This window comes from Tursiops truncatus, unplaced genomic scaffold (genome assembly GCF_011762595.2).
Source record: "Tursiops truncatus isolate mTurTru1 unplaced genomic scaffold, mTurTru1.mat.Y mat_scaffold_229_arrow_ctg1, whole genome shotgun sequence".
Classification (NCBI taxonomy): Eukaryota; Metazoa; Chordata; class Mammalia; order Artiodactyla; family Delphinidae; genus Tursiops; species Tursiops truncatus.
The window spans coordinates 2,071-74,159 of record NW_022983243.1 but is presented as its reverse complement, the minus strand read 5'-3'; the positions used below and the strand labels follow the sequence as shown (position 1 = coordinate 74,159).

General features: G+C 41.8%; 1 protein-coding gene across 1 annotated transcript; it reads left to right on the top strand.

The window, feature by feature from the left end:
- Window positions 1-49,352: 49,352 nt before the first annotated feature.
- LOC141277732 (serine protease 48-like) lies at window positions 49,353-52,659 on the top strand (the record flags this gene model as incomplete). Its single annotated transcript, XM_073799818.1, has 4 exons — window positions 49,353-49,417; window positions 49,831-49,847; window positions 50,025-50,172; window positions 52,397-52,659. Coding segments are annotated over exons 1-4 (493 nt in total), but the record flags the coding sequence as incomplete, so codon positions are not given.
- Between the last annotated feature and the right edge of the window lie 19,430 nt (window positions 52,660-72,089).

Below are 72,089 nucleotides of genomic sequence, written 5' to 3'. Positions count from 1 at the left end.
CTCTTTCATAGTCCCTGTCCCAACTCAGCTGCTGTCTTCTATCCCAGTGGTTGGTTCCCAACCTGGCTCTGCATCAGAATCACTGGAGGACTTCTTTAATACACAGATTCCCAGGATCCACTCACTCCACACTTACTGGATGAGAATCTCTGGAGTAGATCATGGGACTCTGTTTCTGTTTTCTTAAGTTCTCCAAGTGATACCAACATAGCCAGCCCACTGCGTATGCCAATTTTTTAAGGCCTTGTGGACCCAGTATTGGATACAATATCAAAAGTGTGGCCTAGAGCTACCCACTTTTCTTGTACCGGACCTTAGAGTTTCTTTCAGCATAACTAAATCAATGCTGACATTTCTGGGAGGTGGAGGCAATGACATGAAATTTTGACTCACGATGACTGAATTTATTTATTTAGTTGATGTTGTTGGCCCCGCCACGGGGCTTTTGGGGGATCTCGGTTCCCCAACCAGGGACTGACCCTGGGCCACAGCAGTGAAAGCCCAGGATCCTAACCACTAGGCCACCAGGGAACTCCCCTCATGATGAATTTATGAATCCTCCAGATCTTTTCCAACATATTGTTAAGGTCTATCTCCCCTATCTCCTCATGCTCCACTGATCCTTCAGCCTTAGGTGTAAGGATTTACATTTGTTCCAATGAAAACACATATTGCTTAATTCAGTTAAACTTTGGTATGTCAAGGGTCTTACGCATCCTGATTTTATCATCCTAATTATTTTTTACCCTTCCAACTTTATGTCAGTCAAGCACGCTGTCAAAGTCCTCTTAACCTTGTCTCTTTTTCTTTTTTTTAAAGATTTATTTTTGATGTGACCATTTTTAAAGTCTTTATTGAATTTGTTACGATATTGCTTCTGTTTTACATCTTGGTTTTTTTGGCCGCGAAGCATGTGGGATCTTACTTCCCCGACCTGGGATCAAACCCGCACCCCCTTCCTTGGAAGCATAGAGTCTTAACCACTGGACCGCCAGGGAAGTAAGTCCCTGTCTTTTTTTCTATATTTATTTTTTTAAAATAAGTTTTGAATTGGACATTTTAAAGTCTTTATTGAACCTGTTACAATATTGCTTCTGTCTTATGTTTTGGTTTTTGGTTGCGAGGCATGTGGGAATCTTAGCTCCCCGACCAGGGATTGAACCCACACCCCTGCAATGGAAGGCAAAGTCTTAACCACTGGACCGCCAGGGAAGTCCCTTCTATTATTTTTTAAGTATTAAAAATCACTCTTACACATATTTCTATGAATGTGGTTGTGGTTATATAACTGTATGTGTTTGTCAAAACGCACAGAATCAAACAGCAAAAAGAGTAAATTTAAATGTATGTGAATTACAACTGAAAAAAAAAATCAGCCTTATATCCCAAATACTCATTTACATTTTCCTCCCAGATTAGGTCTCACTAACTTATTCTGATTGACAGTCTCTGCAAAATGTATTGCTGTTCTAAACTAACAGAGTTTTCATAGATTTGTATTTTTATTCATCTGAGGTCAATGCATTCTAGAGTTTGATACCTTGAAAAAGCATCAGGATTTGTTACCAGGCCACTCAACCAGTGAATGTATTATTACCATTTTACCAATTCCCACAAATATAAAATGCAAAGAAAAAGTGATGGAATGTGGAATAAGGTGAAAATAGTATTTAAAAAATTACAATCCTTCACAGAACTGGGTTAAAAATCGAAATACAGGTCTGTCATTCTTGCCTAGGAGTGGAAGTTAGACAATTTTCCACATATAAGTTTGACAAGGATTTAAAAAAAATACTCTTCAGTGCTGGTGAAGGTCTTGTGAGACATACTCTCAGACAGCACGAGAAAGAGGCTGAAGTAACAGAACCTTCCCAGCCATTTGAAACTATCTAACAAGAACTTAAAGAATTCAGCTGGAATACATATATACTGATAAAATCTAGAAAGAATTACATCAAATTTTTAGCAGTAGCCAGCCATTTCTAGCTGATGAAAGACATGCTGTTTTTTTTTAATGCTTTATATTTTAAAAATAATTTAAAAATTTCTACAATGAGCCCATGTTAGTTTTATAATTAGGAAAAAAGCAGTACATATTTATAAAAATACCAATTAAAGAACAAGGAGGAAGTAAACCACAAAGGAAAGAAGCAGGGATAAAATAATTTTTTGCAAAGATATAACTGTCACCGATAGGAATTCTCGAAATAAAATATGTCTTCCAGGTAGTCAATAATTTTATAAAGAATTTTTGTTCAGAGAATGAACAGTATTTCCTTGTGAAGCTTGAGTGCTACGGAGGATTCAGGTATACAGTATTTCTAAAAGGGACACTTGCACTCCCTCCAAACAATATTTTCCAAATGAGAAGCTTTATACAGAGCTAGTAAATACTATAAATTCATACCTTGAAGAACGATGCTCTGGTTTATTTCGTTCGTTTCGATCTGTAAAGAAAGAAGACAGTTACATTTTAAAATGCTCTTTAGACGTCCTGGAAAAGAAGTTCTTACATCCCAGCTGCCGTACCCTTAGATTTCACAAAGGACTGTTCAAAGGTTGCTGTGTCTTCCCTTGTAAGGCTCTTCTTCAGAGTTGAAAGGATTTGTCTGACAGAGGAGGTACGAAGGATACAAAGAAGGACAGGCGTGTAAGGGTTTACAGTTTGTTAAAATCATCTACTTAGAAAATATATCATTACATGTATTGTTTCATTTTCAAAGATCTTTGCTGTTTAAACACTTTGCTAAAACCAAAACAAATTTAGCTAAGGAAAGAAAGTAAGGAAACTGAAAGCCACAATTACTCAGCTCAAAAAATCATTCCATGAATCATGGTTGGCAAAAGCTTCTAACAGGATGGGAGGGGGAAAAAATGAGCAGTCAGCTACATCTGCAAATACCCAGAGACCAGTAGAGCCTCTTCCTTAACTCTCTACCACCCAGAACTTTTCAGAAGTTGGATTTCCATGTTTCACAGATAATTAGGTCTAATGTGCCACAAGGCAGTGGTTCTCAACCAGTGTCCACTTTGCTCCTCCTCCCCAAGGGGACATCTGGCAATGCCTGGAGACTTTGTTTGGTTGTCACAATCAGCCTGAAGACTATTATATACAAGAGAAAGAGCCACGAAACCCACAGGATGTCTTTTTTTTGACTCTGAGTAATTATTTTTTCTTCAGTGCATGCTTAAAAATAAATAAATGAAGTAAAAAGATCTCAGTGTTATGAAAAACTAACAACAGAAAGCAGTGGGTAAGGGGCTTCCCTGGTGGCGCAGTGGTTGGGAGTTCGCCTGCCGATGTAGGGGACACGGGTTCGTGCCCCGGTCCGGGAGGATCCCACATGCCGCAGAGCGGCTGGGTCCGTGAGCCATGGCCGCTGAGCCTCCACGTCCGGAGCCTGTGCTCCGCAACGGGAGAGGCCACGACAGTGAGGGGCCCGCGTACCGTGTAAAAAAAAAAAAAAAAGAAAGAAAGCAGTGGGTAAGCCACAATTAAATCCTACACGATGACTTTTAAAAATCCTATGCAATGTTATCAAAATACAGTTCTCTAAAGTATCTTCTGAATTAACACTAACATGATATAATTTAATGGCGAAACAAAGATTAGACAAGAATTCTCTTTTTTTTTCTTCCTTAATTTTACTGCTGATGGAGCAGCATAAAGGCAACGAAGACATTCTCTAAAACTTCTAGAGAGATTTATGGAAGAAAAGGAATCAGATTTACATATAGAAAGAATATAAATTCTTTCTGAATGGGTTCATAATAAACAAGAAATGTCTTTTTAAACCAAGGAGTTAGCACACAGGAAGACACTGTACTCTGAAACACTAACAAGTAGGAAGAGGCACAATAAAAACATGTTTGTTAAGATATAATGCTCTTCAAAAGGCACAAGGTTAATATGCTTCTGGTTCCAATTTCTCTACACACTGAGTGCTACTGCTGCTTTTAAAACTTTTGTTTTAATTTAACTTGGTTTACCCCTCCCTTAAATAGAAATAGAGTTTTTCACTTGTTGAGTACTAAAAATTTAAAGTCAGGAATACAGTGCACATCACCTAGATGTAGATCAGCTATCCTCATAACAAAGCAACAAGTCTTACCTGCGGCTAAGGATGAGCTAAAAGTCTGCCCGTAACACCATTTGCTGTGGCTGCGGTCCCAGTTTCGTTCAGTTTTTTTAGGCATGTAATAGCGAATTCCCCTACAAATCTTCCTAGTCGTACAACACCCAGGAGGAGGGGAGAAACAGAGTCACATGCATGTAAACAAGACCCAGCATCTGAGGGCTCCCCTCCAGGGCCTGTTCTGATTGGCAGATGTGTTATGATCAGTCTGCACAGCTGGAATGTGGCCATTCAGGAAGTGAATGGCTCATGGTTCTCCTTTCCTGGTTAAAACAGGAAATTCTACAGTCACTTTAATACTTTCTGCTCTAAGAAAATACAAATATCTCCCCACTGTACTTCCCTATTGAGAAGTAATTAAAATCTGAGACAATAACTTGATAATCTGTTGGAGGACATTTTAAACATTTCCTTGCAAATTCACTCTTGGTGTTACATGTGTTACATTTCTATGTAAATATGCATACACAATTACTCCTAAGACCCACATATTTGATAATTTCAGGGTAAGGGTAATTTATCCATTATTCACAATATTCCCCAGCCCCTAGCTCTTGGCAATGGAAAACAAATTAAAATACATGTTCTTGGCTTGATCTTTTTTCTTAAAGTGTACAAATAATTGTACTTCACATTTTGCCATAAGCCATCTTTTAGCTTGAAAACATATAAATATGTAATGTCTGTATGTTGTGCACCTCTGTGTCTACACATATTTTTATATACTTATTTTAAGCAAAGTAATTTTCATGACAGCCGAGGCTATTGTGCAATTGTCAAGAGATACATTAGCGGTAACATTGAATTTCTGGCAAAATAGTAAGTGGTTATTTTGATCCAAAAGCTAAGACTGAACAAAACAAAGCACTGAGGGCAGATTTGGGATCTGGATCTTGCCAACAATAATAAAACATTTGGATTAAAATCCCCTTACGAAAAATGAGAACAGATCTGTAGCAAACATAGAAATTTCATCTTGACTACATACAGTGCTTTAAGCATATGGTTTCTATTTATTTCTAATTAAATACTCTTTGGCACACTCCCCCCAATTTTTTTCAGAGTTTCTAATTTTTAAATAATTAGAATATACTTGCAAAGGCTTCCCAAACTTTTATATACTTAGAACTCACACAAATAACTTACTAGCCCAAAGTCTCACCATTTCCACAAAGAAAAGAGTTATTAAAGATAAGAATGCCCTAACTCTAAAATTTAGTTGCCAAATGGTGCACATTTGCTGTGGATAATGCACTAACTCTGGGGGCCCACCGAGTAGAGTGTGATGATCTTTAGGTCACTCAAAGATGAGCAGTACACTCTCAATGTGAAGGTCAGCATGGCTGGGTGGCTGTGTGAAAGTGTGATGGTTTCATAGGTGTCTGTCACACCCCCCACACACACGCTAATGGAGAGACAGAGAGAGGGAGAGCGAGAAACCTTGCATTCCCTGTCCCCATTCATCCACGTCTCCTAGTTGATAAAGCTAACTGAGAAAATGGAAGAATACCCTGCAAGAAGAACAAAGGCAGAAAGTAGGCAGAACTGGTGCAAAGGGTGCTGAAGCCTGGATGTGTGTAAATGTTGTGAGGACACGGAAAGGAGGCAACGTGCACATCAAGGGGACCAAGAATCAGGAGAGTGCTGGGAAGTTTCCATGGGTCTGTGTGAGAACTCCAGATTACCCAAATTTTCCTGCCATGATGACTCCTGGTTCTAAGTAATCTGACATACATGATGATTCCAATGTTCATATATTTAGGTGGTATACCACCATTGTAGAGATAGGCCCTTACTCTGGCAGGGACAGCTTTTTGGGAATGGCTAGACAGATTCTACTGATGCTAATTATTCAGGGTGATCTTGAATCTAATAATATGACAAACACTTTGAAATGAAGATGACAAAAATGCAAACGTCATCTTTTGCTTTGATTAAGAATGGCCAACTCAGAGCTTATTAGAATCTACCGTTAGACATTCAGGCTTTGAGGATTTGGCTCTGATCACTTAACTGGAGAGAAAAATCAAACCCCATTGGGTAGGGACTTACACTACTTGCTCAAGTCGGCAACAAAAGGTCCGAAATCATTCTTTGAAATTAGTGGGAAGACAGTCCATGGGAATGAAAATACACAGAGTGGGAATCTGTCTTGTACCTCATATTGGAATACTAACATGTCTCTTTAGAATGACCGTTATCTGTGAAGGGATTCTGGATCAGACTCCAAAGCATTACTTACATACTCCGGCTTGGGAGTACGTATGAATAGTTTATGTTTTTTAAAAAAATGGTCAATGCCAGTCAGTATTCACTGAAAGATACACACATTCTGAAGAATTCCTTGCACCTACGGTATTATCGCCTCTTACTTATGATAAGCAGAATAAATAAAACAATGAATCCCTCCATTAGAAGACAGGGTATCTACGCAGGGTTCACAAATCCTACTTTAATGACTCTTTAAAAGATAGCAAAACTGGTTCTACTCAAATAGAACGTGAATGGAATTTTATATATCTCAGATGAGAGTTTCAGAGGTTTTCCTAAAATCTTTAAATGGTTCTTATATGTAGGCTGAGAAAATGGCAAATACGCCTACTTGAAAAAAATCCAGCATTCGTTCTAGAAATTACTGACACCAGCTAATACCTATTCACCTCCTCTTTTTTCTTCTTTTTTTTTTTTTTTGGCTGTGTTGGGTCCTTGTTGCTGCGCTTGTGCTTTCTCTAGTTGTGGCGAGCAGGGGCTACTCTTCGTTCCAGTGTGCAGGTCTCTCATTGCGGTGGCCTCTCTTGTTGTGGAGCACAGGCCTAGGCACAGGGTCTTCAGTAGTTGTGGCACACAGGCCCTAAGTGTGTGGGCTTCGGTAGCCGCGGCACGTGGGCTCAGTAGTTGTGGCACATGGGCTCTAGGGTGCACAGGCTTCAGTAGTTGTGGTACACGGGCTCAGTAGTTGCAGCACATGGGCCCTAGAGTGTGCGAGCTTCAGTAGTTGCGGCTCATGGGCTCAGTAGTTGTGGCACATGGGCTCTAGGGCATGTGGGCTTCAGTAGTTGTGGCACACAGGCTCAGTAGTTGCGGCACACAGGCCCTAGAGTGTGCGGGCTTCAGCAGTTGTGGCGCATGGGCTCAGTAGTTGTGGCATGCAGGCTCAGTAGTTGTGGCTCGTGGGCTTAGTTGCTCAGCGGCATGTGGAATCTTCCTGGACCAGGGCTCGAACCTGTGTCCCCTGCACTGGCAGGCTTCTCAACCACTGCGCCACCAGGGAAGTCCCTCACCTCCTCTTTCTAATTCCATTTCACCACCCTCATTCAGGTGTGTTTCCAGACTGATTTTTAGCCACTTTTGAGACTCCCACAGTGACTAGTATATTGCTCTTTTAAATGGTAGGTTTTCAATACATATGTATCTGTTGTTGTTGAACTTAAGCAAGAAAGTTACTACTCTCTTGGTCCCAAGGAATGAAAGACAACATCTGTGAGTGACGGTTGCATGAGAGAAGTGAGGTGTATTTACATGAGCGCTGCCCACGCTTCTGTGGATAAGTGGAAACATCTGGTCTACAGCACTGCCAATACTGACGCCTTTCATTAATTCTAATTATAAAGCGCCTCAACTCGTTCAAATGCAGCAGGCTAAAATCACAGGGGGAGAGGAATTAGAGAGGGAAGGGAAGTTTTTTCCATGTGGAAGTTATGTTTCAACAAAGAAGCAGACTGTCTCTGGAATCTTGTTTTCTCCTTCCCATGCCTGCTGCCTTTACCTGCATTTTAGGTTCTGATCAGCACTTGTATGAATGGTTGTGTCTTGATCGAATTTTCTGGTTCCTGTCTCTTCCCCTCCAATACAGCCGTATTGCTGGCCAGATAAGTCCATGCCTCAGAAAAATTACAAATTACTATGTGCCCCAGACCCTGAGAGGACTCCATGAGGTAATGACAGTGACATCCTTAGAACTCTGCCTGTGCATAGTAATAAATGTCAGCTGTCATCTGGCATTCAAAGGCCAGCTATTAACTAGGTGGAGTGCCTAGTACTGCAGAGTAGTGATTGCACAAGTTACTTAACCTCTCTACACCTCAGTTTTCTCATCTACAAAATGGGGAAGAATACTATCTTTGTAGAGTTTTTGTGAGGATAAATGAATTAAACTGTATAAAGAGCTTAGCGCGGTACCTGGAAACATAAGTTTTACAACTCGAATTCTGCCACGACTATTCTTTTTTCTTTTCTGGCATGCCGCACAGATTGCAGGGTCTGGTTACCTGACCAGGGATTGAACCCAGGCCACAGCCCAGAATCCTAACCACTAGGCCACTAGGGAACTCCCGTTATGACTCTTCTTATTATCCTTCATGCCTGGCTCAAGAACCACCTTCTTCATGAATTGCCCCTGACTCTTCTTCCTCTTCAGCACCCTTGTATTAGTTTCCTGTTGCTGCTATAACAAATCACCTTAACCTCTGTGGCTTAAAACAACGAAGATGTATTTATTATCTTACAGTTCTAGAGGTGAGCAGTCAAAATAGGTCTTACAAGGCTAAAATCAAGGTGTGTGCATGGCTATAGTCCTTTTGGAGGTCCTAGGGAAGAATCAGTTTCCTTGTCTTTTCCAACTTCTCGAGGTCACCCGCATTCCTGGGCTCATGGCCCCTTCCTCCAACAATGTAGCATCTTTAAATCTCTGACCCTGATCTCTTCTTCCGACTCCCTCTTCCACTGTGGAGAAGCCTTATTATTGATTACACTGGGGCTGCCGGGATAATCCAAAATAATGTTACATCAAGATCAGTTGATGAGGAACCTTAATTCCTCTTTGCCATGCAATACAACATGATCACAAGTGCCAGGGATTAGGACATGACATCTCTGAGGGGAGAGCATTATTCTGCCTACCATATCCTACCTGAACTCTCGTACTATCTATACAATTCACTTGACATTTAGCAATACTAAATAATACTGTAGTATTATTTAGTTTTAGGCATCTGTCTACCCCCTTATCCTATCAGTGTGTCTGATGAGGCAGAACTCTATCTTAGACTCTGCTTCACAGACTGCCCCCTGTAAATGTTTGTTGATAATGGTAATACCCAATGCCCTCCCAAGCCCTTTCCTTTCCTGCGCTGCGTTCTTTAGGCTGTGGTTGGTTCACTGATATATCTGATACTGCTGAAAAATGTGTCTTCCTAAGAATTCCCAAACATTTTTACTTTTTATAAACACCCTAGTGATTTAAGGATCACCTCTGCCCTAAAACAATCCACATTTGGTCTATTCATCTGTCTCAAAGTAGCTCTCACCAAACCAAACTACATACAGGAGAAAAAAAAACTACATAGCACATTTGAACTGGAAGAAGAATCAGCTATTTGATAACAGGCTGCTACTTCTTTTTAATAATTCTTCCTTAAATAGTTCAACTAAATCTTTTTTTTTTTTTTTTTGGTGGTGGTATGCGGGCCTCTCACTGTTGTGGCCTCTCCCGTTGCGGAGCACAGGCTCCGGACGCGCAGGCTCAGCGGCCATAGCTCACGGGCCCAGCCGCTCCGCGGCATGTGGGATCTTCCTGGACCAGGGCACGAACCCGTGTCCCCTGCATCGGCAGGCGGACTCTCAACCACTGCACCACCAGGGAAGCCCCAAACTGAATCATTTTGATTGTTGAGTGCAACTCACTACTGAAAGAGGCTTTATATGACTTGAGGTTTTTATGTTAGTTTCACAGATGAAACATCAGAGCCACCATCTACAGTGCCCATGTTCACCTCAAAGTGAATTCGGTAGAGACTTCTGGAAGATGGGCATTCCATCAGAGCCACTCAGGTCCTGGGAGGCAAGGTGATGAGGGGAGTAGATGGAAGCAGGCTTCGCAGCAAGGTGTCCTCAACACTCCCTGCTGCTCCCACCTCAGGCCCCCTAGTGAGTCTCTTAATAATTACTTTTGTAACTCTTTTTTTAAATAAGTTTATATATTTTATTTATTTTTGGCTGTGTTGGGTCTTCGTTGCTGTGCACGGGCTTTCTCTAGTTGTGGTGAGCGGGGGCTACTCTTTGCTGCGGAGCATAGGCTCTAGGCTCACGGGCTTCAGTAGTTGTGGCACGTGGGCTCAGTACTTGTGGCTCACAGGCTTTAGAGCGCAGGCTCAGTAGTGGCGCACAGGCTTAGCTGCTCCGTGGCACGTGGGATCTTCCTGGACCAGGGCTTGAACCCATGTCCCCTGCATTGGCAGGCGGATTCTTAACCACTGCGCCACCAGGGAAGCCCCTTTTGGAACTCTTCTTGTTACAAAATCTCACTTTTTTCAGCAAGTGAAACTTGTGATTTAAGACGGGATAAAAAGAACTTTTAGTTAAAAAAAAATCTCTATTCCCCCAACTGCCAAGTTAAAAATATTAGACCCATATTCAAAATATTAGGCCACTCCTAAGGGTTTTTCTAAAGGAGGCATAAATTTTACCTGGAATAAGATATGCTACAAGAAAGGTAACCTAAGAAAGTGACCCAATAACAGGGATTGCTTCCAGTGTTTCCCAAATTCTAAAAAACCTCTGGGGTAGTCACAAAGCATATTAGTATCTTAAAGGCTCTAAGAAATATTACAATTAAAAAAATTTGTTCGACTTTAACTAGCATTTCCCAAACTAATTTGAAGAGGAAACATTTCGTACAAAATCAGACTTGATATCTGGTACCTTAGCATGAACAATGTTCTTTCATTATCACCATCCACTCCCCTGGGAACCCAAGGCCCCTTTACAGAGCTAGTATTTGCATCTCCACGTCCAGCGCCACCCCTGACATGTAGATGGCACTTCTCTAATTAACTCAACTCCAGCCGATGTAGGGCCAGGCACGGTACCCAAACGCAAAAAGGAGAAGGAACTAATGATGAACAAATCCCCCAACCCGATCGGGTTAAACCCTGATCTTTGAAGATTATATTAAATGTGTCCTTCCTTTAATCCCGTCACTTAATTATCTTTGATTTTGCATTGTTTGGGTGAATTTGTGCTTTTTAGAATTACAGGTTCCACAGAGAAGGTTTGTGCATGTAGTGCTTCCAGGTCTCTACTACCGGGTCATACCCATAATGGGAAATCAGTTGCTATTTCAGGATGACAACCTAGATAGAGGTTAAGGGCAGGAACTCTAGGTCAGACAGGCCTTGTTTTGAGTTCTTGCTCCACTGTTTGTATATTACCTGAATGACCTTAGCAAGATAGCTGGCCTTTGTAAGCCTCAGCATCCACATGTAAAAGGGGGACATGTCACAGTAGTACTCATCAAGGTGAACAAGGATTAAATGAAGAGATGCATATAGAGGATAGCATGGTGGCTGACCATGATAAATGCTCAATAAATGTTTGCTATTATGATAACAGGAGGGATACCGAATATTCATAGAGTTCATAATATTGTGAGTAGAATTATCTAAAAGGTTAATCATCCTTTGTCCAATATGGATTTTGAAATTCTGTAGGATTTTTTTCTTGCTTATTAGTGGTGAAGAGGACAGGAATGCACTAATAAATCATTTCCAAAATCTTCCTTTACCCAACGGCTCTAGCCTCTTTCCCTTCCCCTACTTTCGAACCAAGGGCTACTACGAAAAATGAATACATATGATTTTCACTTTTTTTTCAGTTTCCCATTGCAGCCTCTGACAGAAGTGATAAATAAGCCCCGAAAGTAAGCAGTAGAAGGGAGAAAGAGAACTAAAAGGCAGACACAGGTAGTTCCTTCAGGATGAAAAACGGTGCCAACCAAGGATCACCACCCCTCCCACCCCTTGAAGTCTTTTCCCAATCCGAGTTCATCCTGAAGGTGTTAAGCCCTCACAGTCATTTTCTGAGACTCAAGGATGAATGAGTGATATAAGGACAGAAACTAAATAGACTAAATATAGATATTTTATCTGTTTACGAAATTACTGAAATCTGCCTCTATATTTTAGGATTCTATGGATTTCTTCTATAAGAACCCAGAAAACAAAGATTAAAATGTGTTATTTCAGATGTCAAAGGATAGGTAACATCTCTAACCACAGGCTGCCTTTTCAGCTGTTAGGGTAAAAATAAAGATGATTCTTTTCCCCCTTAAAGGTCCATTCTTTTTTTTTTTTTTTTTTGCGGTATGCAGGCCTCTCACTGTTGTGGCCTCTCCCGTTGCAGAGCACAGGCCACGGACGCGCAGGCTCAGCGGCCATGGCTCACGTGCCCAGCCGCTCCGCGGCATGTGGACCCAGACCAGGGCACAAACCCGTGTCCCCTGCATCGGCAGGCGGACTCTCAACCACTGCGCCACCAGGGAAGCCCTAAAGGTCCATTCTTACTGCTCCTTTTCCTTTAACTCAGGATGAATTTACAGATGTCGCAACAAGGTTTTACCTTGGTAGAACTGACTCTGCAAAGTGAGCAAATATCAGAAACCACTGGAATCAAGAGACTCCCTTATCTGGGCAAGCAGGAAACAAAGGGAAGATCACATTATTCCAAACACCACACACTTCACTCTGACGTGCAAACCTTTCCCACATGGTTGAGGAGTTTTCTGATCTGAGTCTTATTTTTATCCACAGTGGGGCAGTCTTGGCCTCTAATCTAGAATGATGAAAAACATTTTTATTCTTTTACTCAAGAAAAGGTAAGGTCACATCCAAGCCTGGCCACGTTACCTTACTGATGGGTAGAGAATGTATTCTCTGTACAACAACACACGGCTTCTTGCAAGTTCGGGCCCGCCGAGCTCCCTCCTCTCCACTCCGTTAACAAACTACCATCCACGCAGGCACCTTCAAAGGCTACTGGAACACAGACAAGGAGCATGCCCAGTGGCCTCCTGCTCTTTAGCTGTGTGGCTCAGTTATGACTCTTCAAAGGAACTCGGGGTGAGAGGAGGCCCGAGAGGCATCTTCCATTTCTGCTTTGAAGCTTGTTTGTTTCCCATGGGCAGAAATAATGCTTTCCCTCCAACCCCCCCCAGGCCTCCCACCCCCGCCAACACACACAGTGCCCCGCAGCTGTTGGCACTTATCACATTTTGACTCACGTTATAATTTTCTTTATGTCTTCACGCTTCCACCACTATCAGCTCCTCTAAGACAGGGCCTTACGTTCCCTGTAATGCCTGGCAGAGCCCCTTACACACAGTAGGGAAACCTAAGTATCTGTCATTGAATATACTGGTATGAAACCTCTCCAACACCTCTGCAAAGTGGACAGCCTTTGTGTTGTTGTTGTTTTTTTGGAAGAGGCGGCTGTTATTAATTCCTAGAGAAGAGATTTTGTGCATTACCATGGGAAGGCTTCAAATAATTTTGATTTGGAATGAAAGCATTTTGAAGTGCTACTTCAGAGTTGCAGAATTAGTAAAAACATATTCATGTCATGAAAAAATGCACTGTTTAAGTGAGGGCAGGGAGGCAATGCAATGATCACAAAGAAGTACAGGAAGCTGCACGAGGGATTCACTTCTGTGGGTGCCTAGTCACAAAAAACAGTTGAGGTCAATTCGAGAACTGGCTACCAGTGGGCCAACTCCACCACCAATGACAGCTGTTATTCACCCAGCGTTTACTATGTTAGAAGCATTCTTAATACATTCGCATTTAATCTTCACAGAAGTCCCATGATGCAAGTCTTTTCCATTTTACTGATGAGAAAACAGAGTCTCAGAGAAGCCAGTTAAATTAAAAGGGAGTATGAATTTTCAATCTGGATCTGAAGAATCCCAAAGTCCCTGCTCTTCCCACTACATCAGAAGGCTGGCAGTCCCACTCGTTTGATGAACTACAGGGTAAATGTGCAGAAATGCTGTTCACCAGAAGCCACACTTATATTTCAGCATCAGATGGTGTATTGTTTGTGTAGAGACTGAATCCAGGGCCTCAAATTCCTTCCAACTGTTTCTGAGGTTTTCTTCAGCTCCACAAAACATACAAACGCCTCTTATAAATTCCTAAGAATACAGAAGATTTTGACTTGGGCGTCTTATAACAAGATGTCTGGGCAAACAGTTTCAATTCACTACCTCGTGCTCTCAATAATCTTATGCTACTAACATGAAATTTATGGGCTCAACAGAGTACAGACACAGGTACATGATGGGCGGGACAATTCATTTAAAAATTAACAGATTGTGAGACAAGCTTGAATTCTGTTGGAATACTGTTTGTTGTTAATTCTTGTACCCTCGGAGTGAAATTTTTAAAAAAGAATAAAGTGACCTCAGAGAATTATTATATTTTTATAGGAAACCAATCTGGATGTTGCTGATTTTCTTTTCAAATACAACTAGCTATCTTTTTTTATTGCAATGCGAAGTCCACTCTTCATGACAGCTAAGACACACAAACATTGGGGGATGAGGAGGAAGAACTATAAGATATATTAGCCACGTGACCAGAAATTGGCTCTGGGGCAGCTGGTGTGTCATTTATGCACACCAGACTTTCAGATATCTTGGGTTTGCCTGTCATCACCACACTACTACACACCCAGACTCATGGGCACGTGGTGAAATATGTTTGTTTACATCATTCATGGATTAACCCATGCACCACAGGCAGTTAAAAATTAGGTCTGAAAAACAGAGTGATCATTTGATCAGGGGACAAATGCAGCAATATAGGGATGAAATACAGGACCTATTCAATGTTGTCAGAAGCCAAAGTAAGGTGTTGTGTGCTTTCTCCTCACAGAGCCGTAAATGAAACACCAGCAGATGCAGGTGAGTGAGATGATCTCAGCCACTGTCTGGCTCAGTTTGCTCAGGTAGAGAGCCCTCTGATCTACTCAGCTCTGGGGCCAGAGAAAAAAGAAACAAAGATCATGCTGACTGTCTTGGAGGATAAGAGATTAGGAGGATAAGAGATTAAGGAATACAGCTGGAACACGACAAAATCTGCTTTCAACAAGCTCACAATCCATGTTGAGGACTGTAAGAACAAACAATTTCTAAAGCATAATGCGAATACAAAAAGTACATAAGAACCTTAACATTCTTTTTTTTTTTTTTTTTTTTTCTGTTTTTGGTACGCGGGCCTCTCACTGCTGTGGCCTCTCCCGTTGCGGAGCACAGGCTCCGGACGCGCAGGCTCAGCGGCCATGGCTCACGGCCCAGCCGCTCCACGGCATGTGGGATCTTCCCGGACCGGGTCACAAACCCGTGTCCCCTGCATTGGCAGGCGGACTCTCAACCACTGCGCCACCAGGGAAGCCCAAGAACCTTAACATTCTTGATTGACATATCAAAAAGAATTGTGAGAATCTGCCAAGTCTTCAACAAAAATATTTGCACAAATTCCCAGACCTCTCTCAAATAACAATTTCATCAAAATCCATGTATTTCCTGTGTATATCTTTGTAGCATGAGTCAACTGCATTTTCATCTTTCACTAGTTTTATCAATCACTTGCACAGCTGTACTTACTTTGCAGCAGGAATAAAAAAATTCCTGCATCAGCTGACATGCAAATTACTTGGACTTACAGAGTTGCTAGTGAATAATCAAATGGTGAATATCAAAATAAATGAATGCCCAAGAGCTACCAAAATACAGAATTATAAGAGGTTTAGTTGTGACTAAGAAATCTCCAAAGGCTTCCCAGAGTAGACAGCATTTGATTTGAGCAACACTTTATTTTTTTAAAACAGTATTTATTTTATTCATTCATTCATTTATGTGGCTGCCCCTCGCGGCTTGTGGAATCTCAGTTCCCTGACTAGGGATTGAATCTGGGCCCATGGCAGTGAAAGCGCTGAGTCCTAACCACTGGACCGCCAGGGAATTCCCTGAGCATCACTTCAGGTTGGCAAAATTTGAGAAGTAAAAAGGGATGAAGTGCATCTAAGTTTAGGAGAATCATACGTACAAAAGTGTGACAGTGCGAAGAACTGAGGGAAAGTGTTGAGTAATCCAGTTGTAGGTAGACCTCAAGGTGTGAGGAAAATATACTGGGAGATAATATTACAAAATTAATCCAGGATCACTTGGAGCAATTCATCAATGTCGTGCCTCAGCATCTGTACTTTTCTGTAGGCAATGGAGGAAAGGTAACCTGGTGGGATGGACTTGGTAGAGGGGTGCGGAATGGAAGCAGAGAGACCACTAACAACAGTATAAACCAGGATTAAAAGCAGACATAAGGAGTGAGTAAGAAGAAATGAAAGTGGGAAGGTTGAGGGGATACGACAGGATTAGGAATGGATGGTACGGTTTTGCAGGAGGAAGCAGCAGTAATGACATGGTACGGGGCATCTGCTACCAGTAACTGAGGTTAGCAGAAAAGCAAGATGAGAGAACAGGCAGGGAGATTTTAGGGTTAGGATATATTAAGTTTGAGGCTTCTAAGTGAAAAATCACATGGACATGTTTACTTGACTCATTCAAGATGGCTGAACAAGTAGTTACATCCACCTCCCCTCCCTCTAAATGTGAAATGACAATAAAATAGAACTTAAAAAACTGAGTGGAACCATAACAAACGAACAAACAAACCAAGAATGAGAGTCATCAGGGGATCAGAGATCCTGAGAAACCAGAGTCCAAGACATCAGAGGTTAAACAGGAATTCTCCCTAGGGAGCTCCTTCTGCATCAAAGAACAAAAAGTAGGCCCTGAAGCAACCAAAAAGACAGTTAATTAAAGAGCTGCATTCAGGTTACCAGATCCAGCTACTCAGCAGCGCCCAGACCACTCCACAACCAATTACACCTTAGTAGGCAGTCAAGGCTTCCCTTTTGAGCTAAAGGCAGAAAACTACTGTCCACACAAAGTTGGTGATCTGCCTGGGAAGATTCCCTGTGGGGGACCTGGGGCTTGCGAGGGAAAAAGACTGGAGTTTAAGGTAATTTATGATTTACGGTAACTTCAGTCCCAGAAATTGAGAGATGGAGAAGAAAGACATGTCCTAGAGGTAAAACACAGTCAACTACTCCATCTCCAGATACATCTAACCTCTTCCTTATTTTGGCAATTTGGGGGGGTCCTGAGCTCGCCTTCCTCCTCCCCTACAGGAAAGCCCACCTATTACTGGTACACCCATTACTATACCTGTTGACACAGGCAGTTATATCATCCAGAAGAAAGCATTTCTGGAGAAACAAACCCACTACCTATACCAGTCAATTTAGTCTTTTATTCATAAACATGTACCTACAACCAATGATAAGCAAACATCTACGGAAAATCAATGATATAAAAATAGAAAGACCAAAATGTACGATCATCTCTGGATCATAAAGAAAGAAAATTTACGGAATAAAAGGGAACATTTAAGATATTCTAATTGGCATCCTCATACATGAACAAGCATGTTACATCTATTAAAGAAGAAGATTCTGCCATGAAAAAGGAGCAACCAGAAAATAAGAATTAAATATGATTGTGAATATAAAAGATTAAACAGGCTAAAAACCAGAATAGACACAGCTGAAAGCTGAATTTGAAATCTGAAAAATAAGTTGACAGAATTTTTAAAAACACAAAGAGATGAAGATAAAAATTAACAGCAATGGAGACTAGATTTAGGAGGTGCACATCATTTCTAAAATTAGCATTTCAGGAGAAGAAAACAGAGAGGCTAGAAGGGACAAAATGCTCAAGAAGTGACAAATGAAAAGTTATGAACAAGAAATAATCTATCCTGAGGACTTAGTACATAAACATCCAGAAGGAGATTTATTTTAGGAACATGCTGTAAAATTCTGTCAGGAGAAAATCTCTCAGGAAGGATGGACAAAGGAAAGGCAAAAAGAAAAGGCTGTTATGGCTCTGTTCGCTCTGCTGTAATATCTATAGAGAGGGGTTGCTGGAGGAGAGCTCATAGGCCCAGGAGAACTGCTGGAAACAGAAAACTGCAAACCAGGAGAAAACAAAATAGAGATTATGGGAAGGGAAAAAGTCTAGGGAAGTTCTGTTCACTAGGTATTCAATAAGGGAAGATTCTGCAATATGAGGCTTAACTTCTCCATCACTCTCAGCATTGATCAGATATTGTACCAAAGCATGAGTCATATGATTTTCATATATTTGACTTTAAGAATTGGCTAAGAATCCACAAGAAAATATCACTTGATACCCACTAGGATGGCTATAATTGAAAAGGCAGACAGTAATAAGTGTGAAAAAGGATGTGGAGAAAATGGAACCCTCACGCACTGCTGGTGTGAATGTAAAATGTGGCAGCCTCTTTGAAAACAGCCCAAAGTTACCATATGACCCAGAAATTCCACTCCTAGATGTATACCCAAGAGAAATGAAAACATACGTCCACACAAAAACTTGTTCACAAATTTTTATAACACCATTATTTATAATAGTCAAAAAGTGGAAACAATCCCCAAATCCATCAACTGGTGAATGGATAAGTAAAATATGATATAGTCATACAATGTAATATTATTCAGCAATAAAAAGGAATGAAGTACTGATATATGCTACACATGGATGAACCTTGATAACATTAGGTTAAGGAAAAGAAGCTAGTCACAAAGAGATCACATATTCAATGATTCCATTTCATGTGGAATGTTCAGAATAGGCAATCTATAGAAAGACAGATAGAAAGTCAATTCGTGGTTTCCTAGGGCTGGGAAGGATGAGGGGTGAGGGTGAAAAGGTTCAGGGTTTTTTCTTGGGGTGATGAAATGCTCCAACACTGATTATGGTGATGGGTGCACAGCTCTGTGAAGATACTAAAAACTACTGCATTGTATACTTTAAATAGGTGAATTATATGATATGTGAATTATATTTAATGAAGCTTTTACCAAAAAAAGTTGCTCAAAATAACAGTCCAGATTAAATGAGTGAATGGCTGAGGTTTTTATTTTAATATTTATGGAAGATTAGGACTACATGAATTGGAACTCTGAATATTCAAATTTTAAAAGTTCAGATTTCCAATTTAAAATACTGTAGAAGTGGACTTCTGGTTCTTTAATATTTGTGAAGTTCACACATTGACCTGGTCCAACTGGAGAGAATTGGTAATAATCTGAGCTGCACTTACAGACTTCCATTTCATGTGCCATGGGCATCAACCCTAACCCTCACAGCCCTGCAATTATTCTCATTTGAAAATGTGGAAACTGAAGTTCCCAGAGGGTAACTAACTTGCCCAGGATCACAAAACCAGCAAAGGGCAGAACTGGGACTGGAACTCAGCTTGATCTGACTCCAATCTCATGCTCAAGATGGCTTTTCACAACAGTCATTCCTGATCTTTTTTTAAAAATAAATTATTTTTTACTTTATTTATTTTTGGCTGTGTTGGGTCTTCGTTACTACGCGTAGGCTTTCCTGATCTATCTTTTAAAATAAATAGTAAAAGAAAGTAAAAACATCACATTTCTATTAATAAGTCAAAATTTTGCTTGTAAAAAGAAAAAAACTGCAATGAAACAGAAAAGGGAAGATGTATTTAGAAGTATAGGTTTTATGTGACTTTAAGCTGTTCTTTATACCCTTGGGTGACAGTTGATTGGGAAATTAACGACAATATTCTAAGACATAAAGCCTCTGGTATGACGGCTTCAATAATAAAGGGGTTTGTATTTAACTAGGGCTAGAAGGTTCTTAATCTCTAAATATGATACATGGGAAATAAAAATGAAAAACGATCTTTCAATAAAAAGCTGTAAGGAAGTCTCCCCCAGACATAGATTTGGCACTGATAGTAGTACAGCTAATTAAGCTGGAGAAATCAAGAGGGAAAAAAGAATAAGCAGAAGAAATTTCCAATAATAACTCCACGTGAAAGACACACTGATAATTCCACAGGAATAATTCTGACTATTAGACACATTGTAAAAGGATTTAGAGAGAACAGAATATCTCCAAACTTTTCCTTTTTCCCAGAAACAAACAGCATTGTTTAGAGGAAAGACCTCTCACTGGTTCCCTCTCCTCAAACTTTACGATGTTAATCAACTAAAGGCAAATAAAGCTGCAAAAAATCACTTAATATGTAAGTTGAGAGTACTCTGCTGAGATCAAATAAAAATACAATAAATAGCAAATAAAAAAGTAAGTCCTTACACTATAATGGGAAAAAAGAAATGTCTCTTGCTTTCTGTTTCTCTCCATAAATACCATTAACATGCGGGAATCAAACTGTATTAAGGGGTAAGTTAAGTGACTTCCATCTCTGGTAAGGACAACTGACAACATGAAGTTCTTAACTGTTTTAGGCATTCATACCATGTTGCCTACTGGCAGAAATTAAGTCATAAATGGACAAAGAGATTAACAAATGGCAACCAATACTGTGATTATTTTGAAAGACCAAAACAAAGCATAAGATATTAGATCTATACCATGTGTTCCCAAAGCTATTTCCTAAGTCAATGCATCACAACTGTTGGAAAAAAACTGAATATTCAAAAACTCTTGATTTATTACTCCTTTCCTGAGTATTGAGGAAAACTGTCATTCTTTGATATAAGCGAAGGGAAGACCGGGTAATGTGGTTTGAGAATCACTGCTAAAAAGGAGACAAACCATAAACAGAGAAATTTTCGAATCCTTGCAAGAACAAGAAGTGAACAGGGAATATATCTCCAAACACATCCTCTTCAAAAAGTGAAAAACTCAATGGATTTTCAAGACTCATTGTGGAATTTAACTTCCAAGGTGTTAACATATGTTTCTTCAAAGTATTAGCAGGCGCTGATTGGTAGGGAAACTAAGTGATTTCTGTGGGTTAGTGAAATAGCTACTGGCACCTGAATTTAATAATAAGGAAACGAAAGCTGATTTGACCTTTAAAAGTCTATAGTAAACAAGACATGGACATCTTACTGTGAAGCCACAGAATCTTTTCACATCTTGGAAAAAAGAATGCTTAAGGATTTTCTTGAGCTCAAAGACACCCTAATACATGACTGTGGGGAACTACACCTGTAGATTTTAGAGACATCATTCAAAACTTTAATAGGGGGAGGAGTCAAGATGGCCGGGTGCGAAAGCGCAGAGTTAGCATCTCCCCACAACTTGGGCACCTGCTGGCCGCTGGTAGGGGACTCTGACCCTCAAGGAGATGGGAAGAACCCCAGAATGAACTGGTAGGACGTAGGGGGACTGAGGCAAGGAGGGGCAGTGGAGGCCAGACAGGATCGGTGCCCCTGAGGCCAGAGATCAGGAGAGGCAGGGGGGAGGGGGCCCTCCCAGACCCCAGACCAGAGGAGCACGAGAGGAAAGGAGGGCGTTTGCCCTGCCCACTCGAGCCCAGGAAGCCTGCTAGGCTCCCAGGTGAGGTCCCTTGCCCTCTGAGACCAGGGGTGGGGGCATGCCTGGGCCCCTTCTCTTCCTTGAGCCTAAGCCCCACCCCCCACAGCCCCCGGGCCTTTTCCAGCCCTGTGGGTCCTAAGCACTGGCCCCGCCCATCGACCAACCTTACCCTTGATTAGGCCCTGCTCTCCACAGCCACGGCCTTCCCCCCCACCACCTTTTTTTCTTTCCTTTTCCCTCCTTTTTCTTTACTACTGTGGTACCTTCCAGTTGTTGATTCATCTTTTCTACTACTGTGGTACTTTCCAGTTGTCGATTCATCATATTTTTATTTTTAGATTCTTTCTAACACATCTGTTAGTTTCCTAGTCTAATTTTATCTTTTACTTTGTTATTGTTTTCTTTTTTTTTTTTTGCCACCCCACGTGGCTTGTGGGATCTTGATTTGTGAGCCCGGGGTCGGGCGGAAGCTCCTGCGGTGGGAGCTCCAAGTCCAAACCACTGGGCCAACACAGAACCTCAGACGCCAGGGAATATTCATCAGAATGAGGTCTCACAGAGTTCCTCATCTCAGCACCAAGACCCAGCTCTACCCAACAGCTTACAAACTCCAGTGTTGGAAGCCTCAGGCCAAACAACCACTAAAATAGGAACACAATCCCACATATTAAAAAAAAAAAAAATTGGAATGGCAGAAAAATATGTCACAGGTGAAGGAACAAGGTAAAAACTTACAAAACCAAATAAATGAAGAGGAAACAGGCAATCTACCTGAAAAAGAATTCAGAGTAATAAGAGTAAAGATGATCCAGAATCTCGGAAACAATGGAAGCACGGAATGAGAAAATACAAGACCTAGAAGAACTAAAGAACAAAAAAATAGGGATGAACAACACAATAACTGAAATGAAAGATATACTAGAAGGAATCAATAGCAGAATAACTGGGGCAGAAGAACGGGTAAGTGACCTGGAAGACAGAATGGTGGAAATCACTGCCATGGAACAGAATAAAGAAAAAAGAGTGAAAAGAATTGAAGACAATCTCAGAGACCTCTGGGACAACACTAAATGCAGCAACACTCGAATTATAGGGGTCCCAGAAGAAGAGAAAAAGAAAGGGCCTGAGAAAATATTTGAAGAGGTTATAGTGGAGAACTTCCCTAACATGGGAAAGGAAACAGTCACCCAAGTCCAGGAAGCACAGAGAGTCCCATACAGGATAAACTCTAGTAAAAACACACCGAGACACAAATTAATCAAACTATCAAAAATTAAATACACAGCAAAACTATTAAAAGCAGCAAGGGAAAAACAACAAATGACATACAAGCGAATCCCCGTAAGGTTAACAGATGATCTTTCAGCAGAAACTCACTCTATGCAGCCACCATCACCCTGATACCAAAATCAGGCAAAGATGTCACAGAAAAAGAAAACTACAGGCCAATATCACTGAAGAACATCGATGCAAACATCCTCAACAAAATACTAGCAAACAGAATCCAACAGCACATTAAGGATCATACACCATGATCAAGGTGGGATTTATCCCAGGGATGCAAGGATTCTTCAATATACACAAATAAATGAATGTGATATACCACATTAACAAATTAAGGAATAAAAATCATATGATCATCTCAATAGACGCAGAAAGAGCTCTTCACAAAGTTCAACATCCATTTATGATAAAAAATCTCTAGAAAATGGGCACAGAGGGAACCTACCTCAACATAATAAAGGCCATATATGACAAACCCACAGCAAGCATCATACTCGATGGGGAAAAACTGAAAGCATTTCTACAAGGATCAGGAACAAGACAAGGATGTCCACTCTCACCACTCTTATTCAACATAGTTTTGGAAGTCCTAGCCACAGCAATCAGAGAAGAAAACGAAATGAAAACAAATTGGAAAAGAAGAGGTAAAACTGCCACTATTTGCTGATGACATGATACTATACATAGAAAATCCTAAAGATGCCGCCAGAAAACTACTAGAACTAACAAAGGAATTTGGTAAGGTTGCAGGATACAAAATGAATGCACAGAAATCTCTGGCATTCCTATACACCAACAATGAAAAATCAGAAAGAGAAATTAAGGAAACACTCCCATTTACCACTGCAACAAAAAGAATAAAATATCTAGGAATAAACCTGCCTAAGGAGGCGAAAGACTTGTACTCAGAAAACTATAAACCACTGATGAAAGAAATTAAAGATGACATAAACAGATGGAGAAATATACCACGTTCTTGGATTGGAAGAATCAATATTGTGAAAATGACTATACTATCAAAGCAATCTACAGATTCAATGCAATCCCTATCAAACTACCAATGGCATTCTTCACAGAATTAGAACAAAAAATCTTACAATTCGTATGGAAGCACAAAAGACCCCGAATAGCCAAAGCCATCTTGAGAAAGAAAAATGGAGTTGGAGGAATCAGGTTCCCTGACTTCAAACTATACCACCAAGCTACAGTAATCAAGACAGTATTGTACTGGCACCAAAAGAGAAATATAGATCAATGGTACAGGATAGAATGCCCAGAGATAAACCCATGCACATATGGGCACCTAATTTATGACAAAGGAGGCAAGAACAGACAATGGAGAAAAGACAGCTTCTTCAATAAGTGGTGCTGGGAAAACTGGAAAGCCACATGTAATAGAATGAAATTAGAACATTCCCTAACACCATACACAAAAATAAACTCAAAATGGATTAAAGACCTAAATGTAAGGCCAGACACTATAAAGCTCTTGGAGGAAAACATAGGAAAAACACTCTATGACATAAATCACAGCAAGATCCTTTCTGACCCACCTCCTAGAGAAATGGAAATAAAATCAAAAATAAACAAATGGGACCTAATGAAACTTAAAAGCTTTTGCACAGCAAAGGAAACCATAAACAAGACGAAAAGACAACCCTCAGAATGGGAGAAAATATTTGCAAATGAAGCAACTGACAAAGGATTAATCTCCAAAATTTACAAGCTGCTCATGCAGCTCAATATCAAAAAACAAACAATCCAGTTAAAAAATGGGCAGAAGATCTAAATAGACATTTCTCCAAAGAAGACATACAGATGGCCGAGAGGCACATGAAAAGATGCTCAACATCACTAATTATTAGAGAAATGCAAATCAAAACTACAATGAGGTATCACGTCACACTGGTCAGAATGGCTATTAAAAAAGCTAGAAACAATAAATGCTGGAAAGGGTGTGGTGAAAAGGGAACCCTCCTACACTGCTGGTGTGAATGTAAATTGATACAACCACTATGGAGAACAGTATGGAGGTTCTTTAAAAAACTAAAAATAGAACTACCATATGACCCAGCAATCCCATTACTGGGCATATACCATGAGAAAACCATAATTCAAAAAAAGACATGCACCATGATGTTCATTGCAGCACTATTTACAATAGCCAGGACATGGAAGCAACCTAAGTGTCCATCAACAGATGAATGGATAAAGAAGATGTGGCACATATATACAATGGAATACTACTCAGCCATAAAAAGAAATGAAATTGAGTTATTTGTAGTGAGGTGGATGGACCCAGAGTCTGTCATACAGAGTGAAGTAAGTCAGAAAGAGAAAAACAAATACCGTATGCTAATGCATATATATGGAATCTAAAAAAAAAGGTACTGATGAACCTAGTTGCAGGGCAGGAATAAAGAGGTAGGCATAGAGAATGGACTTGATGACATGGGGTGGGAGGGAGAGGCTGGGGCGAAGTGAGAGTAGCATCAACACATATGCACTACCGAATGTAAAAGAGTTGACTGGCGGGAAGCAGCAGCATAGCACAGGGAGATCAGCTCGGTGCTCTGTGATGATCTAGGGGGTGAGATAGGGAGGATGGGAGGGAGGCTCAAGAGGGAGGGGATACGGGGACATGTGTATACATATGGCTGATTCGCTTTGTTGTGCAACAGAAACTAACACGGTATTGTGAAGCAATTATACTCCAATAAAGATCTTTTTTTAAAAAAAGCAAACCTTAATAGGGCATGGGGGAAAGCTCAACATCCAGTTAACATAAGGAAAACAGAATCTGCAACTAGGTTAAGAAAGGAGGATGCTAATACTTGATTCTAAATTGCTTCTTTCTACATCTGAGGATAACAGAAATGACTTTTTCTCAGAATTACCTTAAAAAAAAAAGCAATAAGGGGTTGGGGGGGGCGTGAAATAGGCCAAGGGGATTAAGAGGTACCAACTTCCAGTTATAAAATAATTAAGTCACGGGGATGTAATGTACAGCACAGAAAATAGAGTCAATAATATTATGGTAATTTTATATGGTGACAGATGCTTACTAGACTTACAGTGACCAATTCATAATGTATATAAATGTTGAATCACTATGCTGTATACCTGAAACTAATATGATATTGTACGTCAACTGTACTTCCATTAAAAAATTAAAAGGAAATAACAACTACAAAAAAGGAAATTAAAACTAAGATTTAAATATAAATCCAAGGTTTATTTTTAAAAGGTCTAACTATACCATGTTATAGTCAGAGACCATAAGATACATATGTCAAGTGAAACATGCATTCTGGAAGAGCCTGAGACATTAGCTCACATCAGAACCGTGGTAGTCTCTTAGTTGTGCCATCCAATTTAAGATAATTAATCTGTACAGAGACCATGTTTCCAATATTGGATTGAAATGTTCACCACGTGTCAATGGGTATGGCTGTGTCTAAAACACAGCCATAGAAAACACGACAGGTGAACAGGAGCAATCTCTATTAGATAGAATTCAAATATATACAAGAATAAACTTCTAAGGAATTTTATCACTGCTGAACTTTCTGACTTTAAGTCTTAAAACTAATATATTAATATTAATTCGTTCAAGTCGAGTAAATAGTGCAACAAGACACAGTTCCCTGTTAATTTGTTTTCTAGGGAAAAATTAAGGGGACCTCGCTATATGGCAAGATTTCAGATGCAAGTTCTACTACAGGAAAAGGGACTCCTCCCTTGGAAGTGTCAAGTCTGCAAGAGAACAAATCCAGTACAGAGATGGGTTCTTTTCACCCTCCCGGCTTTTAGTGATGACTGTACCCAAGGCTCTGCTAGATAGTCCTAGGACAGACATACCTGTTCCCTGTGAAAGATCATAAAAGTTCCTGGTGTGCTCTAGTTGAAAAGTCATCTAAATTCAGATTTAATTGGATGGATTTACACTGGCCCAATGCAGTCTTATGAGTCTTTCTCTGAGACCTGAACCATTCTCAGTTCCCAAAGAGTTTAAAGAGTGGGGGACTTCCCTGGTGGTCCACTGGTTAAGACTCCGTGTTTCCACTGCAGGAGGCATGGGTTTGATCCTTGGTCAGGGAACTAAGATCCTGCATGCCGTGCGTGAGGCATGGCCAAAAAAAAAAGTCATTCGAAAGATTGGGATGAAGTTACCTGGAGAAGGAACAATACAGAGAAGGGCTGGAAAGATATATGACTTTAGAACTGTCTTGGAGGCAAAATAAATAATTAAAATAAAGCTGAAAATATAAACAGTTTTCCCTGGTGGCAACTGTTTTGGTAGATTATTTTTTAACTCATGTTTTTAGGAAAAATTTCTCCATCAGATTAAGTAGCTAAAGCAAAGCTACAAAAGGCAAATATCCTAACAGCATGTAAAATTTGAATATGAAAATGAAAACTCAACTCCAGGTATCCATCTACAGGAGAACTGAAAACATTTCTATTTTTCAGGGTTTCAGGTGTTTTGGGACAATGTTTGAGTTAAGGTTGCGTTGTATGCTCTCAATAAATGAAGATAAAATGATTACATTCTATTTGGGGCTAATCCAATCACCTCAGATTTTCTTTGCAATGATGATGTTCAGTAGTGGTAGGAGTAATGCAAATATAAACACTCTTATCACCATCGGTAGGAAGGGGTATGATCTTTCTGAAGAGCAACATGGGCCTTTAAAAAGTTTACGGCTTTTCCATAAAAACAAATGAAATAATGCCATTTGCAGCAATGTGGATAGACCTAGAGATTATCATACTAAGTGCAATATGTCAGAAAGAGAAAGACAAATACCATGTGATATCACTTATATGTGGAATCTAAAATATGACACAAATGAACTTATCTACAAAACAGAAACAGACTCACAGACATAGAGAACAGACTTGTGGTTGCCAAGTGGGTAGGGAGTGGGGGAGGGATGGGATGGACTGGGAGTTTGGGATGAGCACGTGCAAACTATATATTACATCAATATATAGAATAGATAAACAACAAGGTCCTACTGTATAGCACAGGGAACTATATTCAATATCCTGTGACAAACCATCGTGAAAAAGAACTTAAATATATATGTGTAACTGCCTCACTTTGCTATACAGCAGAAATTAACACAACACTGTAAATCAATTATACTTCAATAACTTTTTAAAAAAAGTTTATGGCTTTTTCTCCAAAATGCTACTCCTAAAGATCTATCTTCAGGAGAGAAAAGTGAGGGAAATTTCCATATGAAGATAATTATTGCACTGTTCTTTATAATAGCAAATCCAAGTGATCAACAATAGAGGAATGACAAAATAAATTCTGACACATTCATACTTTTATAAGCTAGGCAGTTATTATCATATTCAACATTTACTGAGTGTCAGGCACTTACTTAAGTGCTTTACTCATTCAGCCCTCACAAGAACCCTATGAAGCAAGTTCTCTTATTTACTGGTCCCACTTTACCGATCAGAAAAGAAAGAAGTTGCGTTACTTTGCTGAGGTCACGAAGCTAGGTCCTGGTACTGGGATTCCAAGCCAGTCCAGCTACAGAGCCCAAACTATTCAGCATATAATACATTGCTGTTTTGTATGTTACTTTTCAAATGTGATACTGAATTCTATTTTATAATTTTTCTTCCAACGATTTTTGTTTCAATATTCACAGCAAAACTGATCTGTTTTTCTTTTAGGAGAAATATCTTTTCCTTGTTTCAATATCAACGTTATTTTCCCTTCATAAAAAGGAATATGGAAAATTTCCCTTCATTTTCTATCTTCTGAAACAGTTTAAAATCATATTGGTAGGGAGGGTGGGAGGGAGGGAGACGCAAGAGGGAAGAGATATGGGAACATATGTATATGTATAACTGATTCACTTTGTTATAAAGCAGAAACTAACACACCACTGTAAAGCAATTATACCCCAATAAAGGTGTTAAAAAAAAATCATATTGGGATGATGTGTTAAGGTGTGACAGATGTGCCTTGTAAACCTGAAGGAGAGGGAAGGGAGGGTAGTTCTTTAACAGCTTTATTTCATCAATAATAAATTTTCTTTCAGATTTTCTGTCTTCCGGGGTCACATACTTTCCGTTTCAATAAAAAAAATTAACAGCTTTACTGAAGCATAATTTACATGCCATAAAATTTACCTGTTTGAAGCGTACAATTCAATGATTTTTAGTAAATTTACAGAGTTTTGCATTCATTACCACAATCATTTTCAAACATTCCCATCACCCTAAAAAGATCCCATCTGCCCATTTAGAGTCAATCCCTGCTGCCATCTCCTGCCCCTCCATTTAATAGTACAAGTCTATAACCTTAATGTTTATGGAAAGATGCATCTATTTTATATGGATTAAATAAAACAGTAAGAGTCAAATCTTGAGTCGAATTGCATATAATGTGACTATATTATATTAAAAAGTTCTTTACTTTTGAGACAACAATGTGGTGCTGTGCACAAGTGGAATAATTTTCTCATTGCTCATTAAAGCTACCTGGTACTCATGGGAAATAAGCAGGATGATTGTTCTCACTTTCCTACCTTCAGTACTGAGACTTCCAGAAACACTTATTCTTAATAGCCCCATGGGCAGCAGGCAAATACTAAAATATGATCGCCCTGCCTTTTGACACATCAGAGATTGCCATTCTTCTTTATTGCACGTTAACCTTGTTCTCTAACAATAAAATAGTTTTAAATAATTTTCATTTTCTTAATTTCTTTTTTTCCCCTAATAAGAGTCTGGCTATTTCTAAACTGGACAAAGTGTTTTACCCATAATGTTCAGGAATTCAGGGCTGAGAATCAAACCCAGCTGACCAAAAGTCCAGCCAATATATTTTTAGTTAGGATTAAGTAGAAATTTCTTTAATTAGGAAGCATTTGTGTCATCTGATTTCTGATCTTTGCTTCAAAGTTCTCCCCATACAATAGGGAACATTTAGTAAAAGATTAAACTTAATTTAACATGAAAATATTTTTACATGTTCAAACATGCATAATCCAGTCAGGAGATATTTAGATCTAAGATTAGCAAAACTTCTTTGAGCATCAAGAATTTCTTCCAATGATAAAAATCCTGAAGAAGTTGAAAGAGCACTGACTTTGGAACCATAAACATGGGTTGAAATCTATCTCGGTCCTCACTCTGAAGGACTCAGGGAAAGTGAAAGGAGAGCCATGGATCTCCGCGTGCTCCTGATAAGCCTAACATTCACTGCCTTTCCAGCATAATCCACCTTTAGGACTAACTGATCTTTTCACCCAGCCTCAGATGCTACTTCTGTGGTCCTCCCTGGCCTCGGAATCACCCAGAACTGCACCCTCTCCATGATCTCAATGTTAAGCATCTCACCTTCCCAGAACATTAATTATCTCTCTTCCACTCCCTATAGCAAAAATGCCAATTCCACTATTTTTCAACACCATTAGTATTTATAATCCACTGATTTTTACCCTGCTCTACTCTCTGCACACCACCTCCCTCATTCCTTACTTCCCTCCTTTGCAGCTGAAGTTCCTGATTTATCATTATAGTCACTCCCTTCTCCCTCCCTCTTCACCACACGCTCGTCAGAAATCCTCAACCCGGTACAGTCAACCTTCTGCCCTCTCTAGGCCTCCACCCATGTTACTGAACACTGCTTGTGAACACACAACTATGCCAATTTCACTTCCTATTCAAGAGGATACTTTCTGTGCTCAGCAGTCACACTACTGTTTCTCTGGTCCATTCATCTCCCACACTCAGTTCACTCCTTCTTAAGCCCTCAATACCTCCCTTCCCATCCTCCGCAGACGATGTCTTTCCTAGTTCACTGAGGAAATGAAAGCCATCAGCAGATGACTTCTACAACCACATCTCCCACCAGCTGGCATCTGTGCCCACATGCTTGCTTGTGCTCTTGTAGGAAAGACCAGTCTGTGCTCCAATCTAAGCATCCTCACCCCCAACTAGTGAGTTAGGCTCCGTCCCCTCCTGTCTGTCAAGGACACCACTTCAGTAATTCTCTCACTTTCTCTCCTGAATCATCAATTTCCCCCTCTTTCCTGGATAATTCCATCAGCACACAAACAATGATGTAATTTCCCTCATCTTAAAACAAAACAACTAAAAACTCTGCACCACCCAGGTTCTTCTGACAGCTGTGTCTCTACTTCCTTTAACAGCAAACCTACTCTTAAAAATTACCTATATTTGCTGTCTCCAATCACTCTCCTCTTTCTCTTGAATCCATTTCACGATACCAAATCCAACGGTCAGTTCTTCATGGTTTGCAGCATTTGGCAGCCAATCACTTCTTCCTTCTTGAAACACCTTCTCTACATACTTGGCTTCCAGAATACTTCTGTCAGTTCTCTGCCTTCCTCTCTGCTTTCCTCTCAGTCTCTTATTGCTTCCTGCTTATCTCATCCCAACTTTGGTGTGATCAGTCCTTAAAACTCACAGAGGGTTTTATTTATGTTCACTCCCTAGGTGACCTTATCTCATCTCTTGGCTTTAAATACTATGACATGCTGACAGCACCCTAATCTAACCCTTCAGTTTGTGGAATCTCCTCATTCCAGAATGGTATATTCAACTGCCTAGAGGACATCTCCAGTTGGATATCTATCAAGCATCTTTTTTTTTTTAATATTTTATTTATTTTTGGTTGTGTTGGGCCTTAGTTGCGGCACTCAGGATCTCCGTTGTGGCATGCGGGACCTTTCGTTGCAGCGTGCAGGCTCTTCCTTGCGGTGTGTGGGCTTCTCCCTAGTTGTGGCGGGTGGGCCCCAGAGCGCATGGGCTCTGTAGTTTGCAGCACATGGGCTCTCTACGTGTAGTTTGAGGCATGTGGGCTCAGTAGTTGCGGCGCACGGGCTTAGTTGCCCTGCGGCATGTGGGATCTTAGTTCCCTGACCAGGGATCGAACCCACGTCCTCTGCATTGGAAGGCGGATTCTTAACCACTGGACCACCAGGGAAGTCCCTATCAAACATCTTAAACTTAACATGCCTATGAATGAACTTCTTGTCTACCCCTCAACAACAACCTCCCCCTACTGTGCACCCCATCTCAGTAAATGGATAGCCTACACTTCTGGGGGCTCAGGCCAAAAACCTTGGCGTCATTATTGACTCCTACCCACAACCAATCCATCAGCAGGTCCCATTTGCTCTGCCTTTAAAATGCAACCAGATCTGCCACTTCTTAACCACTTCTGTCTCAATGGCCCTGGTCCAAAGCCACCATCACCTCCTGCCCAAATGACTGCAATAGTTTTCTGACTGGTCTCCCTGCTTCTACCCCTGACCATTCTCAATCCAGTAGCCAATAGGATCCATTTAAAACTTTAAGTCAGGTCAAAATGTTGCCCTTCTACTTAGAACAGAAACCAAAGGCCTCACAGTAGCCTATGAGGGCCCATGTGGTCTGGCCTTGTTCCCTGTCTGACCTCATTTCCTATCACTGGAGCCCCTGGCCCACTCTGCTCTAGCTTCAGTGTTTCTCAAATATCCCAAACACACCCCTGCTCAGGAATCTTGTAAGTTATGCTCCGTGCTTCAACCCCTTTATCCCAGATAACCCTTTGGCTCACTGCCTCTCTTTCCTCAAATTCCTGCTCAGAAACCACCTCAGCGATGCCTCCCCTGATGGCTCTATTTAAAAGTGGTGCCCAGCCCAGCATCCCTACCCTGTTTTACTTTTCTCCAAAGAACCTGTCATGATATGACCTAAAATTAGAATATAAGTTCCATGATGAAGGGCTTTTGCTATGTTGTCACCTGACTATTCTAGAACAGCACCTGGCATGGGCACTGAGAACATGACTGCTACATAAATGAGTGTTGACCCTGGACCTGGGAGGCTGCCAGAGCATGGAGGCAGATTTCTAGACAACAAATCAGAAGACTTAGATTTAAATCTGATTACTAGACTAGGAAATAGAAGCAACACCCAACTTTGCTAGTGAACAGTATGATACAACTTGTTAAGTCATTTAACCTCCAAGAACCTCAGTTTCCTCAATTATAAAATAGAAATGAAAACATGCTTCTCTCACGGAGTCAATGTGTTGATGAAAATGTTATGCGAATGTAAAATACTGTTAAGCTTCTGTAACTGATCACGTTAAACTGTTTAGAATCAATTTAACATTTGTAGACACTAGTTCATTCTTTTCGTAAACCAAAAAAAAAAAACTTGAATTATAACAAAGATTTTAAACAGTCCTTCCTGCTCTAGAATTTTTAATTGTCTACACTATTAATTATACAAATTAGTATCTTTTTTTTTTTTTTTTTTTTCTTTTTGCCGTACGCGGGCCTCTCACTGTTGTGGCCTCTCCCGTTGCGGAGCACAGGCTCCGGACGCGCAGGCTCAGCGGCCATGGCTCACGGGCCCAGCCGCTCCGTGGCACATGGGATCCTCCCAGACCAGGGCACGAACCCGTGTCCCCTACATCGGCAGGTGGACTCTCAACCACTGCGCCACCAGGGAAGCCCTAATTATACACATTAGTATCTTAATACGGGTGTCTAACTTCTAGCCTCATGGCTATAATTATTTTTGTTTTCTATTCTGAGACCTTATCTATTCTCTTCTAAATAGGGACAGAAGAGACTTGGTATCTCGAGGTCTTTGGTACTTGCATTTGGCTCTGGAACTGCCCTTCCTACAGCCGACAACCAGGCAAAGCTGAGGTGGGATCTCACAGAGGCAGCAATAAGAGCCAGCTTCCTTAGGAAGTAAGACATCACTAAAATGTCAAGACAGTCCAAAAGGTATCCAGAGAATGTGGACCCCACCAAAGCACAGCTGGCAAGAGAGGCATCTGAAAGCGGCAAGAGGCATCTTCTCTAAATTCTACTTTTATTTCAAATTACATAACGAGAAATATCAATACTTCTTTTAAGTTAGTTTAGTTCTTCACAGAAATGACTTAATCGTGATTCAAAATGATGGCATCGCCATTCAGTGAGAGATAAGGTAAAAAGCAAGAAATGTTTCTTAGTCACCTATAAATGTGCTTTTTATACTATTGTAACAAACTCATTGAATTAATTGCCAAGGGGAAAAAAGTTATCTCCTGACTAAAGAATATGGTTCCTATTATCAGATGATGTGAGCTATGTAGTTCACCTTTTTTTTCCCCACACCTTGATCTTGAAAGCTTCAAGTTAAATAAATTCTCGATTTCAGTAACTGTAATAATCCCATTCTCGATATTTGCAAGTATAAGCTCCCCCTTACTCCCACAGGCCTTCTAATCCCGTTCATTTTATGTACCCATGATGCCCTCCTGTGCCAAGCAACAGGCATGGAACGTTAGAGTCTCAATAGCTGTCTCATCATTGCCATGTTTTTAAAAACAGCAGCAACACTTGCTCAGCACTTAGGTTCCGTGTCTTGTCTAACTTTAAAAGTTCTCAAAACCAGTCTGTGGCGGAGCCAGGAAAGAGGCTCAACACTCTGGACCAGGACCAGGACCCAGCGCTCTGCCCTCTGGTCTCAGAGCCACCCGCCCCTCCTTTTGTAATGAACAGGGTACCAATCGTAAGGCAAAACCTCCAGGGTTACTTCCTTACTCCGCCTCTCTCGGACTAGACTGTCAGCTCCTGGGAGGCAGGCACCCCCATGATTCATGCCCCTTTATAGGTCCTGCTCCTTGTACACAATAAACATCCAATAAATATTCCCTGACTTAGGGAGGCAAGGAACCAGTTACAATAGGTAGAGATTGAAGCAGAAAAGGGAAAGTGAGAAAGCAGGACGTATTGGTCAGCTAACTGGCTGGCTTATTTCCTCTTTTTTATCTTCTCCTGTCAGTCCTGTAGCCGTTCTCGAGGCCCAGGACTCGGGGCAGCCCTCTGCACAGCCCTCCGTGACCCAAGCTCAGGGACCTGCCCTGGACTGTTCACCCTCGGCCGGAGGGCGGGGGAGAAGATGGGAGCAACTAGGGCAAGTCCCTGAGATGTGGCAGACGGGGCAGAGGGAGCCTATGAGCCTGGCCTCGGCCCACACCAGGGTCTCTGCACTGCGTGAGCCCTACTCCTTCCAGCGCCCTCCCCCAACGGCCCCTCCTCCACCCGCAGGCAGGAAGCCCAGGTACCCTGCTCTGCCTCGGGCCCTAGCTCCGCCCCCTGGGTCCTGCAGCTGCACCCTTCAGTATCTGGGCTGGCCAGGGTGAGGACCAAAGGACAGGAGGGGGCGAAGCCGAGGACCGGCTAGGAGGTGAAGCTGGCCCTGCTCCTCTCCTCCCCGGCGGGCCTTGCCCTGGGAGCCTGAGTCCAGACGGCAGGAAGTGCTGGCTCTGAGGACAGAAACATGGGCCCTGCGGGCTGTGTCTTCCTGCTGCCCCTTCTGCTGGGGATCTCAGGTGAACCCCTGGGGTGAGGAGCGTCCCGGGAGGGGGCTGCACAGGGCCTGGGGTGTGGGCCGCCCTCGGCAATAAGAAGCCATCCTGGGTGTCCCCACAGTCCACCTTTCCTCTTCCTAGGCACAGATGACCAAAGAATCTCGTGAAGTCAAGTAAGGCGCCCCAGCCAGGGCCAGCATTGGGGGGGGGGGGATGGGGCAAAGGAGGAGGGAGGAGGGGACACCAATGTGGGGAGGGGGCAGGCCTCCCAGGACTTTCTCCTCTTTGTCTGCAGTCTGTGGGCGGCCCACGGCCTTATCTGGCACTGCCTCAGGCACGGAGGCCAACGTGGGGCAGTGGCCCTAGCAGGTCAGCAACCGCCAGGGCTTGTTTCACATCTGTGTGGCCACCCTCATCTGAAAGCAGTGGGTACTGACGGTGGCAAGCTGCTTCCGGTGAGTGCGGAGCCTTGCTTCGGGCAGACCCATCAGGGACGAGGGTGACTGGAGCTCCTGGGCTGAGGACAGAGAGTTGTTCACCTTGCACTGCCCGATACAATATCTGTGCCTAAGAAGCGGGTCCAAATGTTTCCTGCCCTAGCTCTCAGTTCAATACGACTACTCTTAGACTTCGGGTATCTTTACGTTTGACAATCATCTTGACTGAAATGAGTGCCTAGAAAATGTCACACACACACCCCACCCCCCATCTAATTCTTTACCCAAGGAGACATTCCCCAGGGGGAGCCACTCCCTCTACTGCATGCCCACATCCGCATACCACTCTGGATGCACAGGTCTGAGCCCTCTTCACTCTCCCTAGGTGGCCTCATCTATTCCCATGGTTTAAAGTGTCGTAGATTTGTTAACATCGCCAGCTCCGAACTCTAATTCTGATGCATTTCCATTCAGATATCTCACTGGTATCTCAAAGATGACGTAATCAAAAGAGAACTACAATTCTACCACCAGCAATATTCCCAAACCTTTTCTCTCCCTTTCTTCCCATCTCATTCAACAACACAGCCAGTTGCTCAAGCCAGAAATATGAAGCCTCACTTTCCCTCACCCTTCATATTCACTGCACACACCAATTCTTCAGTTTTACTTCCACAGAATACTTTGACTCCAGCACAAACGTTCTGGACCACTGCAATAGCAAAATAAGTTTTGCTACCTTCATACACACAACAAAGTGATTTTTTTTTTTAAGTCAGAGGCAGGATCGTGTCATTCCCCCCTTCCAATCCTCCAGTCGCTGCACATGCACCTAGAATAAAACCTATTAAGCTATGAATTGCCAGGTACCTGCTCATTTCCCTAACATCATCCCATTCTACTCCAGGTATACTTCAATTCCTAGAGACTTCCAAGCTCTTTCTTACGCTCAGCGCCTTTGCATACGCTATTCCCTCTGGAATGCTCTTCCTTATAGCTCTTCTCATGGCTGACTCCCACCTTGTGGGATTCAGTTGAAAAGTTATCTCTTCAACGAGACCTTCCCTGATCACCAATTCATAGGCTCTTCCCCCATCTTTTGCTCTCTACCTCAAAATCCTGTTTTCTTCATAAAATTTATGACAATTTAAAATTCTATACCTGTTTACTTGTGTGTTCTCTCTCTCCCTCCCTCCCTCTCCTCCACCCTCTCTCTTTCTCTCTCTCTCTCTCACACACACACACACACACACACATAATCCTTGAGACCAAAGCCCTGTGAGGGCCAGATCATGTCTAAGTTTCATTTATATTTTCAGGAGATGCTCAGCACTTATTGAAGGAACATATGCTTAGGAAGAGCTAGATGAAAAATACAACCTCCAGAACTCTGGGCTCTGCTGTGACACTCCATGACAGAGTCACAAGAAACCCATGGTACTTGCTCTGCTCCTCTTCTTCTCAGGTCTAAGGACACCAGAAAATACAAGGTATTGGTGGGGTCACTTCAGGTCTCTGGTCACCAAGACTCCAAAACGACAATCATCCCCGTGTCCAGGATTATTCCCTACCCCAACTTCCAGAGAAATGCATCCAGCGCCATTGCTGTGGCAGAACTGGCCCACCTGCTTTCCTTTGGCCCCGCTGTCCTGCCCATCTGCCTCCCATCATCGGCAGTCCAGCTGAAGAACTCAACCTCCTGCTGGGTGACTGGATGGGGCAATTCTGGGATATCCCAATGTGAGGATAAGTAGACTTTCTGAGCTCTGTTTCCTCCACTGACAGTCCCTCCCCCTACTCTCTATCCCACTCCTGGCACCAGATATGGTGCGCTCTCGCTCTCCGGCAATTAATCCGAGGTACTGCAGACTTCAGTTCTCCTCGACCCCCAGCTTCCCTCTGCCTCCTTCATACTTCTGCTGCTGTAATCGCTTTGCTTATCTACATCTGCTTCTGCTCTTGTTTCACAATACTACTAAGACCTTAAAAGTGAAACGGACAGGGCAATGAATTTAAGGAGAGTTGTCAGTTCTCCTGCGGCACCTGGGTAGAGTGTGTGCGGGTAGGTGGGTAGGGGCAAGCAGACACAAAGATGGATCCAGGAAAGTTAAGGGTGCTCAGCAGGTCCCAAGTCAGACTAGGAGAGTAGGGCTTCATGTATCAATAGTCCTTTTTTTTTTAAATTTATTTATTTTTATTTTTGGCTGCATTGGGTCTTCATTGCTGCATGCAGGCTTTCTCTAGTTGCAGCGAGCGGGGGATACTCTTCGTTGTGGTGCACAGGCTTCTCATTGCAGTGGCTTCTCTTGCTGTAGAGCACGGGCTTTAGCCACGTGGGCTTCAGTAGTTGTGGCACACGGGCTTAGTTGCTCCGTGGCATGTGGAATCTTCCCAGACCAGGGCTCGAACCCGTGTCTCCTGCATTGGCAGGCAGATTCTTCACGACTGTGCCACCAGGAAAGCCCACAATAGTCTTGATTCTTCTTAATCCATTAGATCCACCTTCTTATGTTCTATGGGATATAAAAATATATTCCAAAGCCAAACAACTTAATACTACATCTTTCATGATTTTAGGTTTTTCTGAATCAGAAGATTCTTCTGTTTTTTGTGGTACAGCAGGAGCAACTGCCATCAGTCTTGTTCAGACCCAGGGAACTCAGCCTTTAGACCATTTGCCAAACCAGAAATCAGAGTGCTGCCTGTTATGGGGGCAGAAACTTGAAATCAGAGCTATCCCTGAAAATCAAAGGCATGAAAGCTATTTCCATAGCTGAAAGTTGCTTCCTCATTTTTTAAGACAACTTTGACTCTTTTTGACCTTACAGCTATGAAACCATCTTATACACTGAAGGAGCTAAAAGTGCCCCTCAGTGATCTCCAGACATGCAACAACCGCTACAGAAAGAAAGCTTGTTGCACGGAGTTGAGCCCATCAGTGAAGCCGTGATCTGCTCCAGGCTCCCAGTGGGGCAGACAGATCAGTGCATAGTAAGAATCCATCCTGTAGGCACCTTTCAGAGCCCTTCCATTCCCCAGTGTGCTTCCTCCATGTCTCGTAGCTTCGGGGTCCTTGCGTGAACCCAGGAGTGTCTGGACAGGCCCTAACTCTACTGCTCTTGGCTAAATTACTGGAGTCTCTCCCTTTGCCCCGTGCATGGCCCAGCCATCTTTCCTCTCTCCCCCAGGGCAGTAGAGGAGATCCCCTGATGTGTAAAGTGGAGGATTTCTGGGTCCTGGCAGGAGTGGTGAGCTGGGAATCAAACTGCATCGGAACCAATGAGCCTGGAGTATTTACAAACATCAGTTTCTGCAAGTCTTGGATTGAGAAGTCAGCCATCTCGCACGCTGACCTCAGGCCGGACTTCTCCGGGCTCTTCCCTGTTGTGCTTCTGCCTCTCATTTTCCCAGGGCTACCCTAACTGGATGAGGTCAGTATGGCCAAGGTGAAGTGGAATTAAGAATGACGGAGAAAGTGGAAATTCTAGAAGTTGAGGATTTTGAGGAGAGGTTCAGAAGCTTCAGCAAGACAGATGCAGTTCTGCTACCTCTGGGTGCAGCCCCCAGGAGCCCAGTCTGCTTGCTGCCTTGTCTCCTGTAGGTCAACCTGGGAAGCAAGGTCCCCGGCATGAATAAAGTTTGGTTGGTTCTAACTATTACTTCTCATATTCACTTTTTTTTTTTTTTATGAAACTGGAGTCAGGGTCTGGGGAAATACAGAAGCAAAGAACTTTAGGGCTGAAAGGGATCTGGAAATCACCTGACCCAACCAATTCCTCACATTCTAAAGAAGAAGTAGCTAGGGTTCAGAGAGGTTAATTAGTTTGCCCTTGGTTGAAGTCAAGATGAAAACCACCCAGTCCAGGAGTAGACTGGGTTCTGGAGAAAAAGCAGGGACTCAGAAGATTAGAAGGTTTCAGTTGAAGCACGCCAGGCAAAAGGAGCCTAGGGCAGTGTATTGGCTATCTATTGCTGTATAACAAATTACCCCAAAACATAACGGCTGAAGACAGCAAATGTTTACTATCTCTTGGTGTCTGCGGGTCAGTAATCAGGGAGGGCCTAGCCAGGTAGTTCTGGCTCAGGGTCTTTCAAGAGGCTGCTGCTGTAAACTGTAGTCACCTCCAAGCTCAAATGGAAAGGACTTGCTTCAAGCTCACTCACACGGGCCTCTCTGCAGGGCTGCCTCAGGGCAGCTGGCTTCACCCAGGGTGAGTGATACAAGATAAAGCAAGAGAGAATACCCCAAATGGAAGCTATAGTCTCTCTATAACTCAAAACGGACATCTCATTACTTCTATTGTATTCTATTCTTCAGAAGTGAGCTGATAAGAATCACTGAGGACATCTCAAAGGCTGCATTCTGTAAGGGCAATAAGGGAAGGGTCTGGATTAAGGAGCTGGGAGGCGAAAACTGACTGTGTTTAGTGGTCACAGATTAAGGAGAGGCATGGGGGCGGGTTTAAATTGAGGTTTTCAGGGAGAATGCCTTTGGAGTCTCCTGTTCACCCCACCCACTAAGAGCACTTCATGGTTGTGCTCAGAGGTGCACTGGGGTTAGGGAAGGTGTTTATTAGAGAGATATCCAACTTGCAATATCCTGTGACCAGAGAGGGGTCCAAGAACATGTCTCATATAAGAAACGTATGTCTGCTTTATGCCCATCCTTTTCCTGGGCCTGTGGTATATGTATACAAAGAGTAGTTAGGAACACGGGATCTGACGCTGGCCAGCAGTGAGTTAATTTATGGATTTCATAAGATACTGATTAAAATAATACAGGATGCTCTGTATTACTCAACAAATAAGAGTGAAAAATGATTAGAAGGAGTTTGGGCAAGATGGTGGAATGAACAGCAGCAAAATGATCATCCCTTGCTCAAATTTCATTAAATACCAATAAAATCACTGTTTGAGAATGAAAATTTTCATTAATAATTGCAAAGATAAGATAATTACATAAAAATAAGGAAATTAAATCTGGGCCATTAAAAAGCTTTCCGCACATACAAATAGTAAGAACTTTGAAAAAAATTAATTTTCCAAATGTAAAAATTATACAAAGTATAAGCAGGATTCAAAGATTGATTACAATTTATTCTCAAAGGAACACTGTTCATGTTAACAAGATCTACTCAGAATTTTTTTTTAGACGGCAACACTACAGAATTGGAAGCAAGGCATAATTGACACTGTGCAAATGCTTCGGCAAAAGAAGAGATAAACCTATTAAACATGTGAGATGCTAAATAAGTAAAAAATGATAAAAGAATGTGAGCAAAGAGGATGGATCCAGATACTAAAGCCAAGAAATCCAACAAAGAGATAACAGCAGGTTTTAGAATCATAAAATAAAATAGTTGGAAGGTACCTTACAAGTTATTTGATATAACTCTCAGCTCAAGGCATGTTTGCTTGTTTCACAGACACGATGGATGATCTTACACTTCTTAGTATCATAAAACTGGAAAACTAACTATCTAACTAACTAACTAACTAACTTTTGGTAATGGAGGAAAGGGAACTATTTTCACTACATGGCACTGTCCCACCACTTGCCCACCAGAATCCTCTAAAACTGAAACTTAACAAGTAAAGTATACGCAAAATGGGTGAGATGGAAGGAGATCGTTTTCTGTAGAAAGGATGCCCAAAATTTCAGTAAATACAGGTCTTATGTGTTTTAGGAGTAAGCTAAACTTGGAGATTTGGGTATAATCTCAAAGCAGCACACCAGGAACAAGATCATACCTGAGAATGCTTAAGTGTCATCAACAGTATTGGGCACTGAACTGAAGAAAAACGTCATTAGGAAAGGGAATGGTCAGCATGGAATCTAAGAAAGCAAAAGCCAGACAGCTCTGTGTTCATCAGACCCTAGGCTGTAAAGGAAGAGAGACTCTTGAGTCTGATGAATATAAACTTTGTATTTATTTAGAAAAACATGCTCTGTTAGGGAGAAGCACTGTTTCACCCAGTTTTTGTGAAGAAGGGATATTTCCTCCTAGTGAGTGAAATGCTTGTGGAGATTTGCCACTTCCACTTGTTCTGATCCGAAGACTCTTCAAACCACCACCCACCTACTAATTTAGTTTTCCTACTCAATATCGAGAAGGTGTGCCCTGGTTGGGAAAAATGCAAATTCCAAATGATAAAAATGAATAGTCCTCTTTGCAAATCAACATTCTGGTTCATATACAAGTCTCTTAAATTTTAGTGAGTCAGTCTCTTGAATTTGATCTCTTCTAGGTGCCCTGACAAGAACTTCAGAAGCTAAAAAGCTAAGGGATGACTTCAGCCTAGTCATGCTGCCTGCCAAAGTGGATTCTCTGAGGGTCATGCCATCTTTATCTTACCTCTAACTATGGCAGGAACTTGTATTTACTTATGCCTTCTATCAGTTACTATGCGGGCCACTTAAAAATCATCTTATTTTGTCCTAACAACTCAAGAAGGTATTATTTATTCCACTTTTACAAATGAAAACACACACAAAAAAAACAACTGAGGATCAGAGAGGTTAAGTGACTTGCCTAAGATCACACAGCTAATATATGATTAAACAGATTTACCCTGGACTGTCTGACTCAAAAGATTTGGCTCTTTCCACTATACCAAATTACCTCCATTTACTGTTAGAAAGCTCTAATAAAAGATCTTCCTTATACAATGCCAAAATAACATCTGCCCTTTGGTTCTAGTTATTTGTACCTCTTATTATACTCCAGTCTCCATCTGTAATTATTTGAGTACACACAGCTTTACTTCTTCTGAATAGATAAGAACAACCTTGAGAAGAGAAACTGCTGTCCTAGTCATCTTCTTGCTCTTCTAACAGCATCTATTAGAGTGTCGCAAACAAAGTATCAAATCTTATTTTCTAAATAACAAAATGAGAGCAATAGACTGTAGAAGGCTAGATGTCAAAACGGAAAGGAAGAATTCATTTAGTATAAGTGAATAAACATACAAACATTTTATTTTAGTGATCAAAAGAACAGGACCAACTCTTGCCAAGGGGAACTAGTTAAAGGGCAGTAGGGCCCAAAGCAAGCAGGATGGAGTTCCGAGCAGGATCAGTCCCTGTGGAGAAGGGGAGTGCAGGGGAGGGAAACCGTAGACTGGACAACGAGGTGGAGAGCGACAGAGGAAGAAGGCTGTCTCTCCAAGGCTGTCCAGGCCTTGGCCCTGACATAACGGAGGCCAGGTATATGGACTAGTTCTAGGACATACTGGTTAGTGGAACTACAGCTGGACTAAAAGTTTCCTGTCCAAGTTCAAGAACGAAGACCAAACTGGATCTTTTAATAGAGGGCATAGGTGTCTGTTGCTGCTACACACGTGCTAGAGAAATCAATTATGCTTTTTTTAAAATGTTTTTTTTATTGTGGTAAAAGTCACATAATAGAAAATATACTATTTTAACCATATTTAACTGTAGAGTTCAGTGGCACTAAGTACATTCACGTTGTTGTGCAACTCTCTCCATCATCCATCTCCCGAATTTTTCACCTTCCTCAACTGAAACTCTGTCCCCATTAAACACTAACTCCCCATTCCCCCTCCCCACCCCTGGCATCTACCAGTGTTTTTTCTTTTTTTCTTTTTTGCGGTACACGGGCCTCTCACTGTTGTGGCCTCTCCCGTTGCGGAGCACAGGCTCCGGACGCGCAGGCTCAGTGGCCATGGCTCACGGGCCCAGCCGCTCCATGGCATGTGGGATCTTCCCGGACCGGGGCACGAACCCGTGTCCCCTGCATCGGCAGGCGGACTCTCAACCACTGCGCCACCAGGGAAGCCCTACCAGTGTACTTTCTGACTCCATGAATTTGACTAGACTATTCTAGGTACCTCGTGTAAGTGGAATCAAACAGTGAGAAATTAGTTATTCTTTAGGAGAATTTTATAAAGAGATTTACTGATTTTATAAAGAGATTTATTCATTTTCAATTATTCATTTTCAGATCAATATAATAGATTGATCTGATGGATTGAATTAGAAAAGAGACAATGGAATCCATTTGCCCTTCTTAGAACTACAGATAAAAAGCTACAAAACTGGGGGACTTCCCTGGTGGTCCAGTGGTTAAGATGCCACTGCAGGGGGCGCAGGTTTGATCCCTGGCATGCAGGAACTAAGATCCTGCAGGTCGCAAGCTGCGGCCAAAAAAACAAAAAACAAAAACAAAAAAAAATCTACAAGACTTGCAATTCTACTGTCGTCCCTGTTTTATTTTCAGGGTGCTCAAGAGAAGACTGCACCCTGAAGTGGCATCCTTACTCTACAGCAGTGGTTCTCAACCAAGGGTGATTCTGCTCCCCACCCCAACCCCAGGGGACACTTGACAGTGTCTGAAGACATTTTTGGTTGTCACCACTAGGGATGGGTGGTACTCCTGGCATCCAGCAGGTTAAGGCCAGAGATGTGCTTAACATCCCCCAATGCACAGGACAGCCTCCCACAAGAAAGAATCATCTGGCCCCAAACGTCAACAGTGCCAAGGCTGAGAAATCCTGGTCTACAGGCACCATTCACATCAATCTAAGCCATCACCAAGATGACCTGTTTGCCCAGAATTAAGTTAGTACTTAAAACTAGGATATTAGTTCAACAAAAACAATAATAAAAACAGCGGCTACTATTAGTTTGTGCTTAAATAGCCTAAACGCAAGCTAAGTACTTGCCCTCTATCTCATTTAATTCCTACCAAAATCTTGTGAGGTATTATTATTCCCATTTTGCTGAGATGAAAAGGTTGTAACTAGGCAACAGCCACATGGCAAGCAATAAAGCTCTTACCAACACCACCACATGGCCACTTCCCAAACCAACAGTTATTGTGTACGGTAGAGGTATTTAAAGATAACGTTAATGATAACAGGGTAATGATCTGGGAACAGAGACTCTAGGACCTCAAGACAGGGCATGAAGAGAAGGCAGAAAGCGACAAGCGCTGTCTTCAGGAAAATCTCTAGAGTGGATATCAAGCACCTGCTCTCTCACTTCCAACTCCTTGGCACTTCCTTACCTTAGAAGAAGCAAGGGAGCATTAAAATGGAAGACCCGACACATTTCTTGATTGCTAAACCAACAATAATGAAATATTTGCAGAGGAGTAATGGAGGTAATAGATAAAGATAAGTAAATACAAGTAAATAGATAAGGAAGTCAAAATTCAATGTTACATCTGCAAAGACACTTTTGAGATCATCAGCTGATTCCAGTGCCTTCATGGTACAACGGGAAAACACAGGCCTTAGTGGAAAGGTGACTTGCCTAAGGTCATGCAGTCTTCCCCATAAAAATGACAGCATAGCTCTGTGGGCTGAAAACCAAAGACGATTTCTCCAATATGATAGAAGAGTTTAGCTTAGATTTAGAAAGGACTCATAGGCTCCAACTGTCTCTTTAAAAATTGACATTTTCTTACTTAACTCAGTATCATTATTACACCCATCAAGATTAACAATACTTCCTTCTAAGACCCAGTTAATTATCAAATTGCCTTGCTTGTATCAAAATGTCTCTTAGGGTTGATTTGCTAAATCAGGATCCAAACAGGGGCCACACACACTTATGACTCTTATGTTTCTTTTCACCTAGAGGAGTTTCCCTCCCTTTGTACCCTCATACCATTGACTTGTTATAGAAACCAGTGTTAGTTGTTTTATAAAATGTCCCACATTCTGGATGTGACTGTTAACTTCCTTGGCCTTGTCATTTAACTTACTCCTTCATCCCTTGTATTTGCTATAAGTGGAAGTAGCTTTAGAGATTCAGGTTTCACTTTTTTGACAAGAAAACTTCATTGGATATTCCTTCACGTTACGTCACATGGGGAGGCTCATGTCTGCCTTATTCCACTTTTCATGATGTTAAGATTGAACAGATCATTCGAATAGTAACAGCCTGAGTTGTTTCATCTAAAACTTTCAACTACTAATAATCATCCCCTGAATCAATTATCTCATAAACAGCTGTAAGTATTGCTTTCAAATTCTATCACTTTCCAACCAGTAAGAATTTATTAGCTGAAATTCTTCCCTCATCAACTAAGCCCGTTTTGTTACCCTGAACTACAGTTTGGACAGGAAAAGCAAGATAGCTATTTAATTCTTTCCTTTTACTTCCAATTTTAATAGTAAGGAGCTCATGTCTTAGTTACAATAAAGTTTATTTCCAGCTAAATTAGAACCAAAAATATATTTTCACAAAACATTTAAGCAAAAGGGAAAAAAGATCGTGTGAATGACCCAGTTAATATGTAAAGTTATGTAAAGTTATGTATGTAAATATGTAAAGTTAATATGTAAAGAGTTCTCTTGTCCAGGGATATTAAAAACGTCCAAAGGTCTAGGACAACCACAGGACCCTCAGAGGGAAAGGAGTGTCTGGTCAAATTTTGTTCGTTTGGTAAATCAACAGAAAGCCCTGTTCAGACCTTTAGTAACTTTGCGAAAAGATGATCTTTACTCCAAACATGACCTGAAGGCAAATCTCAAATTGAGGTCTGACTCTTAAAAGCTATATTTAAGTGAGTTGACTAAATAGTTAAAATTGCCTGTGAATACAATAAATTAATTGGAATACCAATTGTGATATGAATAAGGAATCTTTTCTCTGATTAAATGAACAGGACAAAATTGCAGGTTGCAATATTAATTTCAGGTGAAAAGTACCTAGAGGGTCATCATATAATGATAAAAAGCACAGTGAGTGGTGGACACATAACCAGAATGAACGGATAAACCACACACACACAAAACATAGGATGCATAAAACAAAAACCATTAAAAATGTATGGAGGAGGGCTTCCCTGGTGGCGCAGTGGTTGAGAGCCCGCCTGCAGATGCAGGGGACACAGGTTCAAGCCCCAGTCCGGGAAGATCCCACATGCCGCGGAGCGGCTGGGCCCGTGAGCCATGGCCGCTGAGCCTGCGCGTCTGGAGCCTGTGCTCTGCAACGGGAGAGGCCACAACAGTGAGAGGCCCGCGTACCGCAAAAAAAAAAAAAAAAAGAAAAAAAGTATGGAGGAGATAACATAAATATAATAGTAGTAGATTTTCACCTCCACCAAGCAGTCACAAATGAAGACAACTAAATCTGAAAAAGACAGTTGTGGCAGTCAGTAAACAGAGATGGAAAAAAGTGTTCACTTCTAAAGTCTGAAAAAATGTATTGAAAGAGGTAAACACCTTACTGTACTGAGATACAGCAAATGTGGCATCTGCTCCACCACAACAGTCCCTGCAGCTTAGCTGGCCATATTCCTTCATCCTCATCATGCACAAGGGCACTTACTGCAAAGACGCTTAGTCCACAGCCAGGTACCTAAGGGCTGGTAAGAAAAGATCACCTGTTCAAATTCTGCGGAATTTGAACTGAAAGTAAGGAAAAACTTGGGTAGTTTACAGTGGGATAGAATGAAAAGACATGGAAAGTGCTGGGCCATCCTGACGGCAGAGGACCAGAGTGAGGATGCCGAACTGCTGCTCTGAGCTCTCGAGCCATCATGGATCCAGAGCCCCCTGCCAGCTCCAGTCTCCCACCCTGGTCTCCAGTCTGTCCTAGGATAGCTCCAGATGTCCTTGCTACTCTGTTCCCCTTACTGTTCCTCAGAAATCTGTATTGGTTTGTTACAGCTGCCATAACACAGTAGCACAGACTGGCAGGGGAGGGCGGTGCTTAAACAACAGAAATGTGTTTTCTCACAGTTCCAGAGGTGAGAAGTCTGAGATCAAGGTGTCAGCACGGTTGGTTCCTCCAGAGGGACGGGAGGTAAAGATCTGTTCTAGGCTTTCTTGGCTTGTAAATGGCCGTCTTCTCCCTCTGTATGTGTCCAAACTTCCTCTTCTTGTAAGGACATCAGTCATATTGGATTAAGGCCTACCCTAATGACCTCATTTTACCTTAATTACCTCTTTAGAGACACTATCTCTAAGTACGATCACATTCTAAGGTACTGGGGGTTAGAACCGCAACACATAAATTTGGGGCGGGGGGAGACACGTTGCAGCCCATGACAATATCTTTAAAATAATCTCTCTCTGTTTAAGCTAGTTTCATTGAGTCTCTGTTGCTTGTAACTGAATAACACTTACCAAAACAGCTATATTTTCTGGTCTTATTTTTTTTAATTATTCATGTGTTTCTGTCAAACTTGCCCAAATTTTAAGCTGCAAGAGAGCAATAACATGCTTTAACACTTCCCTGAATTCTGCCTCCACAGACCTACTACCCTACAGACTACGGGCACAGAAAACAAAAAAGGCGCAGAAAAGAATTCTGTAGCAGAGGCTGTGCTACGTGGCCCAGACCCCCCTTCAGGACTGAAGCTTTCACTTTCCTAGCAACCAGGAGTGTCGGCTGCAGACAGTTCGAAGCCAAGTCCAATTCCAAGAACTGCTGCCAGAGCCACCTCACCCAAGGTAATGCCCCCTCCCCTGCAGGTAACCTGCACCCAGTCATTCAGAAGTCCAAGGGCTCAGCCTTCCAGTCTCAGTTCAGGGCATCTTTGAAGGGCCACCCCAGCTCCAGAGCAACCTTTGGGAATGGCTGAGGCCCCTGCTGCAGATGCATTACATCAGCTCTCCCTCTGCCCAATCCTGCTTCCATCCCCCCTCGAGGTGTTGATCCTAAGACCACTCCCCAACAAACTTCTTGCACACAAATCTCTGTCTTAGAGTCTGTTTCCCAGAAAAACTGACTTGCAGTACAGTCTATGGCCAACACTGTAAATGAAGATGAAGACAAAAAAATTTAGAAAAAATTAACCAGGTACTAGGTTAATCTCCTCTTTTTCATTTCTAGCTTCTGAAGAATCCTGCCCATCTTCCATTTCCTTGCTAGAGACAGGGTTCCATTCCTTTCTGTAGCCTCCAACCTGCCCTGGAGGCAGAAGCCTTAGACACCCTGTTCTCCCTGGACAGCAGGGGGCACCTCGAGCCCCAGCTCCTCCCCCTGGGTCCTGTAGCTGCATTTCTCAAGTCTGGTCCCTTCAGCACCTGGCCAGGGTGAGGGCCAAAGGAGAGGAGGGGGCGAAGCCGAGGATCCAGCTAGGAGGAAAAGCTGGTCCTGCCCCTCGCCTCCGGCTGCTCCCCAGCTGGCCTGGCCCTGGGAGCCTGAGTCCAGAAAGCAGGAGGTGCTGACTCTGAGGGCAGAAACATGGGCCCTGCGGGCTGTGTCTTTCTGCTGCCCCTTCTGCTGGGTGAGCCCCTGAGGCTGGGGGTGGAGTGGAGACGAGGAGGCAGAGGTTTTGGGCTCAAGAAGTTACCATATAGAGTAACAGGACACTTCACCCATGGGATGTGACTTCTGAATGGTGTGGCCTGCGAAAGTCCTGAGGGGACCCTCCGTGCCAGGCCCCAAGCAGTCCCGGGCTCATGGATATAGAAGTAAACACAAAGATCCCCACCCCTGGGGGGCTTATAGTCAATGCACATATCAAACATGTAAATTATAAGGCAGGTTAGAAAGCAATAAATACTGTGACCGGAGAGGGGCGTCTAAGGTACAGGGACACTGTCATTTTAAATAGGGTGGTCAAGGAAGGTTTCACTAAGAAGAAGCTATTTGAGCAAAGACTTGAAGGAGATGAGTGATTTAGCTAAGAGGATTGAGGGAAAGAGCATTTCAGGCAGAGGGAAATGGAAGTACAAACGCCAGTCAATGATTTCAGGAATAAGCTTGTTCATTTATTTTTCTGGCCCACAGTGATTTAAAAGCCGGGTAGGCTGAGAGCAGCAAAAAGATAACAGGTAGCAAAAAAGAAAGATATACAAATACTGCAAAATGCTACTTCAGTTCAAGAAAACATGACAAAAGTAAATAGCTTATAAATCTCAAAATCATCTGAAGGCATTAATGTATTTACAACCTCACATGCTTGATACTCCTGATGGCAGCCGTGAATCATCAAGTAGAAGTTAAACCATGTTCCATGTATGCTGCTAAAAAAGTTAGGTAAGTATGTAATTATCAAGATTACCACTACTGGGTAGATACTTATAAAAATTTGGCCTTTAGGGCTTCCCTGGTGGCGCAGTGGTTGAGGGTCCGCCTGCCGATGCAGGGGACGCGGGTTCGTGCCCCGGTCCGGGAGGATCCCCCATGCCGCGGAGCGGCTGGGCCCGTGAGCCATGGCCGCTGGGCCTGCGCGTCCGGAGCCTGTGTTCCGCGACGGGAGAGGCCACAACAGTGAGAGGCCCGCGTACCGCAAAAAAAAAAAAAAAAAATTGGCCTTTAACACCAATCTGAGAAATTTAAGTAGGTAGAAAGCCTCTCTATTCAGTGAATCTGGATATAAGAGGTGTTGTTATATATTAATGATAGGCTGTATTTGTTGTAAGGTCTTGCCTATCCTTTTCTTTCCAAAGGAAATCTCTGCAGTCAGGTGAGTGGTCTCCCCTTGGGTCCAAGACTGCTGCGTTTGGAACTGGAAGAGGATGGAGTATGGAGGCTCGGGAGGACTCAGGTCCCAGGAATGGATGGGAGTTTGGAGATGATGAGATGGGGATCAGAAGAACAGCACAACCAGATTCCCATGTTTCTCTCTTTCCTCTTTCTCTAGTGTGTGGACGACCTGTACACTCAAGCCGTATTGTGCGTGGTGAGCACTGGCCTTGGCAGGTCAGCCTGCACTTGGGCGAGTCCCACGTCTGTAGAGGTTCCCTCATCGGTGACAGGTGGATACTGACAGCAGCACACTGCCTACACAGGTGAGTCCTAGCTGGCGCCTAGCACACAGAGAGGTTCTTGATAAATATCTGAATGAACCCATGAATGAACCAACAGACTAAGGAAAGTGCCGAGATGAACAGGCAGAAGGAAACCTAGGTCATCTTGGACTAGGGACGGGGCATACAGGTAGAAAAAAAAATGATGAAAATAGTGACTATATTAGAAACTTTGCTTACTTTTCACCACATCACTTCCTAAACACCAGTCAGGGAATTCTGTCTTCAGCTGCTTTGGGTCACAAACACAATCTCTGAGAGAAGTAAGGTACCATGTGGTGAGTAAGCTGTAGAGAGAGGCACATGTAAAACTGATGTCTCCAGCCAACAGCTAATGAAGACGTGACAGACCCTCCTGAGTCGGGCCTTGAGATGACACTGCAGTCTACCCTGAGTGCTGCCTGGTCAGAGGCACCCAGATCCTGATCCACAGAAACCGTGAAATGTTTGCTGTTCTAAGCCTCTAAGCTTTGTGGTAACTTGTTATGCCACAGGAGATGACATATATACAGAAATCAAAATGACAGGACTTTTCAATAACAAACTGAAAGCTCAAAGAAAAGAGAGGAATAACTTCAAAATGCTGAGAGAATTCCAACTTAGAATTCTGCTTATATTTACAAATGATCAATCAAGTGTGGGATAGAAATAAGACATTTTCAAATATACAAAGCAGAAAAAATATTAACCCTCATGCACATTTTCTCGGGAAGCCATAGGAGAATGTGCTTCACCAAAATAAAGGGTGGGGTGGGGACAGGAAAACATGGGATCCAGAAAAAACAGAATACAACACAGAAGAAAACCCTCAAGAAAATCGTAAAGTACCAAGGTTGGAGTTAGAGGGCAGAGGGCTTAAAAAAGAAAAAAAAAAAGACTTCCCTGGTGGCGCAGTGGTTAAGAATCCGCCTGCCAATGCAGGGCACACGGGTTCGAGCCCTGGTCCAAGAAGATCCCACATGCCGTAGAGCAACTAAGCCTATGCGCCACAACTACTGAGCCTGCGCTCTAGAGCCCGCAAGCCACAACTACTGAGCCCGTGTGCCACAACTACTGAAGCCTACACACCTAGAGCCCGAGCTCTGCAACAAGAGAAGCCACTGCAATAAGAAGCCTGCGCACCGCAACAAAGAGTAGACCCCGGTGACTGCAACTAGAGAAAGCCCGTGCGCAGCAACGAAGACCCAATGCAGCCAAAAAAATTAATTAATTAATTTTAAAAAAAGGATAGTATTGATAAAAAGCCTAACAGGTGTCAACATATTGAGAGATTTACACTTCTGGCAGACAGTTTGGGGAACAAATAATGAGTCAGTGATAGGTACATAGAAAACTAAAAAAAACAAACAAGTGAGACCACATTATTAATTCCAGGAGAAGCAAAAAGTTTTACAAGAAATCGCATTATGGTACTCAATACGGCCTCATAGTGAATAATGTTTTCACAGTCACAAGAACATATATACTAAATACTCATCTAACAGAAAGTTATATTAGATGAGGAGGATGGTGAAAAGGAAGTACATAGTTGGCAGTAATTGTTGGGTCAATCCTCACCTTCTACAGGAGGAATACAATATTCTAAAACTGAAAGAAAAATATTAATGGCAATATATAGGGTTTCTTGAAAACACTAGGGAAAATGCTAAAAGAAAGAGCTAAGAGTTGAAAGTGATTGCCTTTGGATAGCATGAATTGAGGCCAGTAGGGCAGAGAACTTCTGTTATTTATTTATTTTGTAAATCTGATCAAACTACTGAACATTTAAATTACATATATATGAACTTTGGTGGTTATATTTTGCTTTAATTTTTAAATTTAGAAATAAAGGTCTAGTGCTCACAACTCAAAAGTGAAAATAAAACAATGACTGTTAAGCATATAGGCTATGGCTTAAACCACGGAGAACAGCAGAGGTGAATAAGAGAACCAGGGAAAACATACAGGACAAAACTCTGGCCATAATCATATAAAAGGAGACCACAGAAACAGCAGACAACAAAAGAAAGAGTGATCAGGGAGTGAGGGACGGAGAAAAGAAGACAAACCAACCCTATGCCAAGTTGGAAGCAGCCTGGTTAATTCCAAGTCTGTTACCCTCCTTTCTTACCTAAAGACTTAGTGCTACACACAGGCAGCTTGTTCTGACCCAGCTGTAGCACAAAAGCATGCTCCACTTTTATTCTCCTCTTTCTCTTCCCCTTAGGCGCTGGATTCCTTTCTTATATACTGTGTGGTTGGGATCAACTGACATAGGCCATTCAAATACAGGCGTTAAGTATCATGTGTTCCGAATTGTCATCCATCCCAAACACCACGGTACCACGGCAGACACTGCCTTGTTGAGGCTGTTCTCTAGAGTCACCTACAGTTCTTCCATCCTGCCTATTTGCTTGTCCAGTGTCAAAAAGCAGTGGACAATTCCAGACTCTTGCTGGGTGACTGGATGGGGAAAAGCAGAAGACGAAGGTGAGAATAGGAAGAGAATAGGAAGAGAAAGGGGTTGTTTTATACATCACCTTCTTGTACCCATTCTAGAATATTCGTATTCTAGGCATTTCATTACTACGGCAAATATTTTCAACAAAACCAGACACTATCTAAACGTCTTCAAATAAAATGTTTGCTTATTTATATGTTTATTTACTCTTATATCCTGCCTAGAGTCTAGCTATAGCAGCAAGAAAAGATACTAACAATTTATTTATTTAATTTATTTTTTAATACTAACAATCTGAACACACAATTACCCCTCTGAAACAGAGGTTAACAAGCCTGATGTAAGGTTGGAAAGAGTCTAGTACTTTAAATCTGTTTTTAAAGTGTTGTGTTGTGTCACTCTTTCCCAGGATAAAGTAAAGACAGGAAATGATCTGGGAGCAGAAAAATGAGAAAGGAAAAAGTTTTAGAATACTGTAGAATACTCACGTCTTTACTTAATCAAAATGTATCAGCACTTCTCTTTATTTAGAACATTAGGAATGCCCCACATGGCACATTAGAAAAGCCCCAAACAAATAGAATTTTGAATTATCCATTGTTTTAGATTAACTGTACCAAAAAAAACCTCTTCCATTAGCCAACATGATTGGAAAGTGACTGTGTTCTGCTTTTGGATTCCCATTCAGAGATGTCTACATATCATGACTGAATGTTGTCCCTGCACCTTTCCAGGCTGCTTTTCCTTTCACTCCTATTTATCTCTACATATTCTGACTACCCTACCATCCTCCAAGAAGCAGAAATACCCATCACTGAACACCAGCATTGAGAAATAATCTACAACCCGGTGGGTTACCTCCTACCACAAACAGAGCCTGTCATCCAGGAAAGCACGCTTTGTGCTGGTGATCTTGAGAAAAGAAAGGATACTTGCCAGGTCAGGGTTTGCTCTTGAAATTATTTTATTTTAACATGAGATCTTAATTTGGATCCAGGTTTGCCCATCTGTAAACAACAGTGAATTGGGAATCAGGAGACAAATGTTCCGACGATAATTCTGTGTTAACCTGGATAAGTCACTTAACCTTTATCTATTAATTTAATCTCTTCAACTACTGATCTAGAGCAATGCTAACCACTGGTGCTTGGATTTTCACAGTCTCATATGTTTTTATAAATATATTAAGAGGTTGACATAGAAGTGCCAATTTTTTAATTTTTTGAAGTAAGAAACATTTCATTGTACACTTAAAAGATGTCATTCCATTTTCTCCTGATCATAAGTGTCTGATGAAAATTCAGCAATCATTTGTGTCTTCCTCCACTGGGTGGGATGTGTTTTGTTCTGGTGGCTTTCAATACACTTTCCTTCATATGTGATTGTTAGAAGTTTGAATGTCATGTCCTAGGTGTGATTGTCTTTGTCTTTATCCTATTTGAGATTCACTGACTTGTTTTTTTAATCTACTCTTTTACCTTTCATCAAAACTTGGGAAATTTTCATTCATAATTTCTTCAACTATTATTCTGCCTTATTTCTCTCTTTTCCCCTTCTGGGTGAAACTGAAAATTTGTAAGTTACAACTTTTGATATTTTCACATAAGTCCCTGATATTTTATTTTTACCTTTTTCTGTTTTCAAATTGGATAGTTTAATCTATATTCAGAATCATTGCTTCTTTCTCCTGCCAACTACATTTTACTGTTAAGTTCATCTAGTGAAATTTTTATTTCAGATATTTTATTTTTTAGTTCTAGAATGACCATTTGGGTTTTACTTCCTCCTTCCCTCCCTCCCGCCTCACTCACACGCATTTTTCTATATCTCTGCAAAAATTTCCTGTCTGTATATTCATTATTTACAAATCAAACAACAATGAGACACAACTTCACACCCAGGAGGATGGCGATAAGCAAGACAGATAATAACAAGAGTTGGCAAGGAATGTGGAGAAATGGGAACATTCACATACCTAGTGAGAATGTAAAATGGTGCAGCCACTCTGGAAAACCTCAAAAGGTTAAGTATGGACTTACCATATGATCCAGGAATTCCACTCCTAAGTACACACCCAAGAGAAATGGAAAATACATCCATATAAAAATTTGTACATGAACATTCATTGCAGCATTATTTATAATAGCCAAAAAGTGAAAACAACCCAACTGACCATCAACCGATGACTAGATAGCAAAATGTGGTATGTCAATAAAATGGAATATTATTTAGCCATAAAAAGGAATGGAGTACTTACACATGCTACCGACATAACATGGATGAACCTTGAAAACAGTACGCTAAGTGGAAGAGGCCAGACATAAAAGGTCATATATAGTTTCATTTATACAAAATATCCATAATATGCAAATTCACAGAGGCAGAAAGTAGGTAACTGGTTGGCCTAGGGCTGGAAGGAATGGGAGGAAATGAGGGTGACTGCTAAAGCGTATGGAGTTTTTTTGGGGGGTGACAAAAATGGGTTGTGGTAATGGTTGAGCAACACTGTGAATATACTAAAACTGAACTTTAAATGGGTGAATTGTACAGTATGTGAATTATATCTCAATAAAGCTGTTACCAAAATAATAGCAAGATTGAGAGATAGATCACCAACTACTGTCACCACCATTTTATATGAGAGCATTATCTTAACACTAAAAAAGGACCTAAAAATAGAAAACTAAGGACAGTTCATTCAACTGAATGAATTTAGGGAAAAACTCATCCTATTTCTTTCTTTTCAATCAGAGATGAGTAGTTTGAAACTATTGATATATTTAGCTAAGGTCTCTGCCAATTTCAGATTCTATGATTCTAAATTTCCATGTCAGTGGGAAGTCCAGCTCCCCCCGGATTTTTACAGCTCCATGGGCTCCACTGCCCCATTCGAAGGAACCTCCACCCCTGTGACCACGCTCCTCTTCACGGTCCTTCTTCACTAGGCTCATGACCTTTACCTCTTCCTTAGGGTGATTCTGGAGGGCCTCTGTCACGTCATATTGATGGTATATGGATCCAGATAGGATCGTCAAGCTGGGGAACAGGATGTGGTCTTTCTTTTCCTGGGGTCTACACCAACGTGACCTACTACCAAAAATGGATTACGTCCATTATCTCAAGAGCTGAGGCCTTGGATGCCAACAACCTGGACTTATCTGACTTCTTGCTCCCTACTGTACTGCTGTCTCTGGCTCTCCTGGGACCCTCCTGCGCCTTTGGGCCTAACATTTTACTGGGAGAGCAGGCAGTGTAGCTGAAGCTCCTGGCCAAGTACGGGGCTAGGAATGAATGCGTGGAGAAGAAGCCCCAGGGGCAGAGAACTCACAAGGAGAGTCGCTGGGAACTCTGGATGACTTCATTAAAATGAGAAATGATTTTGTTTTTGAGATTCTTGATTCTGGAAGGAGGTTTCACTGGCTGGAATGTGAACAACTGAGAAATAAGAATGCCGCTTCTGTGCATGGCATTCTTTGTCCCTGACTATGCGTCTTGCAAGGCAGGAGGGATGCCTTCCACGAAGAAGTATTTACAGACACAAATGAAATGGCGACAGAAGCAGGCAACAAAAAAAGTATCTGGGAAAGCAAATGGGAAGGTCCTCAAGAAGGTACATTATGGGTTTACTTCGTGCCCATAGGTTGCATTCTGAGCATCTTATCTGGTCTGTCTTTCTCTACTTTCTCTTCACTTTGTGCTTCCCCTCTGTAACAAGTCATCAAATAAGAAATCCATGTATGTAGTTCAGCTCTGAATATTTCTGAAATGTTTACTTTTTGAAATACCTACCACCAAAAATGGAGTAATGCAATAATCTCAAGAGCTGAGGTTTTGGGTTTCAATAATCTGGACCTATCCAGGTTAATTTTACTTCTTAATAAAGTACTTTAAATGTTTATAAGGAAAAGATTATTTCCCTTGCTTAACTAGTGTGCTTCTTTTTGTTGAACAATCATGTGACCTATACTATTTCCTTTTCTGCCTAGGCTTCCAGGAGCTCAGAGCTAAGTTTTATACATGATTTCAGTCATTATCTTTATCCTATACTCTCTGGTATAATTCTACTCATACTCCTTTTGATTTCAATCATCCTTCATTTCTCATTTGAATGAATTTAAGTTTTGTTGCATCTGTGTCTTTTGGGGTAAGTCAACTTGAAAAACAATGTTTTTGGATAAATAAATACATTTAACAGGAAGTGAGGGTAGGTTTGGAAAGTTAAAGTCCTTGCTAACCCTGAACCTCACCTCTCCTCCAGGCTGCCACTACAGCCTCCCAACTGCTGTTCCCACCTCCTTACCGTCACTCACACCTATGCTCAAGTGCATTTGTTCTCCACAGAATTCAGACTAGTGTTTTAAAATAAAGATTTTTAAAATGCTTTTCTCCTCCTTTCTCCTGTTTACCACACTTCAAAGGCATCTCATTGCTCAAAGAATAAGAACCAAAGTCCTTAACAGGACCTACAAAGCCCTGCTGGATCTGATCCCAGGCTGCCTCGTCAGCCTCATCTGGCCTCACCCCACCTGCTCTCTACACTCCCACTTCCTCAAATGCTCCAGAAGCCCCTTCTCAGCACCAGACTTCTGTATCTGCTATTTCCCCGTCCCTGCTGTCTTTGCGTAGTTAAGTCTTACTGATCTCAGTTCATTCTTCACTTCCTCAAGGAAGCTGTTCCCAGCTCTCCTGACAAGAACAAATCCCCCCAATATACAGTCTTGCACTATGGTGTCCTCCTTGATAGGACTCAACACAGGTGTAATTTAACATTCATTTGTGTAACTGTCTAATTAATGTATGTCTGTCTTACCAAAATGCAATGAGGTCCATGAGAAGAAGAATTTTTGCTTTTGCCAACCACTATATTCCAGTCTTAATAAGTATTTGTTGAATGAGTGAATGAATGAATGAGAAATAAACACACAATCTCTTTGTCTCCCCAACTAAGGACGTTTTGTTTACTGAGGTAGCCCAGAACCTGGCACAATGTCTTACACAAAGTAGGTTTTCAAATACAGTTTAAATAAAAGGATGAAGGAAAGAATGTTTTGGCCCCATTCTCTTTCTTACCTCTCTCCACCTATAAGGCACAAAGGAACAAAGAGTACACAAAGCAGGTAAACTGAAATCTTTCTCAGAGACAATAATTCAAGCTAAGCAAGCTCTGGAATGATACAAAGCAAAGCAAGATGGCAGCTGAGAGAAAAGAAAAAGAGAAAGGAGGGGCAAGAAAGGAAAATGGAGGAGAAAGGACAGACTAAAACCAAGAACTGGAGAAGAACAAATAGGAAGAGAAAACACACAAATGTATGAGTCAGAATGACATGGCAAGGGGCCATAAAGAAGGTCCAGAAAGCCAAAACACTGCTTCCTATCATTCCTCCAGACCCTTAGGAAGCAATTGTTCCACAGCATGGGAACCTGACAAAATTTTCTCCTGAACCAAGAGTTGAAATGTAAACCTTTTGGAGAAACCAGGCCATTCAAGTGGGAAGAAAGGGATAACTATAGAAGAAGACCACATGACCTCACTGACCTGACCACTACTGGCTGGACTTACTAGGGACGACCACCTGACTTAAGAGCTGTCTAGGGCTTCCCTGGTGGCGCAGTGGTTGAGAGTCCGCCTGCCGATGCAGGGGACACGGGTTCGTGCCCCGGTCCGGGAGGATCCCACATGCCGTGGAGCGGCTGGGACCGTGAGCCATGGCCGCTGAGCCTGCACGTCCGGAGCCTGTGCTCCACAACGGGAGAGACCACAACAGTGAGAGGCCCACATACCGCAAAAAAAAAAAAAAAAAAAAAAAAGAGCTGCCTAGCAGGTAGGGGGGCAGGTTGGCCTAGCATCTTACCCAACAGATGCACTAAATACTGGACAATCCAACAGACCCCTTCTCATGCGAAGTCTGAAAATGGGCCCTACAGTATGTCAGTGTGCAATCAACAATATTAAGTGCCCACCATGTTCCAGGTATGTTCTAGGTACTGAGGATACCGCAACATATACAGTGAACCAAGCCTGCCTTCAAGGAGTTTACATTCCAGTGGGGGAGCGAGACAATAACCAAATGCAAAATACAGTCCTCCCTCAGTAGCCACTGGGGTTTGTTCCAGTACCTCCAGGGGTACCAAAATCTGCAGATGCTCAAGTTCCTTATATAAAATGGCACAGTAAGCTGACCCTCCAAATCTGTAGGTTCCACATTCGTGGATTCAACCAATCCCACAGATGCAAAACTCTGGTTATGGAGTGTCAACTGTAAATATTTATTATAATGCCAAGTACAAGAAAGTCTGATAAAGGAAGATAACACAGAAGCAGCAGATAAGGTATCAGGGTGTGGGACTCCACTTTAGGTAGGTGGTCAAGGAAGTTTCTCTAAGGAGCTGACATTTACAGAGGCCCGCATGAAGGAGGGAAGCAAAACAAATACCTGAGAAAGAACCTTCCAGGTAGACAGAACAGCAAGTACAAAGGTCCTGAGGTGGGAGGATGAGTTAGCACACAGCTGTGTGTGTGTGAGCTCGAACAGAGGTCACTGCTGAGCGGAGGGCGGGGGACAGGGCTGGCAACTGGGAGCAGAGGGGGAGCAGCGCCCTAGGAGCCGCAGTAAGGGCTCTGAATCACATTCTCAGTGGAATGGGAAGGTATTGAGGGCTGAGAGCAGGGGAATGATCAAAGAATAGAAGAACAGACGATCCCACACCACTGCTCATGGGAGTTTGCAGAGGCTGTGAGGGAGCTAGGATGGTACACAGGGTAGCTGGATGGTAGCAGAACTAGACAAGAAGCAGAGAGAAAGACAATCAACCCCAGTGAGCTAACAAGCAAAACACCAGAGGACTACGGCACCTGAACATCAGTGAGGAAGGCTCGATTACAGGAGGCTGTGGGCTGTTTCCTGTTTTCCCTGTCCCCTACCTGCAGCACCCTTATAATAAGGCCCCGTGAACCAAGGTGGCACAAGCCCAAGTTTTTTACCATCTACTTTATAATTCATCACTAAGACACCTACCTTACTCCCTATTTGTTTTTTCCCTTCTTACCCAGAGCAATATTTTTCTCATTCCTTCCTCCCATTTCCACCTCAAGGCCTTATTTAATCTGTCCTCTATACCTGGAATGCCCTTCTCTGGTATACCTCAACCCAATCAATCTGTTGATTATTAAAGGAGGCAGTAAATATCTGGAAAACACACTGAAAGGACCCTAGGAAATGGTTTTAAAAACTAACAGGGAATGGGTGAAGTATACGGTATGTGAATTATATCTCAATAAAGTATTTTTTTAAAAAATGAGCAGGGAAGTTTTTTTCCTGCTTATACAAAAAACAACTGGTCTATGGTGTATTTAGGGCTTTCTAAAGATCTTCTAAATAATTCTTGTGATTGTATTTCAAGAAAAGGCTCAAAATAACTACATACATTTTCTGTTTCCATTGCTGAAACACAAAATATAAAGCTTAACCCAATATATGAGTACAGCAACTGGTAACACATTACTGGAGGACCAAAAAATCAATAAACATTTGTATTCACAAAACTAAAATGTCACACTTACTGGTAACGAATTTAGTCCATACCACTACTGACCAAATGAGGAGAAAATTAATAGGAACAACTTTACATCTTATTTTGGAGGTGGGCTCAATAGCCTTTCTGCCTTAAAAATCTATTTTAATTTGCAGAATACTTTATTCCTTGGAATATCTGCTTTAATATGCTCCAATTTTCATTTTCTTGTCTTGAGGAATTTTAATTAAGGTTGGATTTGCTAAGGTCTCATTTAACAAATAAAGCTATACACTAAGGCTGCTGAAATCCAACCAGAATTTTTTTTCCCCCAAAAGTGAGGAAATACAGTTACTTCCAGGTCTTCTATTCATATAACAAATAGACTATTTCAAGTAATCGCCCATTTTTTTCTTTATTTCATTAAATTGTAAAGTCACCCCCAACATGTAGCAATATTACAGAAAAAGGATTCAGAATAATAAAATGTGGACACTTTATTTTTATACTATTTCAACAATGGGTATTTTACCTTTTCAGATGCTTGGCTTCATCCTGAAGCTATAATATTCCCTACACCAAATTTGACTACGTACAGTTTATTTACATACTAGAAATCAGTTGCCTGAGAATTCTGTTAAACATGTTCCTTCTTCAGGAAGGAAGGGAAGGGAAGGAGTCATTCAAAATAACCAGAGATTAATTTTATTCCCTACAATCAATAATTGAGAGGAAATGTTCACCGTCATAAGAATAAAAGAAGACTGAAATCTTTAATGGGAAATTATTATTTTATTTTTTTTTTTTGCAGTACACGGGCCTCTCACTGCTGCGGTCTCTCCCATTGCGGAGCACAGGCTCCGGACGCGCAGGCTCAGCGGCCATGGCTCACAGGCCCAGCCGCTCCGTGGCATGTGGGATCTTCCCGGACCGGGGCACGAACTCGCGTCCCCTGCATCGGCAGGCGGACTCTCAACCACTGCACCACCAGGGAAGCCTTTTAATGGGAAATTCTAATTGCTTTCCAGGATAGTTATCCTCAACCAATCCAAATTCTCTCCACAGTGTCTTCTACCATGTAAGTCTTCACTTCCCATCTCCGTGTGGTTGGAATAAAGTGACTGAAGTCTAGTCCCGTGGCTCTTTGTGCCACTCTTATGACACCTAGCCCACACTGCCCTGTACCATAATTAACTTTGATAATTAACACCCAGGAGTAAAAAGAATAGGATGGGATGAGGCCCTAAGCTCCAAAATGCTAAAGGCATCCTGATTTTAGTGGAAATTAGAAGAGGACAGATTCTAGACACAGTTGGGTAGGACTGTGATAACATTTTGATTGGATTCAGATGTGACTCGATGGATTGGATGTGGGTGATGGGAGTGAGGGTGGTAATTGGAATAGGAGGATGGGAAAGATAAAGATTTGAAAAGAGAAATCAAGAATGACTGCTAGGCGGTCACAAAGCACTGAGCCGATCTCCCTGTGCTATGCCCATCTCCCTGTGCTATGCCGCTGCTTCCCACTAGCTATCTATTTTACGTATGGTAGTGTATATAGGGGTGGGATAGGGAGGGTGGGAGGGAGGGAGACGCAAGAGGGAAGAGATATGGGAACATATGTATATGTATAACTGATTCACTTTGTTATAAAGCAGAAACTAACACACCATTGTAAAGCAAGCTTTAACTCCAATAAAGATGAAAAAAAAAAAAAGAATGACTGCTAGGTTAGTGGCCTGAGAACAGCCATACTATTAAATAAAATGAGGAGGGCTGGAGGAGGAACAGTTTTCTGGGCTATCAAATGCAGTGACAGGCTGAATAATGGCCCCCAAGGATGTCCCTGTCTAATCCCCAAACCTGTAAATATGTTACATTACCTGGTAAAAGCAACTCTGCACATATGATTAAGTATGTTGAGATCTGGAGAGTATCCTGGATTATCCAGGTGGGCCCAATGTAATCCCAAATCTTTTTAAAGAGGAATGCAGGAGAGTCAGAGTCAGAGGTGTTTATGAGACTATGCAGAAGAATGGAAGCAGAAGGAAGAGAGGAACAAAGATGCTATGCTGCTGGCTTTGAGGATGGAGCAAGGGGCCACAAGCCAAGGAGTGCAGCTGGCCTACAGAAATTTTAAAAAGGCAAACATGATTCTCCCTTAGGCCTGGAGATAAAACGCAGCCCTACCAACACCTTGATTTTAGCCCAGTGAAACTGATTCCAGACTGCTGACCTCCAGAACTGTAGGACAATTTGTAGCAATTTGTTACAGCAGCAATGGGAAACATACATACATGTTAGATTTGAGATGTCTATTAGATATACAAGTAGAGATGCTGAGGAGGCAGTCTGGAGCTCAGAGAGGGCAAGGACCAGAGAAAAAAAAATTAGAAGAATCAGTTTGAATTATGGACCCTCTTTCCCACATTACTCTAACCCTGCATCCCAAAAAAGCACTCATGCACAAACACAACATTTTTTTCATGAAATTTCAAGATGGTCAAGAACCTCTATACTCATGGAACCTCTAGAATAGTGTAAGTAATCACAAAGCAGCCTGTTCTAACTCTGATGATTGTTCCCTCCCTAAGGAGGAGGAAACCAAGTAACTCTTCATTTAAAAAAAAAAAATCTTTTTAAAAAAATTCTTTTTCCTAATTCTGCTTATTAAAAAAAAACCCACAATGTTACAGAAATATTTAACACAGGAAGTTCAAATCCCCATGTACCCAGTGTTCATCACTATCACCCTTTACATGTTCTCCTCTTGCTTAAAGATGTGGCCAACACACCTCTGACTCCTTTTTAAATGTTTATACAGATATACAGGTTTTTTTAACCTTGCTTTTTTCTTTGATTAAGCTTGCTTTTTAAAATTAGCTGATGATAACAGAAAGCTGGTTACAACAATTGCAAAGCATCAGAGTTGAGACTTTTGATTCCTTCTATTAAAAATTCCACATAGGGCTTCCCTAGTGGCGCAGTGGATGAGAGTCCACCTGCTGATGCAGGGGACACGGGTTCGTGCCCTGGTCCGGGAAGATCCCACATGCCGCGGAGCGGCTGGGCCCATGAGCCATGGCCGCTGGGCTTGCGCCTCCAGAGCCTGTGCTCCGCAACGGGAGAGGCCACAACAGTGAGAGGCCCGCGTACCGCAAAAAAAAAAAAAAAAAAAAAAAAAAAATTCCACACAACTAGGCTAGATAAAAAGAAGGATAGCAGTTGGTTGATCAAAGAAATTTTGTGTCAATGAATTTTAAATAATGAAAACATTTTTGCCTGAAAAATTAAAATCACTAGAGCATCTTCAAAGGCAAGTATTTGGATTTCTACTATCCCCCTATGAGTTCAATGAAGCTATTTTTATTTCTGAAACAGAGAGCTAACATGAAAGACCTAGAGGAGATGGTATTTTTAAAAAATGCATTTGCTTCACATTCTTTTTGTCTGAAGTTGCTGAGTTGGTATCATAAGGAAAAATATGTTAGCTCACTTAAAGAGGGCCAATAAATGACTAGTTCCAAAATGGGCACATTTTAAACTTCTAAAAACAGGTCACAAAGAAAGTAAAACAAAACTGTGTCAACCCGCCTTTCTCTGGAGCCGATCTGGCTTATCCAAGCCCTTCCAAGAAGGAGCAATCCACTGAGCATCAGGACAGGAGCATCCTCAATACTGCACACAGTCAGCTTTGCACAATGCTTTTTATCAAGTGTTTGAATCTCTACAAGTGAAAAACGTCTGCCAAACTATGTGAGTTCATAAAATATGCTCTAGAAAAATCTTTCTAGAAGAAAGATTATATTTTTCCAGCCATGAATGTAAGCTAAGTATAAGAGGACAGACCTGGGAATTCCCAGAAAAAAAAAAAAAAAGGAAAAAAAGGTTCAAGGCCATGCTAAGAAATTTGAGCTTTAAGGGGAAGATTAAATAAGACATTGAAAGGTTTTAATACAGAATAACATGATCAGTTTGCATTTTAGAAAAATCACTTCAGTGGTTGTGTAGAGAATGGATTACAGACAAGCAAGTCAGGAGGTAGAAAGGCTAGTTAGTTACAAGGCTGTTGTGCATGGTGAGAGATGCCTGGACAAGGATGGTAGCAATGAGGATGGAGGGAAGGGGACTTAGTCAAGGGCTACCTACGGGATGTATTCAATAGACTCTGGTAACTGACTGGTTAGATATAAGTAATCATGGGGAGGGAGGAAGTTAAGAACTTCACCCAGGTTTCTGGCTGGGGCAACTTGAGTTGTGTCATTATATGGAACCCTGGAGAAGACAGCTTAGGGGTGAGAATTATAAGTTAAAGACATCAGGAGTCTATAAAACAGAAATCCAAACAGATATTACATTCTTACAATGAGCATTTATTAAATATGCACATTGAGAGATTTAGAATATATTCCAAAAGGTCAACGGGCCAATTTCTAGTTACTTGTTAATTGCAGAGAGTTCATGAAAAATATAACACACAAAGAATTCTGAAACCAAGTTTTTGCCATTAGTTTCAGTCTGCTCACACCAGGGAACCCTTAAGGAGGCTGTGGTAGATGACGTTATTCTCAGTGTTCCACAGCTCTCCCTGCAGAAGGATGAGCCAGCCACCCACTCGAGGTACCAGGTGATTTTCAGGGTGTCCTACAGAAGGATTATCCTTCCCTGTACCACTAACACTCAGCTGGCTAAAGAAATGTGCGTAGAAGTAATATATGCCACTTCTGAGCAGAAGTTTTAAAAGCCGGCACATCGTTTGTCCATGGCTCCTTTTCCCAGTTAGGAACTGCTCCTCCAGCCAGGATCCCAGAATGAAGAAGACAAGTGAGGCTGAGCTGTAGCTCACCTCTGAATATACCTGTCATAAGATACTGAGCTTTAGAGGTTGTTTGTAACCACAGCATTAACAAAATATGACAGACGTATGATGGATATAGGTGTTTAACAAATAACAATGTATGATTTGTATTTCCCCTCCTCCAGTTGAAATTTTCTGGTGATCTGCTAAGAAGCAATCTGATGGGAAAAAAGAAATAGTTGGCCCAAGTATCCCAAAACGGAAACAGAGAACTTTTAACCTGAAAGAAAAGCTGATAGTCTGGAGTCGGCAAACTTCTTCCGTTAAGGGATAAACAGTAAATATTTTAGGCTCACAAGCCGTACAGACACTGTTGCAACTACTCAACTCTGCAGATACGGCACAAAAGCAGCCATAGACAATATATAAAAGAATGAGCGTGACTGTGTTCCAATAAAACTTTATTTACAGAAACAGGCAGTGAGCCAGATTTGGTCCACAGGGCTATGGTTTCCAGATCCCTGGTCTAAATCCTTCATATTGTCAATGAGGAATCTAAGACCTAGAGAGATTAAATCAAGGACATACAGCTGGCTGGTGGCAAGCTGAGCATTACAATGCAGGTCTCCTCAATCTATTGGTTTAGAACAGGTTCTGTTGCATCACAACGTGGAGATGAAATACACAGCAAAAAATAAGGCGGAGAACGCTAAGGGTAGGTTTTGATTATGTTAAACAGCTTTCAACAGTGTGGTTATAGATGAGGATTTGCTTTTCAAGTGATTATGGCTTTCATAAAAACAAGTGAATGTCATAAGATGGAATAGGTGAACGAATGATAAATTAGCCAGTGTCTGAAAAATGATCTTCAGAGGAAACGCAATTATATACTTCCTTCCTACTGTCATTTTCTCCAATACTTATCAATCATTTCTTTTATCAACAGGACAGCATTTGCTATGGTCATTGCAGTAACTCATCTTAAGGCAAAACAGGTTTAAAAACATACCACAAAATGAGCAACAAATACACTAGACCAGAAGGCAATTATTTCACATGGTATTTTTCATTTATTTTCCTTTCTTTTAATTTCCAAAATAATAGTCATTGGAGGAAACTGAATACAGAAGTATATAAAGTTAAACACTCCACACCCTCCTCAATTCCACTCCCCAGTGTTAACCCATGACTGATTTATATCAGGAGAGTGCAATAAAGCTACCTTCTCTAAGTCATTCTTTCAGAAACCAAAGAGGAATATAGGTTTCCTGACCAGATATCCCTTGAAAATCATGTTTTAAAAGCAACAGACAGGTTAGGTGTGGTCTGTGGCCTGGAACTGAGAAAAGCAAGCTGCCTATGCAGGGTTTAAATGGAGGGTCTTGACCCCAGCACTGTCACCAGATGAGTGAGGCTCCTCAAATACCTTGATGATGCTACTGTGGGATGTGCAAACACTTCAAAAAATGAGTAAGACTATCCATACTTTCTCGTTTGGTATTTTATTGGGAAAACTTGGGCCAATTTGCTCATAAAAAGACCAACAATCCTAATCAGTTTTTCTTTTAATCCATACTTTAGGGACATCAGTGACAGAGAGTAAAGAACTCCAAAAGTCTGTCCTCCATAAAAGCAATTTAAAACTGGCAGAAAACTGGCAGAATCAACCCTTTTTGAACACTGAAAACTAAGCAAAAGCTTTCAGCAACCACCTGATGCACTTAAGCACAGTGAAACATTTAATCAAGGAAAACTAGCTGGGTTTTGGTTGCAGTAGCAAGTTTTGTGGCATTTTAACTTACCCTGGTCCCATCCCCCATTCTCCAGCTCAGTGGAAGCCTTGAAAATAATAGACTGCCCTTGAAAATAACAGCCTACACTCTTGGTACTGGTACCAGTACCAGTACCAGAGGGAGCAGAAAAGACCTCATTCACAAAGAACTATAATAATTTGCTTTGATTTGTCCGGTGGAACCCTGGAAGACCAGCACAAAAGACTTGCCTTTATCTTGCCCAACTCAAAACTCTCCAAGTGCTGAAAAGTGGCTAGCTCGAGAAAGCTTACTGAAATCATTTACAGGCAAATAAATATATTTGTTGCTGCTGCATGAGGCAATGGATAATAGCTGGGGCAAACCACAGACTAACCAAAGAAGTTGGGGGGAAAGGCTGAAGGATGAGATGCTTTGAAAAGGTCCCACATATTCCTAGGAATCTAGAAGTCCATGTGCATTCCCAGGGTGAGGGCATGCTCAGAAAGAATCTGAGAGGGCCCTAACCTCAGCTCTGGCTGAACTACAGGCTCTGCACAAGCAGAAAGTGAAGGCTAAGGTTAGTTGTACACTGCTTGGCTGAGAATTGAAGGTGTGCTGTGATACACACACAGAGCCCCCTGCAAAGACTGGGAGATTTTTTTTGGTTCTAGGCATTCATTTAAGGAAAACTCTGTCCAATCACTAGCTGACCACTAAGCTAATGAAACTGAGACTTCAGTGCCTCACATCACACAAAAATTACACACTCTGCAAAATTAGTTCAGAAAAATCACTAGACAAGCAACAACAATCATAATAGGCAGCAATAGCAAACCCTGGGGAGGGAGAAGAATCTGATTCCAGAGTTGCCACCCTGTAATATTCAAAATGTCCAATTTTCAACAAAAAATTATGAGGCACACAAAGAAACAAGAAAGTAATGGCCCATGCACAGAAAAAGAAAAAAAAGCAATCAATATAAACAGTTCCTGTGGAAGCCCAGACATTGACTTACTAGACAATGACTTTAAATCAGTTATTTCCAATATATTCAAAGAGCTAAAGACACTGTTAACAGAATGAAAAAAATAAACTGCAGACTAGGAGAAGTATTTTCATATCTCATATCCAACAAAAAATTTGAATGCAAAATATACAAAGAACTCTTTAAAATTCCATAATATGAAAACAAACAACCCAATTTTAAAATGTGCAAAGATTTGAACATTCTTCACCAAAGATGACCATAATGGATGGCAATTAACCACGTGAAAAGATGCTCAACATCATTATCCATTAAGGAGACACACATTAAAGCCACAACAAAGTATCACTACACAACTATCGGAAAGGCTAAAACAAAAACAAAAGCAAACGAGAAAAACCTGATAATACCAAGTGCTGATGAGGGTGTGGAGCAACTGGAACTCTCATTCATTGCTCATAATAATGCAAAATGTTTACCACCACTCTGGAAAACAGTTTGGCATTTTCTTGTAAAGTTAAGCATACACTTACATATTACCCATTAAACCAACATCTAGGTACTTAAACCAAAGAAATAAAAACTTGTGTTTATGCAAAAACCTGTATGTTTACAGCAGCTTATTCATAAATACCAAAAACTGAAAATCACCTAAATATCCTTTATCAGGTAAATGGATAAACAAAACTGTGGTGCATTAATACAATGGAATACTACTCAGCAGCAAAAGGGAACAAACTATTGACACAGTTAACATGAATGAATCTCCACAACAATGTGCTGGGTGAAATGATTCCATTTATATCATATTCTGGAAAAGGCAAAACTACAGAGACATAGAACAGATCAGGGGTTAAATGGTATAGAGAAGATATGACTGCAAGGGGCAGCACAGGAATTTCGAGGTGATGAAACTTCCGTATTCTGACTATGGGGGTGGTTACAAGAATCTGTACGTGTATCACAGCTCACAGAAGTACGTACCCAAAAGAAGTCACCTTTACTGTATGTAAATTTAAAAATTAAAGGAGAAAAAAGTCTGCAGGGCTTCAAATCCCAGCTCTATTTCTCTTTGCCTCGTTGTTCTTATTAAAAACAACCTGACTTTCTGTGTTGTTAAAGGATTACGTGAGTTCCTGGCGTACGCTAAGCACTAAATTGGTGAGTGATCAATAAAATGTTTTGTTCAGACATGCTAAAAAGTTGGTACTTTTAAAAAACCCACTGCAAGAGGAAGAAATCTAGTTTTTAATTAAAAGAGCAAAGAATTGAAGAATATTGGGATTAAAACCCCTAATTCTTCAACACCTTCACTAAACATTCATTGGAAACCTATGAGGTGATCAGTATCAAATTACGTTCTTCAAGGTTTACAGAATCCTTGAGCTTAAGGAGCTACTGAAAGGCTTGTTCCCAGAGCTACGTGGGTATTGGCCGTGATATTTCACATGAAGAGCAAACGCGCTCTAATCAAGGCTTAGTACTCAATGGTGGGTATCACTGCCTCTCTCCTGGGAAGGTGCCAAGTTCAAGCTCCTTTTCCCGAGTCGGGGCAGGTCAGCATCCTTGGACTTGGCGCTCGCTGTGCTGCCCTAACATCCCATCCATCGTCAGCCGGGTCCATCCTTCCTCGAAAACATCCTTAACATCCACCCTCCGCCCATTCCCCACAGACAGGGGGTTTGGAGCTTTTTAAGAGGCAGCAGCTGCTGTAAGTAACGACGACTCCCATCTTCCCAGTGTCTCCTTCTTTACCTGAAAAGTAGCCTCCTTTCCTTGGCCAAACGTCCAAATCCACACTTGACCTTTCAGAGCCGATGCGACTGGGACCCAAGATGGCTGCGCCCTGGATGGGGAGGGGCCACTCGCCTCCCAGAGGAGAAACCACCACGGCCAAGGTTACCCTAGACAGAGGCCGTTAGGAAGGACTCCGAGCGCTGGACCTTGACATCCATTTGCTGCCCCTCATCCCAAAGCCTGACGCCAGCCGTACTGATGCCACCAAGTGGCAAACATCTAATGCTCATCACTGCTAAAAAGGCAACAAGAGGGCTTCCCTGGTGGCGCAGTGGTTGGGAGTCCGCCTGCCGATGCAGGGGACACGGGTTCGTGCCCCGGTCCGGAAAGATCCCACATGTCGCGGAGCGGCTGGGCCCGTGAGCCATGGCCGCTGAGCCTGCGCGTCCGGAGCCTGTGCACCGCAACGGGAGAGGCCACAACAGTGAGAGGCCCGCGTACCGCAAAAAAAAAAAAAAAAAAAAAAAAAACGGCAACAAGTAAAGATCTGGCGCGTGAGAGCATATTGCTTCGGTGAGCCACGAGCAGAGTAGAAATTCACTCTCCACAGTTGCCCGTGCATTCGGGTTAGAATAAAATGTAATCAAACGAACAATAAAGACAACATTACATCGTTTGAAAAATTCTATTCTATTTGACAGACATGTATTGAATATACGTGCCAGGCACCGTTCTGCGTTACGGGGCTATAACAATGAACAACATAAATCTTCCCTCGTGGAACTCCTTACTGAAAGAGTGTCCGCATGGAATCTGCCAATTTTACCTTCTCTCCATTCTAAGAAATCTCAGCACACCCCCCAGACCCAGAGTGCCATCTGACAGAATCAGCTGCAGGCGATGCTCAAATTCTCGTGTGGGACCACGAGAAGGGACCAGGGATGGGCCTGAAAAGTTGGCTACTATATACTTTGTCATTAGCCTCTGAGGTCAACCAGCATGAGACCCCTGCCCCAAAGGGGCACTCTGTGCAGGACCCTGATTGGCCAGCCTACTTAAGAGTCTCTTTCTTAGGGAGGGCTGACTGTATGTAAGAGAAACAAGAGTCAATGATTCGGTAAGTTCAGAAGCCATGGAAGGAGACAGAAGTGAACTGAGTCACCAGAATGGTGGTGTTAGTAACATAAAGAATAACAGCCTTTGCAACTTACAAAGGAATGTTCTCTGGGTAAATATTTGCTGTCAGTTTCCTAGAGCTACTCTTATTTCCAAATGACTTCCAAGGCTACTTCCTGTGTCTTCCAACTTACTGGAGTATCCTTATAAGCTGCCTCCCGTCAGCTGAGGTTAGCAGAACAGACCTCCGTTTCTTGCAATCTGAAAGAACGTTAACTATCACATACGTTGCTTTCCAGTTACTTCAATGATAGGTCCTTACATCATTCTTTATGTGGAGTCTTCTTAGGCTATGGATAACTGAGGGACTGAATAAAATCCATGTATAAAATGCATGGTGGATCCCATTTATTTATTCTGTTTGACTAAAGCATCACAACGTAAATTACTTATGATGGAAAATAGTACGGTTCAAATTACAAGAAAGCACACTGAAACCACTCAACATCACATTTTTTAATAGGACACTAAGCCAGTGAGTCTCACCTCACATAGAACTCCCAAAATACAGTTCTAGATACTATTCCAAAAGTAATCAGGAAATCTGAGCGTGGGGTCATGAGTATAGGTCTTTTTAAAAGCTCCTCACTTAATTCTGACGCCCAGCCAGCACTGAGAACCCTGGCACTGAGGTAATAGAGGTAATTGAGTACCTTGTAACTCAAAGTGTGGTCCAGGGACCAGTAGCAGCAGCATCACCTGGAACTTGTTAGAAATGCAAAATCTCAGGCTCCACCCCAAACCTACTAAATCAAGATCTGCATCTTTACAAGATCCCCAGGTGATCTGTACGCATATTAAAGTTTGAGAAGCACTGTTTAAAGGTCCCATTGCTACAGAAATGCGAGAAATACCACACCACGTTTTAAAGTTGAATGCCTCAAGAAGAAAGGAGAAACAGGAATAGAACAGCATAACAGATAAAATGTTTGTGATATTAGGCATTTCACATTATTAAGCATCTAATTAAGAGTAATATTCAACACAAGTCTGCACCTTTTAAAACTCGAAATACCACGCCTTATTCCAAATGAATTTCACTTACAAACCACACCTTCCACTGGCAAGAGTTATACCTCAACGGAGTGACACAAATCTACCTTATAATCTCCAGATAGCTCATCTCCACTGAGCTAGTGTGTATTAAGGGGGGGGGGGTGTCCTTGTGAGGAAATAAAGAAACAAGGGTGGTGACAAAGCAAGAAAGGGTCATTTACATGGGTGGCCCCATGCTGAGGGAGGGCCTTCCATTTTTTGTGAACACCTCTGTACTAGTTTCAAAGGACTCTTTGGAAATGGTGATAGTTATTCTCCACATGTGCAAACGTTTTCTTCTGTGCCTTGTTCTTGGCCGGCTCTCAGAAAAGCATTTACCTTTCTTCCAGGATAGCGATTCCTTGATTAATGTATCTTCAGAAAACAACACTCCGGTACACTGAAGGCAGCCGTATCGGAAACAAACTCTGAATCCTACGCAGCAGCCCCGGCATGAGTTTA